At 42.0% G+C, this 72,089-nt stretch overlaps 2 long non-coding RNA genes across 2 annotated transcripts; both read right to left on the bottom strand.

Annotated features, from left to right (window-relative positions):
• Positions 1 to 60,394: 60,394 nt before the first annotated feature.
• Positions 60,395 to 62,998, bottom strand: LOC308321731. Its single transcript, XR_013964664.1, has 5 exons — positions 62,869 to 62,998; positions 62,588 to 62,684; positions 62,045 to 62,125; positions 61,897 to 61,965; positions 60,395 to 60,881 (listed from the first exon to the last, which is right to left on the bottom strand). It is a non-coding gene; the product is annotated as an uncharacterized lncRNA (long non-coding RNA).
• Positions 62,999 to 63,443: 445 nt separating this feature from the next.
• Positions 63,444 to 65,150, bottom strand: LOC308321727. Its single transcript, XR_013964663.1, has 4 exons — positions 65,118 to 65,150; positions 64,642 to 64,705; positions 63,855 to 63,905; positions 63,444 to 63,677 (listed from the first exon to the last, which is right to left on the bottom strand). It is a non-coding gene; the product is annotated as an uncharacterized lncRNA (long non-coding RNA).
• Positions 65,151 to 72,089: the final 6,939 nt, after the last annotated feature.

Raw genomic sequence — 72,089 nt, 5'->3', positions numbered from 1 at the left:
AGACTGTGTGTATACGGGATGGAGCGTTATCTTCTTTGTAAGGCGACACCAACTATCTCAGCCCTGGCCGTCCCGCCCCCCTTACAACGGGACGTTCAGCAGAGCAGCATGTTAGTCAATGTAAACACACACAATGGCATTTTCAACGTGCAGCGACGGACTTGACACGCTGACAATTAACCCGCGCGCCGCGCGCGCACGTGTGTGTGTGTGTGTGTGTGTGTGTGTGTGTGTGTGTGTGTGTGTGTGGGGGGGGGGGGGGGGGGGGGGGGGGTTGTTCCTCCTCGAAGAAGGGGTCCCAAACATGCTCAAAATTTGCCACACTTGGTGCGCTCGGCCCAGGAGAACTGCAACAATGCCAAATTCCTTTCTCGTTCTCTCTCTGTCTTTTTATTTCTTCTGGAATGGCACCACAGATATAAATGAGAGAGATATTTAGGAGAGAAAGAAAGAAAGACAAAAAACACCCACCTTTATGCATTCCCGTAAACCTGTCTTTCAGTACAGTGAGTTCGTATATCTTTCCGAATTCCTCAAACAGGGGCTTGAGGTCCTTCTCCTCCAGGTTCCTGGGGATCTGTCCGATGAACAGCTTGATCGCGTCGTGGTCCTTCATGGGGATGGTGTTCTGTCCGATCGTGAGCCCGTTCATCCTGCCGCCGCTGTTCGTGGTGCTGAAGCCATTCTCCTGCTGCACTCCGTTTGCAGTGACTGTAGCCATCTTTCCTCAATGGGCCGGCGGGTGCTCGCTCCCTCTCTCTCTCTCTCTCTCTCTCTCTCTCTCTCTCGCTCTCTCGCTCTCTCTCTCTCTCCCTCTGTCGCTCCCCCCTCTCTCTTTCCCTCTCTCTCGCTCTCTGTAGTCAACTGCACTGTGCACACCCCCTCCTATTCTTTATAGCTATCCTCTCTTCTCTCCCTTTTCTTGTCTTTTTCCCCCCTCCCTGGCTGCACTCTCTTCTCCCCTTTCCTCTTTTATGCCTTTGTTTGGAATTTGCTTTACTTTTTTATGCTTTATGTTATTTCCTCTCCTCCTATCCCCCTCCTCCCAGTGTCAGCTGCCACTCTCTCCTCGTGACGTAAGCTCGCCAGGCTTTTGACTACAACGCATCGGGTACTTTTATGCCTTGACTGGTTTGATAAGGCTTTATTTGGTATGAATGCCGGTCATGCCTGCCTGTAAAAGCATGCATGTATCACTATGGGAATGATGATAAGGTATGTTGAAGATAAAATTGAACTAAAGATTTAAGATTATGTACACTCAGTTAAACGTATATGGCATGCATTACCACAATGCAATTACACATACATTTTGGTTCAATTATGAGAAACAAATCATGTCTTAAAACTGTACCAATCCTTTAGATCTCCATACAAAAAGCAAGATTAAAAAAAGGGTTTATGTCCCGTTTTGAAGCCTTGATGCTGCCCATCATGTCACTTTGCAACCGAAAGTGACCATATTTGGACAAAAGGGTGGAGCTGGGAAGACGTGTCGCTCTATGTCAATCACAAACCAGCCATGGCCTTTAGGCTTAAAGCCTGACCCTTTTCTACTCTAAATTGGAACATCATTTACAAAATGAACATGTTCGCTGGGGCAGGGGCAGGGCTAAGTTACACCAATGAAGGTCAAGGACTCTGAAACAAGTCCAATGATACCACCCACAAATCTGTATGACAAACCGTTGAAAAATCATTGGTCAAAATAGGAACCATCAAATATCAGAAGAATAGGCGGGCTACGTTACACCAATGAATGACAAGGACTCTGAACCAAGTCCAATGACACCACTCCCAAGTCTGTACGACAATCAGTTCAATATTTACATTAAAAAAATAACTTGATCCAGCAGATCTGCTATTTTCACTTCCTGTTTGGCGTTTAAGATTAACGCTTCACCACGGTCATGCCATTTTATGAAAAATGTAGCTGTGTGTACATGTGTGTATGTGTGTGTGTGATACATGTGTGTACCAATGTGCACACATGTAGGTGAAACCGTATTGTGGGGCTTCAAGCACAAACTTTTGTTTGGGGGGGGGGGCGCTTGAGCCATTAGGCGCCCCTTTGTTGAGACGATTACAATACGTAATTTTTCGCCACTTGTGATGTGTGTGCAAACTTTTCGAGTACGTTTAGCGCCTCAAAAACATGATTCATTAGGGGGGATAAACAAAGAATAATAATCATTGTGATTTCAATAGCGCTTTCCCTTACTGTGCAGTGCTCGGGCCCTAAATAAATAAATAAATACAAAATCATATGGGGACCCACAGGTTGAGAACCTTTCAGGCTAAAGAAGTACCCTACGTAATGACTATAGACCCTGATGGAATTTGCATAATGAGGTCTGGGCCGGCCAATAAGAGACACTGCTCACAGCAGTGGGGTATAAGAATCCAAAGGGGGACTTTTTAAAATAAATAAACAAATAACATATAAATAAGCAAGAATGTTGAGAGTTGTACCTGTTTTTACAGTAAGTCTGGCAACATAAGATTTTACTTTAAAGTAGCTTTACTGCATTTGTGTGTTTTGAGAGGTTGGGAGAGCATTTAGTCAATTGAACCCCAGCATCTATATTCTGGGGGGAACCATGTCCAAACTTAAGAGATCTACAAGCTCATAGTTGTGAGCTTGTAGATCGGTTAATTTGTGTCGGAGAGACTTGGTGTAGACTAGACTAGAGTACACTGGAAATCAGTTCCGTTTTACTTAGAATAGAGGGTAAGTGGTTAGAACATTTGTGGCGCTGTCCAAGGTGCTGAAGTGATGCTGCCACTCGCACACTGAGAAACACTGATTGCACTATATTGTTGATCTGCCTTTCTGTCCTTTCGTTCTTTGCTGGTCGTTTATTCGCTTAAGGAATGATGCATTCAGCACAACACAATAAACAAATATAAATAGCTTATTTGGATTTATTCCAGGTAACATGCTTTCCATCCAAATGCACTTGACCAAGCTGTTTACTGGGTTTTAGATTAGAATTGAACCATCTGGGTTAAAAGTCGGTGGCCTTCTTAGTAATAACCTATTCCTGTGGGGCGATGATTGGGGAATATATTTATTTTATTGTGCCTGGAGAACCTGATGGCTGGAATTGGTACCGACAGAACAGTCCTCATTACACCGTATGTCGTGTATAGGGCAGCAACCAAGTGCCACCATGCACTTTTGTCTGTGTCGGGCCCTTTTCTCCATGGCTCCACAGCTTAGTGGTGTTGCAGCTCTCTGTTAATAGTCCTGTGCCATGTTATTTTGGGCCTCCCCAGTCTTTTGTTTATACCCTCTGGGGTCCAACCTAATGCGATGTTGGGAATTGCTGTTGTTTTCATTCTGAGCACATGTCCATTCCATGCAGGTCCAACGGCAACTCTGTAATGCTGTGTGTTTCATATCTTATTGAGTGATTCTGTGAAGGTTGTCGTTGGAGATGGCGTTTGGCCAGAAGATATGCAAATATGCATGATGTGTGGAATTTATGGATTTCCTTTTCACAGCATTAGTTGACAATACACAGCTTTGAAATATTCAGAGTTTAGTTTCGGGGCATTGCTTGTACATTTCCAGATGTTTTAGTCTTGTTAATGTTGCATGAGCCTTATTTACCCATTGTGGGTGTATTGGCTGGTACCTCCATCATGGTACATAATGCCTCCTATAGGTGTGAACTTGGGTATCGTCTAAGATCTGTTCATCAATTCCTATTGCTTTTGATTTATCGGTTTTGTTGCAGTGGATCTCCAGCCAGTCCAACTTGTCTTGCTGTCAGTTACTACATTGTATAAGAAGTGATATGCATGTGGAGAAGAGGAGAGCAAGATCATCGACAAAGGTAAGGTCTTCAAGGGTGCAATAGAAATAGGAATAATAGTGTTGACATTTCACATCCCTGGCCAGATTCCACTGCAAAGCTGGTTTTGTTTGCTATAAAGTGCAAGAAATCTGTTCTAAAACGTGTGGATGATGTTCATCTTACAATAAATGCATCACGTTTGTGTGTGTACATCTGAAATCAACGTAACCAAAGAACCGTTCCCCCCCACTGACTTCAAATTCGACACACGCGATTCACACCACCACGGGGAGTGCAGTGCCCGGCCTTGAGTCGGTCGTATACACACAAAAGGTTCTGGTCAGGCTCTGCCAGTGGACCTAATGAGCCCAATTCCCTACACCTGTAGAATTCCCATGCTCTGCTCTGCCAATTGATTGCCATGGTAACCCTACGCCTGCCATTTAGTTACTTAACCAGTCCACCTTTCACAGTCAGTTTGCACTCTTATGTCATTCTCCACACATTATCCACAGACCTTTACCACTGCACAAGCACCCCCCCCCCCACCCATATACCGATATGCGGGAGGGAGTCACCACCAGCTGATCTTACGTCAACGAGGAATCTCAGGAACGCAATGTGTTGACAGCTGGCTTTTGCGGCCAAATTAATTCAAATTTCTCCAGAAACTGGCTGTATCAAATATGAATGGACATCATTAACGACGCACAGCCACCCCCCTGACAGAAAGGCCGGGATGATCGGTTTATTTTTCAAAGACATTCGTCCTATGGGTATTTCAATACAAATATAAAAATACATCAACCTGTGTACTGGCGCCCTCTACTGAAAGTGACGTCAGACTTTGGCGCTCTAGTCTATACAGTATGGCCACAAAGGGACACAGACAGACGGTTAAAACGGGCGCTACAATGGATAGAACGGGTATTGTATACTAGGGTGGGGTATGCAATCCCGATTTTCATCGTTCCCAAGTAGTCCGGTTCACAGGTCTAGTAATATGAAACAGGACATCATACAGTATGAGGATCTTTCAGACTCACTCACAACTATATAAACACATGTCTAACTTCACAACACCTTCCTATAAGAGATGAACTATTTAAAGTGAGCAGACACAATGTAAGCAAATTTGTGGATCTGTTCTGTCATTTTCAAGACAGTGCAAATAATTGTGACACAACAAAGCCTGCAGTTTGTATCCTCAAAATATGGTGAAAAGAAGGCTGTATTTCTAGACAGGCGCCTCTGTAATGGGACACTACCTTTGCATTGTCCGGTGTAGAGATTTACTATTCTCAAGGCACATCATCCAAATTACACACATTACACATTATGTGTGTAACATAACACACACACACACACACACACACACACACACAGTCAGCAATTAAACATTACTGATAATAAATAACTGCTTCACTGATTTACTGTAGGGAGGCATTTTCTTCCATGTACACTACTTCACAAAATAATTATTCAGCTACTCCGCTATGAACTCTGGTGTCTATAGCCATATACTTTATGGCAAACTGTAGAAAACTTTTTATTTTCAAGCATAGCTTCTATCTATATGCGTGGCGTCATACAGTTACCATGGGTATGCTATTACTTAGTTATAGAATCGTTGGCTCCAGTGGGAACTGATGAAGACCTGACCTATGGCTGTTAACACAGCCATAGGTTATCTTCCACTCACTGAACAATGTAGGATGCGAGCAGTGGAAGTACGTATTGATTCACGTTTTTTATATTCAGTTCTGCAGGTCTCTGTGTGCATGCATGTGTTTGTCAGAGTGACTCATTGGGGAGTGCAGAGCAACTAAAAGTAACATCTGGCACTGTGATGCCTTCGTTACTGTTGTTTATTTATTCATCTTACATTTAATCATGTCTTTGTAGATCTTTTAAGAGGAAGATCCTGCAGAGAGTTTTGGGCAATGCACAGGGCTTTCACAGAAGCACAACGGGCTCCCCCTTGTCAATAACATCAGGGTCATTCATTTCCATAAAGGCATAGCTAATTTAGCTTTGGCATTTCGCTTATTGGTTTCGGGATTATTCTTTTCCTTTTTTTTGGTTCTCCATTTTTGTCATTTCTCCACAGGGGAGCTCAGCTGCACAGCTGTGAAGGCTTGGCAAGAGGCTGGCAGGAGGAAACGCAGGTACGGTGTGATCTCCTCAATTATGCCGGTGTGCAGGCATCCTCCTTTTGTCTGAGCACAGGCAAGCGTATCAGAAAAGGTTGACAGGGTTCCTCCACTCGTCTGTGTCAAGCTCAGCACCTGTACGACTGCACAGGGCAGATCCACTCTCAGACAAAATGCAGTCAGAATAGTTCCAGCTGTGCTTGTGAAAGTGTGTGCACTTGTTATATAGGAGGGGAGTGCAGAGGAATCCCTCCAGCATTTATGCACAACAAAAAATTCAGCTCTCTTTATTATTATGCTGGGTGAAAACATTATTTGCCCATTAGCCTTGGGCTTGTATTTTACAGAATGAGTTGGTAAACCCCCCCAAAAAAGGTTTTTTTGGATGGAAGTCAACAAGGTAGGTATGGAAATATTAGCAAATGTCGTCAGCTTGTGCCATGGGAAATATCTATAATTTCAGTGTATTTAACTAGAGCAACACACTCGCTACTCTAGCTGCTTTCCGTGGAACGCCTGAGTAAAGTTCCATTGCTGTATTTATTACTAACATTATTCACAACCTAGTCAAGGTGACTTGCTGGAATGTCACAGACAGGCAATTTGAAAACAGCCACCAAAAATATCGTCCCTTGAAGTAGTGAAATCAGAGGCAGAAAGTCGTGCATTGAGAATAACAGCTTGGTTACCATGCACAATTCCTTTATGTCCGCGTGTTCATTATCCCAATAAAGTGGATATATGGAGTGGACCATGTGGAAGGTAGTCATGCATGAACATTTTTTTCCACTGTCTGCTTTGTAGACCGAGTCCAAGAGAGAAATGCAGCCATTGATATTCATGTCACAGCTAGCATGAGATGTGACAGTATTTTTTTGTGAATCTCTGAGTGCATATGGTAATACCAGAGCAGTCTCAAACCACAAAACACAGAGTCTCTGCCTCAGGGAGGGGCGTGCTCCCCCCCGCACACGCACACACACACACACACACACACACACACACACACACACACACACACACACACACACTCTCAGAGGCAATCATTTTCTCAAAAGTCCCCCCCCCCCTAATTCATTTACTTCCCCACAATAGAGAAAGGCAGGGGCTGCTGTTGGTCCAGCCCCAGACAACATTTTTGAAGGATTTAATGTTTTGCCTATTTTCATTGTGAAAAGGTGGATTACATCTAAATGACGAGGGCCTATTCTTCCTCATGACCCTGCGTGGTTGTTGATCGCACGGCTGAATGACAAGCAGGGATCTGCCCGCACGTTAAACTGGCCCTCTGAAGCCTGGGAGTGAATAAATAAATGAGAGAGCAACAAATGAGAGGTCATGGACACCGCCAAGAGTCGTCTATTTCCTACCAGCTAATGAATCCCAGAATCCACCATGTCTGCCTCCCCTGAGTCCACGAGGGGCGGTCTTTCTTGACGTTTATTTAGTTTTTAATTTATTTTCTTTGCCTTTTTCCTTTCCTTTTCTTCCAACCGTGCAAGTAAATTAGGTGTTTTGCATTTCTTTGGGCACAAATGCGAATGCGATAGGTTTGCAGACCGTGGGTGTGCTCGGTTCAGCTGCGCAATATGTGGATAATTCATTTGAAATTAACTCAATGGACATCATTCAACTAGCAATACACAAGCACTAAAACAACCCCAGGCAGCAGTAGCCTTGATGAGCCTCTGACCTTGGAATAGTACAAAGGGAAAAAAGCTTTGGGCTGAGAGAGAAATAGTGACTGCTGCAAGTTGTTGAAAATGTTGCAAGTAACACTATGTGTACCTATTTAAATTGATCCAGTGGAGCCCAGTGGAGCCGTCCAGGTGGCAAAGGAATGAAACTACTGGTGGGGCTCCCGCTTGGAATGCTATCAACCCGAAATCACCAGTAGGTTGTACTCATCAAGACCATGCAATGGAGCAAGTAGGCTCTACTGGAGCCTACTGGCTGTGATTAGGAATCACAGAAGTGAAATTACTGCTTCCGAAGTGAAAACATCGTGAAACTGCACTATACAGCAACTTCACTTTATGTTTACTTACGTGGCCAGTTAAGACTGAGGTTAGGGTTATATTTAGGGTTAGAAATAGGCGGACAACACGACCAATGGCTGACAACAACAACAACAATGGCTGACAACAACAACAACAACAACAACAACAACGTCTCCGCTCCAGTAGAGCCTACTGGCTCCATTAATGGGTTTTATAAAAAAGTAACCTACTGGTTGATATGGGTTGATAACACTCAAATCTGCAAGGTGGGGTGCGACTAATCATCGAACTGATTTAACCAGATTTAACCAACTACCGGTATATGAAAAGTATCCATTTAAATACAATAACTTAGCAAACGTAGCAAGAAATAGCCTATAGAACAAGTTCACAACATATCACAAATTTGTGTTGGGAGCTTATATAGATAAGCTATTTATGCATAATTGTATACAATTATAAAATAGGGTCAAAGTGGTTCATAAAAAATAATCAATTTAGTTGCTTAGTCTTGATTATTCCATAAGACATGATAGAAGGAAAAAGGAGTCCTGCATGGTTAATCCTGCGGTGGAAATTCCAGTTTCCAGCTATACTGTACTTCCAGCTGAGATGGCTGCTCAGATTGTTCTGATATAGTCTCTTGTTCATGATGGAGACCTCGAGACACAAAGCTGGAGCCGGGAATCAAATCTGTGATGTACCTTTCTGTTTTCCCAAGTGGCCTAGTATATCTACCCATTCAGCTATGGCTGCCCAGTTACCACAGTTCAACTGCTTGTAAATGTCTACTATTTGTGTGTGTGTGTGTGTGTGTGTGTGTGTGTGTGTGTGTGTGTGTGTGTGTGTGTGTGTGCGCGCGCGTTTCACAACTACCAAGCTACTTCCCCTGGGCTGCTGCTGCAAAAATAAAAAGGTACTCACCCATGCCCGCTTCAATGGATTAAAGGATTATAAACTATTATACTACTATTAAAATAATACTGAATTTATATAATAACAAATAAATAGTGTTTGTTATTCTGAAAAGAAAATATATTCAAGTATTAGTAGTTAGTAGTAGTACCATTCTCTGAACGAAATGCCCAAATCAATCACTCAATTTGGCAAAACTTTAAAATAAATTCAGGTAGTTAACATTTGCAAAACTGCACATTCTCACTCACTCAAACACATTTCACACTGTGATGCATTTGTGATGCAAAATGGTAAGCTAGTACAACACATTTTGTCCACTAAAATGATCACACTTGTTCCCAGAATGACACATAAAATGTAATAATAAGTTGCTCTTTACCATTGGTGTGCATTTAGTATCGTAATTAAGTGCGTACTTTTTTATTTTTTTAACTTTACTGGAGTATTTAAAAATTTCTATACTTTTACATCTCTCTCTTTTAAGATATTTTTTTTAGGCTTTTTGCCTTTATTTGATAGATTACAGTAGTTTGACAGGAAAGGGGGAGAGAGATATGCATGGGGGGAAGACACGCAGCAAAGGTAGTCGGGATTGGGACTCAAACCTGCGACGCGCTGTCAGGCTGGATTACCAGCCTAGGTGCCTGGACCGCTTGGCCAGCCCAGGCCTATACTTTGTAGATTGATTATTATTACAACACATTAATCACTTCAGCCGTTATATACATATCTACAAGCTTACAACGCACCACAAAGTGACATGCTGTATATCTACTATTTTAAAAGATGTTTATATACGATGAACTTGGGAAATGGGACATACTGCATAATATAGTACTTTAAGTATATTTTGATGCCAACACTTTTGTACTTTCACTAAAGTAATAATGAAAAAAAGTCTGAATACCAGTACTTTGTCACGTCACGCCACGCCACCATATATGTTCGTCAGTTCGTCACACCTCGTGACACAACACTCCATATATGGCTGTTTCCATATGAAGAACACAACACAGACCTCATCAAACCCTGGATAGCCATACATGGAGAAGACTGAATCATCACCTAGATCTGCATATATGGAGCCGGCCAGCAACTCTACATGTTACCTCAAACCCTTAGATCAATATATGGAGCCATATATGGAGCTGACCTGTTCTGACATTCCATATGTTGATCCTTCCCCGCCTGTCCTTCCTCTTTGATGTCTCCCTTTTGACTGAAACCTGTCCTCTAGACGCCCCAAAGTTATAAGTGCAGCCGCGCTCGGCAGCCGGCAAAAAGTAGAGTTCTCAACAGGCCCGAAAATGAACGCCCGGCCCTACCTGGGCCATCATCAAACCCTGTACACTCAAGACACTGCCCCCGCTGCCACCCTTAGATCTCCATATGGAGCTAACCAGTTATGACATTCCATATGTTAATCTGACCTCATCAAACACTTTACACTCAAGACACGCTGCATACAGTATATGGCCAGTACAGAATTCATTCCATATGTTGATCTGACCCCCCATGCCAAAGCGCCAGCACTCGTCCAGCAGTCTGCCGCCACCCATAGGCGGATGTGTGCATGCCATTCTCGCCCTCAGGCCGTCTTACTGGTACGTTTATTCAAGTAAACAATGCATATACCGTCTGGCCAGTTCCTGGATGGTTTTATTGGTGCAATAATTAACCTCACAGGAGTCACCAATCAGCCAAACGCTCTCTCTCTAGTGATGTGGTCAAGGCAACTGGACAGCACATAAACCATGTCAGAGTTCACAGGTGGCACAGGTGCGTTCTATGTTACCTACAAAGAATGTAAACAATCTTGGTGGCAGAGGAAAAGTATGTGTAATGCCTGATCTCCAAGCCCACAACAGCATTGCATCCTATTGTACTGTAGCTTGTAGATCATCTATTTAGGCGTGCGACTAGCCTGAGCGTGCAACACCATCATATGAATTATTAATCATGCTATACTTAAACCCTGTAGTGTAATCTTTGTGAAACTAACTTGAGTGTATACTTGAGGTTTTTTTTCTCTCCACCAAATCTCGTCAGCAAAAAAATGGTTGATGTACAAGCTCAAAGCATGGCATGTTGGGGGTTCAAGTTGTTGAGAGGTCATGAACGATAAAGAGTATCTAGGTTATGAGGATGAGAAAGAGAAAGAACAGTACTTTCAGATGAAAATGTAAGTGTGATGAAGATGAACAGTGTTCTTGTTCATGAAAAGACAACGAGGGAAGCAGGAAAAAGTTTATACATCCCAATTTGCACAGATTCTCTGGGCATCATAATCAGCACATCATGTACATTCAGCGAAGAGAACAGGTAAGAAGTAGTTACTTTACCCTTTACTGGATGAATTTCAATACTTTTACCTCGACTCCAATACATCTTGGAGGCAAATATGTTTTACTCCACTACAATGACTTGAAAACTATAGTTACTTAGGTAGATTTAGATTATTAAAATATACAGTAACCACTATAGCCCTATCTGCATTTCGGCCATTTGGAAATAGCCAATCTTTTAAGTGAGCTTGTAGATCTGCCATTTTCAAAAGATTATTTGGAAAACTAGTGAAATGGGACATTCAGCATAATGAGTACATTCTGGTGCTAATACCAAGTAGGCTACATTTACTCGAGCCAAATTTGAATTCCGGACTTTTACTTGCAGTATTGATACTTTTACTTAAATAAATACAAAGAAAAAGCTTTTTACACCACTACTTACACCACATTTTACATACAGTATAAATATTAGTCATATCCATTACTATTTTAGGGGCCATGTCCACTGAGGCTTGTTTTCTCTCTCTCTCTCTCATTTGAAAATGCCAAATTGCTTGCCTAAGGGGTCCACCATTTTTTTGTGTGGAATATTCTTTGGAATACTTATACTTATTTTGTGCAGTCGCGTTCACAAGTGGCAGATACAGCAGATGCAGCACGGCACAAAGTGACGCACTATTGTTGAATATCCAACGTATAAAATATGGATGAAGGTGTTCAAATGATTGTAATGCTATATTAACAAATACAGCATCCCCCTGGGACCCCCATCAAGGACCCCTGGGGATACCCGGACCCCACTTTGAGAGAACCAATGATGGGGAGAGAGAGAGAGAGACAGAGAGAGAGAGAGAGAAAATCGGAAGTGCATACAAATACACTATTGCATAAGTCTTGTCTTTCTGTAGCACATACATACAGTAGAGAGTCTGAATTGGATTCCCCATGCAGGAATACGTTTTTCCCCTGTTGCCTGGCAAGGGACAACGTTGCATGTGATGATGTGGACAAAGTCCCCTGGCTGGAATATGTGAAGGTTTCAAGAAATGTGTCTTAGCACAATTGTGGGGGAGGGGGAAACTCTAAAGGGAAGTGCCTGTAAAATATGAGGGAATTACTAATAATACTACTACAGTAGTAGGCTATATTTCAATGTGATTCAATGTGAAAAGAAGCACCGCCACTACAATGAACTCCTATCAAAACTTCAATATTATTTAACTGCTTCATCATAAAAGTTGACCCAAATGTTTCTATTGTCTGTATTCTTTAAATAAGTAAAACATCCCCACACATGCATTTGTGCACACACACACACACACACACACACACACACACACACACACACACACACACACACACACACACACACACACACACACACACACACACACACACACACACACACACACACACACACACACACACACACACACACACACACACACACACACACACACACACAGCTTGTTTATGAAAGTAAGTAACCGAAGGGCACAAACCTTTAACATCATTGTGTAATATTTGCCAGTTACTGTATATACAACTGAGCCCACTTTAAATTTACAGCTTACAATAACATCTTACTCACGATTGCATCCTATACTCCTACGTCAGAGTATGAATTCAACACAGGAGCAGTGCTTCCTCCACAGTGTGTGCTTGCCAATAATAGCAAACAATGAACAGTATGCTATTGTGTAAACATATTGACATCTCTTGTAAAAAAGGTTGAATCCAGAAAAAGACACCTCAGAATTAGGCCAAGTACACACTGTACTATGAGATGACTGCTAAAATAAAAAACTTAACTTCTGTGAGATCCCTCCACTGAATCACATCAGAAAGTTTATCCTCCGAATGCAGCACTGCAGTTAAAGTCGATGTGAAAAAAAGCCTATTAATTAACACATCTATATACTTTTAATAGCTGTATTTAAAAAAGTGCACAGTCAAAGACTGCCCACTGTTGGACCCTTTCTAATGCTGATGATTGAAGATCTTTGTAATATTTGTATAGACAGTTTGAGTATTCAGAACATTTTCAAACAAACCAGACATTACATTATGGCATGCACTCAAAAGTTTGCTAGCTCAGTGAAATTAAAGACTTACATAATACTCCGGTGTATGACCATGAAGAGAAACAGCAACGGCTCGGTTGTAAGAGCTGGAGGTGGAAAAAAATACAGTTTTCTTTTACTCAAGTAAAAGTATCAATACTGCAATTTAGAGTAAAAAAATGTAGAGTAAAAGTACATATTGGCATACATCAAAATGTACCATAGGTAGAAAGTACTCATTATGCAGAATATCCCATTACACATGTATATTCAAATGTATAAAATGTAAAAGAAATAATAAAAAAATAGCTACAAGCTCACAATGCTATGCACAATGCAGCTTGTAGAACAGCTATATTCCAATGGCCGAAATGAATAGGGTTGAAGTGGTTACTTTAAGACTACTACCACCAAAGGGTAGGAACACTGCCAGTTTTATGTGATATGATATTGTATTTGTCTTATTTTTGGTTATTTTGGTGTTATTCTTTGATGAATTGAATACATAGGACCACATTGGAAACAAGTCCTCAGGATTTTTTTTGTGTTATCCTTTATGCCCAAACGTATGACCCGTGCTGTTTGCATTTCTTTAAAAAACTTCCTACAAAACAGTCCAAAGGGGGAGGTCACTCCCACAGAAAGACGATGGCACTTGTTTTTGGCTTTTGTGCCTTCATTGATATTTACAGTGAAGACAGACAGGAAAGAGGGAGAGACATGCAGCAAAGGCTGTCATGAACGGGACTCGAACACGCAACGCGCTGTCAGGCCAGAGCCTATATGTGGCATGCTCCTGGACCACTCGGCCAGCGGGTGCCCCAGTGCATACATATCTTAGCCATGCAGGTAGACTGCATACAGACCCCCTTTCCACCGGTTGGTTCCCAATGGGAACCGGTTCAGTTATTTTTAGTTCTTAGTCCATGAGCCAGAGCTCCGAAATTGGTGGGAAAAACTAGACCTATATTAAATTGTTTATAGGATCAATACAAGTAAATTAATACATGATAACCCTTCGACAGTAGTAGCTTTTTCATATTTTCGATTATTTTGCATATTTTCCTACAGAATGCCTCATTTGCATATTTCAAAATGTATTTTTAATACAATAAATCATTGTCTTCGTGTAAGTACTCAATTGGGAAAGTTTCATGGTGATAACAATCTAATATAGGTATGGTTTTGCCCACTCAATTCATAATTAATGTTCCAATTTTGGAGCTCTGGCTCAAAAAGAACTGAACCGATTCCCATTGGGAACCATCCGGTGGAAAAGGGGCCACAGTGGGTTGATTGCAGTCCAGCCCAGCCCGACCCAGCTGTTTGTGGCATTGGCCAACGAGACAGACAACCCCCTGCTCACCTCACAGACAGCGTGATGGAGCTCCACCTAGCTTGCCTGCTCTACGCTGTGTTGAGGCACTGTTCTGTAATGAGTGTTGTATTATTTAAATCTGGGCAGAACCAACAGCAGACTCTTCAAGGAAAACCTTAAGGTAAAAAGAAATAAGCACATATACAGAGCTGTGAGGAGACTACTGTGTTCACACTGAGGAAGTGAAATTAATACTGCCTGAGGTCTGAGGTGAGCTGAGACAAACGGGTATATAACAAGCCCTCAGAATGGCTGGGCAACGTTGGACCCGCCCCGGTTAAACATGAATGCATTTGTGACATAGACGTGACGCAGAGGTACCACAAGAACAGCGCAAGGGGTACTATGACAGGGAGCCAATCAATCATATTATCAACTCTCAAGGGGTACTACTACCCTGAAAACGTTCCCTGAAAAATTCTTCTAAGGCTTCAACACGCCACAGAGCAACTTCAACCATTGAAGTGAATAGTGGGGGGCGGGGCTATAGCTCCTCAATCCATTCTCTAGATATATTATAACTCTATGGTATATAAAGTGAGTGAAGAGTCTGGAGACAGAAATGTGATTGGATGATTACAAGGAGAGCTAATGAGCGACAGTTGAGAGGTGTGTAGAATGGCCGGGTCTCATTGGCTGAGGACGGGGAAAGTAGTGAGACGAGAAGGAATGACTGATTGACCACTGAGGACAAGTGTAAGTAGTAATACTCAATTACTACAGCACCCCGTCTTTAAAAAACAAAGAGTTGATATTTGGACATCAGTTGCCTGACAGCAACAGTATTTATTTTGTTTGTGGGAAGATGTAGTCAGGTTATAAACTTGAAGATAAGCTATATACAGTATATAAATTACACTTGTGAGTGAGCTGGTTCTGTTATTTATCCCTGTTGAAATGCCTAGATTAAAACACCAACAGTGTTTGCATTTTCTGCTAACCCCATAGTATTACCAGAAATTGAATATATAATGTCAGGTTTATGTTATTGGCATAATAGATGTGCATTCACAAGGAGGTTGGGTGCCATTTGGCAATGGAGGCTGAGTACCACCATACAAACATCACTAATTAAATCCCTGGCACTGTAGGAGGCCATTGTAGCTGTGAGCTGGTATAATCTATATTCACTGGAGCCTGACCGATATATCACTTTTGGCCGATATATTGGCCACTATTTGACTCGGCAGTCAAAAAAGCAGCCAATTATTCAGCTACAGTACTGTATTCGAACTCTTATTTGAAATATATTTACATAATATGGAATTCATGTACTGTACAGAACAGACCTTGCTGGATAACAAATACATTATGTAATTGAATTAAATTGCCCATGCAATTTATAGTATTCTCATGATGTATTTTGTCGGCTATATGGCAGAGCACTCAGCTAGTTAACAACCCTCCAAATTCCTTTTCCCTTTGCTATCCTCTCAACCAGGTTTGTCGTCAACATTATGCAATGCTTTCTCCTTTTCTTTTGGGCTTTTTCTTCTCAAAACAAACCACACACATACACACATGGGCAGCTGTGGCCTTCTGTTTCAATGCATTCCATTGTTAAACAGTGTTCTTCTTGTAAATTTACACCAGGATCATGCCGAGTAATAAATAATATCAAAGGGAATCTAGTTCTATTCTTGCAAACACAGACCCTGCATGCAAGATCTCTAATCTTTGCATGTCGTCGCTGTTGGAAGAAACCAGCTCTTATCTCCATATTCTAACCTTTTGTGTTTTTCCACAGCAACCAGAAGTACTGAATTACTGGATGGTGATTTGTCCAAACAGCTTTGTGGGAATACAAAATGCAGAATGCATTTCCCCAGCAGTGGACAAGTCCACTGACACCAGTGATAATGGTCAGTTGGTGGTGTTTGTGAGGCATTATGATGATACCAGTGATAATGGTCAGTTGGTGGTGTTTGTGAGGTATTATGATGATACCAGTGATAATGGTCAGTTGGTGGTGTTTGTGAGGTATTATGATGATACCAGTGATAATGGTCAGTTGGTGGTGTTTGTGAGGCATTATGATGATACCAGTGATAATGGTCAGTTGGTGGTGTTTGTGAGGTATTATGATGATACCAGTGATAATGGTCAGTTGGTGGTGTTTGTGAGGTATTATGATGATACCAGTGATAATGGTCAGTTGGTGGTGTTTGTGAGGTAGGCCTACTATGATGAGGGTATGAGTCAAAGGGGGAGTTTATCGAGTATTCATTTAGTGTTTGAGTGGTGCAACCACTCCTATAGTCAGCTATGTCAGCTGTGTCCCTCCCACGAAAATAGCGCTTTTTCCCCCAGTTCCAAGTATTTTGTAGTTGCAGATATCGTGATATATTGTTGATGAAATTTCATACAATATATCGATATATCGCAAATATCGCAATATATCAAATATCGTGATATTATCGTTATCGAGGGCCTAATATCGCTAAGGATTAGGACCAAGTTGCATTGACAGCCATAGAAAATTCTTACCCCGGGCTAAAACCGGATGTGACATTTGTGGAGGTTCCTGTCTAGCGTGGTGTCAGTCTATTGTCAATGGCGTTTTTAAAACAAACTAAAAACAAACCTGTTTATAAACCTGTATATAGGAGGGGCTAGCGCCCGTCAAAAAAATCACACCCGTGATTTGACATTGCTACATTTGACATTGCTACATAAGGTACATTTGGGTGGTCCCTTATTGGCCAAGAGCTCCCACCACCATGTGATTGGTTAGCCAATTTGCTCGTTTACATATGACGTAGGTTTTCCCTTCAATGTCAATGGCATTTCATGTTTTGATGTTTAATTTACGTCATATTTAGCGGAATTATCAGCTCTTATCATCTCATACTGGCCAATCAGAATGCCTGTTGCCTGTGTTTGTTTAGCTCAGCTGATTTGCTCGTTTACATGACGTACATTTTCTGAGAGCCTGCAGAGCTTTTATTTACGTTTAATTTAAGTCATATTTAGCGGAATTCTGATGTAATTTCTCCATTCATTGTCAATGGCAAATATTGAGACGTGTGGGGACATGATTTAGCGGACATTTGAACTTCCCTTTGTCAATGGCAAATCTTTAGATGTGTGGAGATAAAAGCTGTTCATAGAAGGGGCTAGTGCCCCATAATAAAAAATAAGAACTCGTATTTTTTAAATAGTTCTATACTGTCTGTGTGGTTGTCAAAACAGCCCAAGGCACACTTGAACTTGTCTCATCATGGCACACCAGTGTGCCTCTTGACACAGCGTTTGGGAACCACTGTCTTGGTGTATATAGTAGATGTGAGAGGGTGTCAAACTTTAGTCAAAGTCTTTTCAAAGTATTCCAGTGTGTGTGGTAGACATTGGGCAGAATAATGACATTTGTTCTCAGGCACACACTAAATGCGAAGCCTCCTGGTTGCCAGGAGAAAACAAAGTAAGTGGCAAGAAAGCAAATCGAAGATGATGATGATAAAAGAACAAGAAGGAAATGTGTTTTCTCAATGGACCAAAACCATCCTGTTTTTAAAATACCTCAACGGTTTGACCTTTTACAAGGTGTGTAACATGTTTCGTTCTCATTTGGAAGGAGTAGACCTACGGCTATAACAAATTTAAGCAGTGGATTATACAGTCGGCTATAGGCTACTGTTTGTTTTCATATATAATGACTGAGTCGACGTACAGCGGGTTGCACGACAGACAGACATTCTGACTGTGAGCTTGTAGATTGACTATATTTGGTGCGCACAGTCTGGATACTGCGTAGCATAACAAACTGAATAAAGCGTTCTTATATTGATTAATTTAATTATGGATTATTTCCTTGATTGATTGATTGAAATTTGTATTCACAGTATGTACAGTAGAATGGGTACAATACAGTCAATACAAAAACTGCTACGAGGATGAAACCAGAAGATCACTAAGACTTGTTTACAGAGGGTCCTCCAGTTTCAATTAATCAGAACATTAATGACACAAATATACACTTCTATGAGAAAAAGGAAATAATCATAATGATATATAGTATATACAGTTAAAGAAAGTAAAATACGATTGCAATGTAGGCTATTCATGATTAGGCTATCCATTGCAAAGTATGTTGATATTATTTTAAATAGGACAATATGAATAATGCTTCCGCGGTGTGTAGTGAGACTCGGTGGATGAAGGGGCCAAGGGGGGAGGTATTAATAAAGTTGCCAGGCTGTCACTCAGACTCCGAGTGACCAATGGAGAGCCATCTTACATCTTTCAGCATAGGACCCGCCTTCCGCGGCGATATCACCCCACACGCAAAATTCCGAGACAAAAAAACAAATCGAGAACAAACACTTGAGAGACATTCAGAAAATGTCACTATGTGACAAGTTCTGAGCTTGTAGATCAGCTATTTTCAACGAGATTTGGCACTGATCGAAGTCAGTTCTACAGTTGGCATGCCTTGACAGGTCTATTTGTGCACAATTACTTTCACGAGGTTCATGGTCAAAATGCCTCCTGGTGGCGCTAAAATAGGCCAATGGTGACAGGGTGACATTTCTTCTCAAGCCTTGGATTGCAATTGGATGATTTGAGGCATTTTGTTCCAAAAAATGTGTTTTGCAAAATTCCACCTTTTGGTGGCGCTAGAACAGGCCATTGTGAAAAGGGTGGGATATATTCCTCAGCCTAGCCTGTGAAATATTTCATGTAAATTGCATGCTGCATTCAAGGCTTTTTGTTCAAAACGAGCCTATCCTGCAAACTTTGGAAGCCAAAATTTGGCATCGACCGGGTTAACGGTGCCAGAGATTAGCTGGTAACAGACGGACGGACGGACACACGCGGATTATACTTAAACCGTCTGTGTACGATAGTGACATGCAACGAAAACCACCATTCTCCGCCAGGCCGGGTTTACAATGCAGAGCCAGAAAATGTGGAAGTCAATCATAGCCAATCAGAAAGGAATGTGAAATATCTGACTCCACACATGACTCCAGAGATAAACTGTACCGAGTTTTGGACAACATCTGAGTAACTGAGTCTACCAAGAGTTCTAGGCCAATAAAGCAGCCTGCTATAGCGCCATCATGAGGTCAATTTGTTTTTAATGTTGTTGCCTTGCTTTTCTTTTATTCTCCATTTTTCTGTAAAGCACTTTGAGCTGCATTTCATGTCATGAAAGGTGCTATACAAATAAAGTTTTATTATTATTATTTTTAATTTGAAAATGATATATTCTGATACAATGATACAGAGAAAGTCTGTCACTCGTAACCTTGCACACACCCACGTTATTGCATGTTAGCATCATTGGACTAGGTAGGGTCGATGCTGCCGTTGTGACAATTTATTTTTATCGTTAGTGACTACATATACCAGTGGTGGAAAAAGTACTTCTACTTAAGAAAAAGTAACAATATTGCAATATAGAACTACTCTGTTACAAGCAAAAGTCCGGAATTCAAAATGTACTTAAAGTACCAAAAGTAAAAGTACTCGTTTCAAGTTTTCAAATGTATAAAAACTTTCGAAAATAGCAGATCTACCGGCTCACAATATGTCACATCACGACAGCAATCATATCGACGGGTAGGTTTATTTTAATTCCCACCTCTGAGGGCATACTGTGCACTTGTACAGGTTAGGCTGAAAATTGTCCACACTTTACTGTACTAGTCTGTACTAGCCTACTGTAGGGTGGAACTGGGTGTCCCTTTCCTATTCATTTTGGAATATGGTGATATGGCACATTACTTAAAAAGAGAAAAGTATGGGATCTCCTGCATGTTGGAGAATTGTGACAAAGAAAACGAAGAAAAAGGCTGCAGTGGTAGGGTCAGTGCAACAATCACCGCTGTATCACAGGGAGGCTGTTTACCAGATGACTAGGCCTACTACTGGAAATACAACTTTTGGGCTTCAACTCAGTCCCATGCTAATGTCGATGCCGACATGACTCTGGCATTTCTAGGTCAGCAATGATACCGTTTCTCCTCAGTGTACAGCTGCTCACACAGTGTGGTTCATCGGCAGATACTGCCTTCTCCGAGGCTCTCCACATCTGTCGGGAACCGAACAACAACAATTGTGCCATCAGTGAACAGTTGGCGAGTTATCCTAATGTTACTCATGCAGCGGCATGCGTATTCTGATAAAACTGTTGCTTTGTTTATGTTTGAAGAAACAATCTATGTAGCAAGCAGGAAAAGCAGGATCTTATCCAGTCATTGTATTGAGAGCTCATGCAAATAGGATTCCATCAATTGGTTTAATTTAATTTTGAATTAAAACAATTGGCTCATGTAATCGCAGCTGACAAGGAGGCACACATGGGATTCAGAATTAGTTTTTGTGGCAACATTGTCCCGGTGATAATATGACTATTAGTTACATACACATACAGAACAGTAAGGTCCAGAAGACTTCACGGCCATGTTAGTCTAAGTTCTCGATGGCCCAATGTTCACATTGTTGCTCTCTTTCTCTCTCTCTCTCTCTCTCTACTAAATAAAAATGAAATCAAATGTTATTTAAAAAATCAATTCAATAGATGTTATCAAGGCCAACTCAATGTAGAAAGATATTTCCGTCGTGGGCCAAATGTTCCGCACTGCAACAGGAACACTGTCCGTCTGTGTGGACAACAGCAGACGGCGTGGTTGCAGCTAATGCTGCTGTCATGCTGAGGTGACGCTTCCAGTGGTAGTCGGTAATTGTGTAAGCAAGTGAGTCATTTAAGGACATGTGCCCTCACACCACGCAGCTCCACAGACTGGGGGTGAACAGTGGCTCTTACTCAGCCATTATTAAGGCTACATGCCATCTCCGTCCGCCCCCCCCCCCCCCAACGGCCTGCACTCCCTCTCCATCAGCGTCCTACAATATTACCGTCTGTCACTTCCAACCACTCAAGCCTTGTTACTGTTCTTATTCTCCCGCCCTGTTTGCAAAGACCAGGCGTTTTTGTCATGTTGCCTTTTGCTTATCTCATGCATTTTGCAAGAGGGCCATTATTGTTTGTTTGTTGGTTTGTTTGATACAGGAGGGGCGGTTCACTGTATGCCACCTTGTCAGCTTGAGGTGAGGTCGTGTCAGTGCTAGAAACACACATCATGTTAATGGAACTCCTTCGCAATGGTTGCCCGGTTATCATAGCAGTCTATTTTTATTTTGGCGGAGGCTCCTGGCAGGAGTGGCGGCATGGCGTTTGAAGCTTAGCGTCGTTGTTGACTCACTCGCAAAACCAGACGCGGCTTCACAGGGCCCACACACACAACCAGTTCACAAGCTGTTCGAGCGCACATGTTGCCTTCCATCACGTTGCTTTGGAGAAGAACTGAAATGAAATGAGCACGTACCCGGCCGAAATCTATTTTTCATTAGCTTTTAGCATGCTGCTGTGCTGTGTGTTTGATTTCGGTGGCAGAGCCTTTTACAGATTTGACTGGAAACAGCAGAGCACTTACAACTCCTAAGACCTTGGGAGGATCTTTTTCTGTTTTGTAGACCAGAAATAGGGAACACTTGTGAAGTCAAAGGCAGAGCCATGAGACAAAGAGCCTATTGAAATTCATGCGAATGTTGTCAGAGCTTTGGCAGCAACGAATAAAAAGTGGAAGATGGGTGTTATTCTGATTCTCAGTGTAAGTGTAACAACTCCCAAAGTCAAAGTTCTACTTCTACTGTGAATCGTATACTGCCACATCAGAGGGTAAACATGGGATTTAAATGTCTTTGGATAAGAAGTAAACATCCCCTGAAAACTGGAGCACTTGAACAAGGGCGTACACACAGAAATGCACTCTGCATCCATTGTGTGCTGCTGTGTGTGCAAGTGAAAACATGAGCGTGTGGGTATGTGCATGTATGTCTGTGTTTGTTAGCATGTACATTATGTGTGTGTGGCTTTCATGCGTGTGCTGCTATTTGCTTTCATGTTTTTTCATATACGTGTGTGTGTGTGTGTGTGTGTGTGTGTGTGTGTGTGTGTGTGTGTGTGTGTGTGTGTGTGTGTGTGCGTGCGTGAGAGAGTTGTTGTCGTGCTGGAAGCACAATACAGGTCGTCTTCAAGGTTCACGGTTTATCTATAAGAACATAATTTGCGACTCCTGAACAGGACATAATTATTTATCTAATTACAGCATGTACAACAGCCATTTATATAATATAATAATATAAGTAGTGAATAATAATAATAATAATAAATAAACTGCAAGCAGCGATAAGACAGGACCAAGCAATATGCCCTTTTAGGAGCTCAGCTCAACAGTGCCACTGGACACGTAGCCCGGCCTTGAGTCGGTCAGATACACGGTTGTCCAGAACCGCCAGAACAAGCTCTGGTATGGCTCTGCCAGTGAACCTAATGAGCCTAAGTCCACTCACTCTGCCTGAGCCAACTGATTGCCATGGCAACGCCAGCCTTATTCCCCACACCTGCAATTTGATTAGTCAGTCCAATTTTCACAGTCAGTTTGCACTCTTCAGAGTCCAGACAATGTCCACACATTCTCCACAGACATTTACCACTGTTCTTACACAGTTAAAGCGGGTGCTATGATACAGGTATTGCAATGCACACTAGAGTGGGGTATGTATTCCTGATTTTCATTATTCCCAACTCTAGAAAATAAAATAAAACAAAAATAATGAAATACTATTCCCATCACCATCATGTCTCCTCCTCAAATTATCCTTTTATAACTCCCGCACTGCCACACATACTGGGGCTTCAGTGGTGCTAAGCTACCAGAGCAAAACCAGTAAGCCACTATCGCCTCCATTGTTCCCCTCTGATAGATCATTTGCAAAGACCTGCAGATAAATCTCCTCTATTTTTGGGTTCCGACAGCCTCTACCTGTATCCTGCAGCTTGCTAGCTCCCAGTCAGACAGTGGCTGGCCTAATGTCTGGTCCAGTGGCCTCCTTGAAGCTCTCCTGCAAGTTAATAAATTCTGGGCCATCTGTTTCCATACAGTGTCTTTCCATTACCAGGTGCCCCCCTCCTTGGCCCTCTATCTAATTAACTCTCTCTAACTCTCTCTCTCTCTCTCTCTCTCTCTCTCTCTCTTTCTCTCTCTCTCTTTCCCCGACTGGGGAGAGAAAAGTGGAGAAGACGAGGAGGAAGAGGAAGGAAAGGGAGTGAAGAGCTAGCGAGAGTGGATGTTGAGAAAACAAGAGAATGGAATTGGAGGAGACAGACCGGCATGTGACACAGGATGATAGAGATGGCACATTTTGTTCTACCGATCAGCTAATGAGCTAATCAGTATATTAACCAAGTGAGGGTTCACACATGTTTAATCTGTTTATTATGTATTATATTATTGTTATTTTACTGTTTAGGGAGTTTGATATTAATTATCACATAAATATTGAGGAATAGACAGAATATAGTGAGCCCGTTTATACTCCACTGTATTACATGTCGCTCGCCAAACAGATCTACAACTTCGCAAGCTCCTTGGGAGCTTGTAAATATTGGCCTGTTTTGAGGCCGTAAATTCGGATGGGGGTGGGGAGGGAGGTGGAGCTGGGTGAGACTCATTGTTCTATCTGCCTCTATATGATCACCGTGGTCGTTTAGTCAATCACAACACTTTCACATCTATTCTACTTTAAACGGGACCATCATTTACAAAATGAACATCATGTTGTTTTGAAGAAGACTTGAAATTAGCGACTGAAAAGGAAAATGTTTACTAAACTTATAAATCAAGCAAGAATTTTTCCAGTTGTATTCCATGCATTAAAGTTCTCTTTGCAACCAGCATTGACCATGCTACAGTACTGTAGACAGACTAGTTCAGTTAAGTGAACTTCCGCATTGGTTTCTTTGTTTGTGTATTTTTTTGAATTACAGTATTGAAACCTAAATATGATAAACAATAAAGAGTAACATCTAAACGGTGACAAAGCAGACAAACTAGTATTATAACAAAATACATACATAAATGGATGCACCTGGGACGTATCCTCAGTGATGTATCCCAAGGTCATCGGGGTTTCGGGTCTCGCAACATCATACCCCTCATCTAAACGGTGACAAAGCAGACAAACTAGTATTACAGTACATGTAAAACAAAAGCAACAAAAATATATTAAAAAAGGAAGGAATTTGAAAGCAAACCAAATGTGACATATTTAACAATCTCAGGGCACAGAAACAGCCGGTTTAATGAAATAAATCGACAACCTGTTCTGCCAGCACCTTTATTTTTTGATATTGGGTGCATGCCGTTGCTGAGAACAGAGCTTGGGAAGAAAAAACAGCTCTGACATCTAAAACACTATCATTTGCCCACAGCACATAGCACTTTTAACCACTTTTTGCTGTGAAAGCATCAACCACCAGAGCCATTAGGGCACTGGAGAGCCCCCAGTGGTTTTGCCATTACTCCAGAATATATTAGTAACAACACACCCGAATGGGACTACAGTATCAACATGCATAGATAGATGGAAGAACAATTTTCCGTGTGGGGAAAGTGCAGCAAAAAGTGCACGCCAAGCCACGTAAGGATATGCTTTACCCCATTGTGGTGCATGGAAATGTAAGCTATGCGTCTACATTGAAGCCATAATGTTCTCTGACAAGATGGTGATTCTATTTATTTATTTAGCTTTTATGGCCAGGCTGTATCATGGGGATCATGATGTAGGTTGCAGAGCACTTTTTCCACCTCTGTCAAGGAAAGAAACCCTTTAGAAACTCTTTAGGTCCAGTGTTTCGTCATCTTTATGTTACTGGACGTCAACATGGTCTTTATCGGTACATTTCAAAGTTTTGCAACGCCTGGCTGAGGTCCACAGAGACCATTGAAGCCCCATGACAAAAAAGTTTCTGACAACCGGCAAGGCCTTCAAACCTTTAAATAAAACTTCTTCCTTCTTCCTGAAGGTACCATGGTGGTTTTCACTTTGACAGCAGAGATATTCTTGACACCCATTTGAGGTGCACCATTTGCATGAATCCCATGCATATTGCATTGCCACGACCTGTTGGCTGCCATGGGGATTCTCATCATGGGTTGCAGGCAATAATAGTAAGTTACCGCTGCTTGTCATGTGCCAGCCTGCTTCTGACATTATTTATGGGTGTAGGACCATTGTCTGCCGGCCCAGGGGGTATGCTGCGTGCCATCGATTCCAGCTTTTACAACGTGAAGCGGAAGGGAGCCTCGTTGAAATACTTAAGAGATCTGGACCCCGGCACATGCCTTGAATCTTGTCTCCAAATGAATATTTCACGCCCTCACCCTTCAACCTCTCTCCCCCCAAATGTAATCGGTTCGATACAGATGGGAGATGGGATCACACGGCCCTCAAATCGAGTAGTGGTGGTGCAGGCGAGTTAAAGGGATATTTCACTTTCAAACATGTTTGTAACATCAAACTCCATTTTCACCATGACAGATTCATTGAAAACAATGGTTCTAGTGACTGATGCCGTCCTTCTAATGTGTGAGGGGCCATGTTTTTTCTTTAACTTTTTTTTGTTTATTTTTTATATATTATTGAGGGACGATAACTTTTCCTTAAACAAACATTAACAACACCATTGAAATGGACAGAGTTTAATGTTTGTTTTGTCTGATAATTACATCATAAAATATGTATATTATACATTGGTAGTACATAAATTAATATACTGTATATCGACTATGTTGGAAGATGATAACAGCGCCCCTCACTTCACACGGGTGTGATTTTTGATTTATTGTAGTCCTTCCTACAGTATGTCCAGCTTCTAGTGTACTGTATGTGCTAACACAAACTTTGTCCTACACAAACATTGAATGCAATTGATAATGAATGGACAATTTTGAGTGTTCATGTAAACAAACATTGCGTAAGTCAAACATTAAAAACAAACGCGAGGACGCAAATTCTGACTGGCACGGAATGAGATAATGTATGATGATGTACGATGATAAGATCGCCCTTCACTTCACACAGGTGTGCTTTTTTATGTTTATTTCATTTGAAGGTGAAATGTACCTTTAAAGGAAGAAAGGTTATGTGGATGGTTCCCTGTTTCTGATGAGCCTGTGTGGGTCGGGAGCAGGTGGGAGGGAGGGAGGGGAGTCTTCGGAGTGCGTACGCTTTTCCAACCAGTCATTGGTCCGACATGCGGAAAACCAGATTAAGGTTTGTGAACATGCGTTAAGGTTGGCAAACATGCATGCGTTGTTGCGTTAAGGTTGGTGAACATGCGCTTCTCCGTGCTTGCGTACATGGTTAGGTTAGGGTTTGAGGTAGGTTGTCATTGTCAGACAGGTGAGGGTGTAGCTCTTTGGGGTTGGGTCAAAGGAGGAGGAGGTGAGGGTGTAGCTCTTTGGGGTTGGGTCAGAGGAGGAGGAGGTGAGGGTGTAGCTCTTTGGGGTTGGGTCAGAGGAGGTGAGGGTGTAGCTCTTTGGGGTGGGGTCAGAGGAGGAGGACGTGAGGCCGTGAGGGTGTAGCTCTTTGGGGTGGGGTCAGAGGAGGAGGAGGTGAGGGTGTAGCTCTTTGGGGTTGGGTCAGAGGAGGAGGAGGTGAAGGTGTAGCTCTTTGGGGTTGGGTCAGAGGAGGAGGAGGTGAGGGTGTAGCTCTTTGGGGTTGGGTCAAAGGAGGAGGAGGTGAGGGTGTAGCTCTTTGGGGTTGGGTCAGAGGAGGAGGAGGTGAAGGTGTAGCTCTTTGGGGTGGGTCAGAGGAGGAGGCCTCCTCTTTGGGGTGGTGGTGTAGCAGGGATGTCTGACATGACCTCCAGCTAAGTGAGCGTGTCAGGAACCGCTGGAGATTGGGCCAGTTGGAGCCGGACAACTGAGAGACGTGCACGTGCCCGGCCGCCCGTCCACACCTCGCAATCAGCCATGAAATGCAACTTGGCACATATTGGTCTGTGGCCTGCAGAGAACCTCTGCAGAGCTGGGTTTGTGAAACAACTGAGAGAGAGAGAGAGAGAGAGAGAGAGAGAGAGAGAGAGAGAGAGAGAGAGAGAGAGAGAGAGAGAATAGCAAAAGCGAGATATAGCAGATAGGAGGGAGAGTCGGTGGGGAGAGGAGAGGTCATTCTACCTCACAGGGCGTTTTATTAATGTAATTAAACACAGGCTGGCTCTCTGTCCCTGCATCATACCTGACCTCTACAGCAGAGGGGGGGTAGAGGGTGGGAGAAAGAGAGAGAGAGAAAGTATAGGAAGGGAGAAGGCAAAGGCGAGAGAAGTGGAAGTTAGAAAAGGGGGAGAGAGAAAAAGAGAGAGAGAGAGAGAGATATGTAATAACAAGGACATGGGGTTGGCAGGATAAGGCAAGATGAAACAAGAAAGGACAAGGAGATGCAAGCGCAGAGAAAACGAGGTGTGTGTGTGTGTGTGTGTGTGTGTGTGTGTGCGTGCCTGTGTGCCTGCGTGCAAGATTTTAGAGTGCTGGACAGACAGGGCAGCAGAGCCAGATAGGAGTCACAGCGAGGGCATTTGGGGAGAGAGGGAGGTCAGCATAAGGGCAACATGAGGCCCCGGGGCCCCGTGTAAAATATTAAGAATGTAATGTCATCAAATTAGATGCAGCTCACCGCCTTGTCTAAAACACATGTCTGTGGTCTGGCTGGGGATAATTACTGTTTCATGAGTTTCTATTAGTGTTCTGTTCTTTTCACATTTGATTTGATTTGTGTTTCCCTTTAATCTTAGTTTCATGAAAACGCTTATTTTATTCATCATTATTAAAATATTTTTAATGGAGGTTTGAGGTTTGCGTTCAAACGTTCAGAGTTGAGGTGAGTGTTTGCGGATATTTCCAACCTATACCTCTCGGGCTGTGGTGTACACATGCTGGCTTCAAAATGTCCATCGGTGTGCCAACATCCCAACAAGGTCATAACAATCTACAAATAGACATGGAATTATCAAATCTTAACTGAACATGTGCAGATCAGTTGAAAAATAATGAGTTACCAATTTACGAATACTAAATGTAAACACTAAGCACGCATTTAGCTAAGGGGTTAGCTAGATGCGTCCCAGAAACCTTTGTGGTTAAAGGCACTTGCATAACCAATCTCACCGTCTGTAATCAATTCACTACTATACTGTACTATGTATACAGTTTATATTAAAATACAAAAATAAATTATATCTATTTTGTAATGCTAATTAGAAAGGACTGTAAATAAATACTTTCAATAACCCAGCACAGAGACCCAAATGCCGTGCTGTCTTTACCTTAAAAAAAGCCCTTTAACTCTTGATTTTTTAAGGTATTTCTATTTTTTATGGCACAGACTGACAGTCTGTGCCATAAAAAATAGAAATACCTTAAAAAATGATTTGGAGACAGATGAAATAAAGTTCTGAGAGGAGTTAAGGGTTTAACAATTATTTTTAGTAGGTATAAAGTCAATTTACATAGATTATGTGCTACATGGTTCATTACATCCAAATAATTTAGAGTGTTCAAATGGTTCCAAAGTGGATCCGAACTGAACTGAACTGAACCGAACAGCTCTTCACAGTATGTCCCAGGCATTAATAGTGCAGATCACGTCAGATTTGGTGATATAAAGTTCATTGGCTTGAGATCCGTAATATCCCACGGTGGCGCTGGTTGTCGAGCGCTCATTGGACCAGTACAAGGATGATGAGACGTAGAATTCATCTCCTCTGTTCCGCACATCGATGCCCATGGAAAGCCGGGAGAGTTGCCAGGGAACTTGTTGATAACTTTCCCTGCACTGAGTTACTAGGCCAAGGTCAAACTAGACTGATAACACAGCAGCTGCATGTTGAATTAAAAAACAGCGCCTACCATAACTTGGTGACTGAGAAGAGACAGTATGGCGACTGAACAAGATATTAAATGGGACAGATGAAAACATATTTTGGCCATAAACATGGATGACATGACATTTAATTTATTAGAAGAACAACCCGGAGTAAACAGGCATGCAGTAGACTAAGGGTAAAATGATGATATGGGAGAATAAGGTGACAATATGAATGATGTGGAACTGGGCTAAAGTTCTGTCTGGGCTGACCAACAGAATATGATGGAGTCAACTTGATATGACGTGTAAACAACATGTCAGAAATTATCTAACAAAGACGCACTGAGGCCGAGAAGCGTGGACGTATCCGCTTGGGTGACGCCAGACTGCTGGGCAACACACAACATTTCAACATGACTCATCTCAAGAATTCTGTCTAACTCGAAGCATCATAAATCAGTTATGTATAACTCTATTGCATGCAAAGGCATAATAATTCCTATCTTGTCATGAAAACTCACTTTATATGGGGACAATGGTGAATCTTTGATTGACACGGCCTTTACTGCATGTCTTCCCCTTAGAGTATAATATGAATAGAGAAGGCACCCAGAGGAAACCCTGAGGCGAAATGGACATAGTGGCCGAATTAAGGTATTGCAGCCTGGCCCCAAACACATGAACGCGCTGTCCGTTGACTATCATTGTACACGTTCACGACGGACGACGCTCGTGCGCGTTCATGTGTTTGGGGCCACTCACCATTGCAATCCGTCCCAGAATGCACTCTGTTCCTACCAGGAAGGAGGAGTGAAATCGCCTCATGCGCTTTTGAGCAACTTAATGCAAGTGGATGGAAGGAGAACTCGGGTGTCTTCTCTATTCATATATACTCTAAGGTCTTCCCCCATCTCTCTCCTGTTTCCTGTCAGCCTACTGTCTGTCCCTTCAAAAAAAAAACAAAAAAACAATGAAAGGTGTAAGCCGCAAAAAAAAATCTTAAAAATAAATAAAAATGCATTGATACAATTCCCAATGTACAAGAAAACTAAAATAGCAAAATACAACATGGGTACACCGGAACCTGCTGTATATCTCAACTAATTGATGGTTATAATTAAGTCCAGCTGCTATTGAGACAGCAGCTGCTCGTTTACAACAATTAACTGATTCTTGCGGACATTTACATCTGTTAGCTGCCCACGTGCAGCCACAGTAGAACTGTGAGAGGAACTTTTAAAAGGGTTTATCCTCGTTAAGCCATTGGCCCTGCAGGCGGCATTCCTTCACCATGTCCTCCAAACATGCTGCACGTTGTCAGCCTTTTAATGACGCTTTTAACCTGTCCCCGTCACTGTGTGTGGTTCCTCTGTGTTTTAAGGAAACCTGCACCATTGTGCCTGTACCAAAGACAAATACTTCTTGCCTTAATGATTATTGACCCGTTGCTTTGACCTCTGATAATGACGTGCCTGGAAAGACTATAAAATGTAACGTTCCTCCTACCCTTGACACATGAGTGTGCCTACTGTTTGTTTTTTTGCTTCTACGGGCCGTCGGCATGGAACAAGCTCCCACTGTACCTTCGTCAGGCAGCCTCTGTAGACATTTTTAAAGCTCAGCTCAAGTCCCACTTCTACAACATTGCTTTTAATTGATCTTTTATTTTTGTTATTCATGTCCTCACTGTATTGCATTACTGCTTGTTTTTAATGTTGTTGCCTTGCTTTTCTTTTATTCTCCATTTTTCTGTAAAGCACTTTGAGCTGCATTTCATGTCATGAAAGGTGCTATACAAATAAAGTTTTATTATTATTATTTAATAGCCACACCCACAACACCAGAGTGATTTCAACAAACCATGAGGAAACCAGATTCGGCTCAAACAAGGGACTAAATTAATTTCGCTCCTATGCTACCAAAATGTGGAACGCCCTACCAACTACCATATAAGACATGTGAATCCCTTGACTCCTTCAAAACCGCTCTGGAAGGGCACCTACAGACGGCTGCAATTCTAAACTGGCCCCCGTGAATAAAGTCTGAGTCGTCGTCGTCGTCCCCCCTTTCCCCTTACTGTACTGAAGTGTATATTTGTACGTCTCTAAATGTTCTGATAAATGACCCTAATGCTTAATCATGGTGTCGTCCACAGTAACAGTTTTAGTGTTGACTTGTGCTTTCGTTTGAAATCACTCACGTTAAACAAAACAACATACAGTATAACGTGTATACTATACACTACAGCCTACAGGGTATCTGCACATGTCTAAAGTTACAATTGGATGATGTTTAAGACCTTTTTAATACTAAATTGGCCAAACTGTCAAAAATATGACAAGCTCAGGATCTTCAAGCTCACAACGCCTCACAGTTTGTAGACCTTGTAGATTGGCTATTTTCACAATTTGTGGGGGATCGCTGCCTGAAAAGTTTTGAAACCCTTGCCCCAGTAATACACCTGTCACACACTACTGGGTTTCCAAATAATTATGACAACACCAGCAGCATCATAACATTTGCACCGCCAGTGAGTAGACCAATTTACGAGTTCTACAGAATAGAAGTGATGAGAGGTCGACATTAAGACAAAATAAATCATCTTCAGGGAGATGAGAGGAAGTCACATTCATATTGCCATCAATAGATTGTAAATGGTTCATAGTTTTATATTTCTTGGTATACACTAAACACATCTCATACATCCTCACATGCATGGACATGGTCTCTCAACAGCAACTCAATACATTAAATGAAGGCAGATACTATCTCGTTTTGGTACGGGTTGGTAGTCATACCAAACCTCTTGTTCGGAATCGGACATGCTGCGTATCACACACGCAGTGTGTTTTGGAAACCTAACTGCACTAGACATGCAGCCGACTGCTACGAAAGACTTGTAAAGACAGCAATCAGTGAAAATCTATTGATGATAAAGTAGGGTGTACTTGTGGGGCTTCTACTGGTTGTACTGAGTGAAGACCCACCCTCACTATCCTTCCAGAACAGAAATTCTACTGGTTGTACTGAGTGAAGACCCACCCTCACTATCCTTCCAGAACAGTAGCACTCGTTTGCTGCGGCTTTTCGGAAGCAGAAATTCCAAAATGGCGGATTTGAATTAGCTGAAATAGTTGCTTCAAAACGGATCTGGAGAAACCAATGGGTGACAATGGCACCACTCCATTTGTCCCCCCTACCACAAAAAAATCATATTTGAGTTGGGAACCCCCCCCCCCTACACTTATACTACTATACTAATTTGTTTACTGTCATCTGGGGACCCCCCAACATGACGTGGGGACCTGCACCGGGGTACAGCTAAGTACACCTGTAGTGTTCTCATGCAGTGTAGGGAACTGTCACTAAACACTGAGTTAAAGCTGCTATAAGCAATAATAATGTCAACATTTTAACAACATTTTTATTTAATTTTCTTTTGGTATTCAGACAGCCAGCAATGGGTAAAACGCTCCCATGTCTCTGTGACACATCTAGGGGCCACAATCTGCACTCAAATATTTTCCTAGAAGCTTTGTCATTGGACAATTTGCCTGTCTACTTCCTGATTGGTTAGTCATTTCGCCGGGTTTTTTTTTTTGACCAATGACAAAGCTTTTTTTTTTTCTGGGAGTGTTTTACTCATCATTAAGTCATTAAGATTTTGACATATATAACAATACAAACATTCAGGGTTTGTTCTTAATTGACATTTCACAGTAAAAAGAAAACAGGTGAGTAGCTAAATGACCTACACACACATCAAGGCAATTAGCAGGATGCACTATACACCTGTGCACTCTAGGCTACTATGCTCTGCAAATAGCAGCAAGCTATTTTATTCAAGAAATAACTTTTCCAAGATTCCAAATAAACATTCACATTCACAAAACATCAAAGTGCATGGTCACAGAAGGTTAACTAAAATCAACACAACAACTCACGGCATTGCCTCTAAAATGCTTCCAAGTGGGATGGGATTCTAGGCTATATTCAAGGTGGAAACGTGCCATTGGAATCAACAGGAATTTCTGTTGTGATATTTAAAGTGATTATTAAAGGTTAAATAAGTGTAAATACATAGATATTCATTAGTTATTCATTAATTATAAATGTACTTGTACTCTCAAAATAAAGAACACTGCTGTCTTTTTAAACAAATTAAAATGAAAAGATATTGGCAGGTAGGTTATTCCAATCAGAATTTGAACATAAAGGCTTCCTTGCGGCTGTTGCTTTTGAAAATGTATAGGAACAATAAAATCAAGTTGGAATGCCTCAATTGATTAGTGGAAGAATAATATGGGTAATTAAAAAGAATACATACATTTAAAAATGAATTGTCCTGTCTCTTCTTACAGTGGGAGAGATTCAAATGTTCATACATTAAACAATGATGAGGGCATCCAAAAACAAATCTGCATAGTTTGTTGTAAACTGTATTGAGAGGAATAATATTTGTTTTGGACGCAGCCTGATAAACAACATCTGCATTTCTTCTCCCTGCCTTCAGCGACAGCTGAGCCTGGCACCCCATGTTCATCTTTGCTGGTGCTAATGTGTTTGTGACTATTCCATTGTAATCTTATGCTAATGTCTGAATTGTTTATATATTGCATTGTTTTGTTTTGACCTGTACACCACTTTGGTTGACCTGGTCATGTTAAACGTGCCGATCTACAAGCTCACAATGCCTCGTATTTGTAGAGCTTGCAGACGTGCAGGTTCATCCAAACTTATGTCATTATGGGCACAAAGGTTGCTTCAGGATCTGTATATCCAGCATTACAAACAAAAGGATGACTGTCATTGTATCAATCGTGATGTTCTTTCACCGTTCAAGGTTTTATAAACAAATAAATAAGTGTTTGTTCAGTGCATGAAAGTTATCTCACACACTCACACACACACACACACACACACACACACACACACACACACACACACACACACACACACACACACACACACACACACACACACACACACACACACACACACACACACACACACACACACACACACGACTACAATGTCTCTCTCTGGAGTGTGCTGTACAGAGGCAATAGGCCTACGCATTCAAACCGATGGCTATAATTGTTTTGGGATTGCTTGCGATTATGAAAAGCCATGCGGAGTTGGGGGATATACCATGTGTTAGCCCCCAACACATGGTATATTCAAAGTACTTATTTTTGTAATCCCCCATATTGCCTATATGGGGGATTACAAAAAAAGTACTTTGAATATACCATGTGGAGTTTTGGAGGGGAACAAACGGTATGATATCTGACAGCTTGGCTGACTTCACCAGTTTTTTATGGGTATAATTATTGTCTCCAGTCTCCACAAGGCCGAAGTCATGGGGAGAAAGTATGTATGACGACATTGAATGAGTTATTAGTGTTATAATGTGATCCAGCATGTCTAATATTATTTTTACCGGTTCTTGGCATCTCTGTCGCCTTGCAACACTTTGCTTCCGCTTTGTGACGTCATTGAATATTTTCCCTCTGTCCACAGTCCACACTATCTTTAGCTAAGATCTTTAGCAGCATTTATCTCTGAATTGAAGCTCAGATTGAAGTGATCATACAGAACATCAATGTTTTAGGAGCTCAATAGCTTCATAGCACTGACGAAGGTCTTTTTAATTGCACCATGATCATAGAGCACCATGAGCACAGAGCATGATAAAATAAAATAAAAAATATTTTTCTAAGTCTCAGTCTAAGGAGTTTTACTTCTTTTTCTATACGGTGAGCGAGTCTTTTCCTGTCTAAGGAGCTCAATAAAGAAATCCCTGCGACCTTGCGGAACTGTATTAGCGCTTCTGATGAAAGCGCCCCAGAAATGATTGTTACTTCCGGTTCACCAAATCAGCTGGTGGTTCTTCAGAATAAGGGCTTAGGGCTGAAGAGTGTTGACACGGAAGCGACTAAACTTGACCTTAAACGTGGCGCTTAAAGAGACATAGCGGTGAGTTAATCGCGATTACTGTAAATGAGTTAACTCGGACAGCCCATATATATTTAAGCAGACATTTTCAACTCAAATCCTTGGCACAAAATATTTTTGAGACCAGGATCCACAGCCAAATACATAAATACATCATTCTGGGGGTCCTGGGGGTTTTAGAAGCACTGGGGTATAAGACAGCACCAGGGCTGGGCCGGGGGAGGCCAGCGTCACAGAGGATGTCCCACACTGCGCCCGCACGGCAGTTTGAAGCACACCCTGTCATAAGCCATTGCTCGTCTCAGCGGCACACTAGACGCCCTGTCACAATAATTACATTTGGGTTATATTAATTGACGACTTATAATGGAAACGCGAGCTGTCGGGGAATGTATCAAAGAAGTACGGCAACAATAATAGCAGAGGCAATAACAAAACAAATATCATCTGTACAAATGAAGGGAGGGTATTAGAAGTGATTGATGACTGGAGTAGACCCCAGCCACACACTGCGTGGATGAGCTCTGGGAATTCTGCTGCCGTTTGGTTGTTGTGTTTTGCGACGTGCGAGTGTGTGCGTGCATGTGTGTGTGTGCATGCGAGTGTGTGCGTGCATGTGTGTGTGTGTGTGTGTGTGTGTGTGTGAGAGAGAGACAGTTGTTCATATGTGAGGTGTGACTGTGAGCAAGAGAGAGACAGAGAGAGAGAAAGCGTTTCTCAAAGTGTGTTGCTTGTTCCTGGCGTGCGTGCACAGCAGAAGTGCATGTGAGCTGGAGACGGTGCTCAGAGGGAAATTACACCGGCTAATAGAGCAGGAATGAGGAATTGGTAATCCATGTCAGAATTGAATTACTATCCAATAATACTAATTTCAATACACAAAAAGACATAATCCCATTCATCAGTAAGCTTTCCTCATTGTCACTGCTGTGTTTACACAGTAGAATATCAATGCAGAAACACAAAATCATTACGCCACTGACACATAAGCTCATTTTTCCCTTTTGCTCTGGAAGTTCGAGCATAGCTTAATGGGGTATATCCGTTATTTCAGGTCCAAATATTTACCCTCTCTCGCTGCATAATGATTATACAGAAAGAGAATATGATTTTCCCACAAGTGTAATGGACTGGAGGAGCCATCACACTGTGTATCAGCATACATAATGAGCAATGCTACGGCATAGGCCTACTGTAATCACAGCGGTGCTTTGTCATTCATTGGCTGGTTATTTATTTATCATGTCGTAACTTCTTGTCCGTACTTCCTGGTATTGACAGAAGAAGATGAAGTGCAACTTTGCAAAGTGGTAGGGACAAATAAGTGTGTTTGGGGGGGGGGGGGGGGGGGGTAAAGTAGTTGTAGTTGCTTATTTGGGATTGTTTCCTAATGTTTAAACGAGTGGTTCTCAAACATTTTCATGTCAAGGACCACCAAAATGTCCCCAGCTGAAAATACTTTGTGCTATAGGGACACAAATAGCCTACAAGATTTGTGTATTTAAAATGTAAAAAAAAAAGAACTACAAGATCACACCACGTCGCATGGCAACATGTTTCTACAGTATGTGTATAGTATGTGCTCATGTGGCCTCATATAATCGCTTCTTCTGGGCTTGTTTTCATAGACCTGGTTGCTTATTTCACAAAATCTAAATCTGGCAACACTGCCCCCAATGTATTGTATTCAGCATAGGACTGTGTGATAAAACTATGGCTACATAAAATCCTATCACTCATAAGAAAAGAAAATGCAAAACAAACATTAAAAGGGTCTTAAAATCAATCACTCACAGGCAGCGCAGAGTACTCCAGAAGTTCCCACTCCAGGGTGCAAACTTCACATGCATTTTTAAACTGCTACCAACGTGTCACTGACTCACCGCAACGGCACAGATGATGTAGGAAACCAGAGTGGGAGAAGTATCTTAACGTCAAGGCTGACCAGCCTTGAGTTATACTGTAGGCTATAGTAATAATATTTATAGTGATGAGGCATTTTTCATTTGAGCAAGGCTAGGTGCGCTTTGAGAACGGGCGGAGAGCCAATGGTAGCATGCACAATATAGTCCTTAAAGATGCCATGAAATGGCTTTATTGCTAACCTTTCTGCTAGTGTTAGATGTGTGGTGTTCGTCAACCAATCAGCCTGCTTGAGCATATACACGTACATACAGCCTATACAATTATTCCACCTGGTGCAGAACAAGAAGACAGCATCAATAAATAATATACAGACGTACAGGATTCTTTGAGACACGCATACGGGTATTTCGGGGCATGTCTAATTCATTGCTAGTGAAAACAATACAGCTCACCATTGGAAGGAACATAGGCTACACATGCAACACAGTGCAAAACGAAAGTTAAATACAGTGAAATATTCTAAACTTTCAGAGATTCTGCCAATAATCATATTCTTTGAGCGACAGAGTGTGTAGTCAAGTTCAGTCTTCTATCACAGTGGTTTTCCCCCCAAAACCATCGTATTTGAACTGGGCACACCCCTAAAATAATCATATTTGAACTGGAGACCCCCCAAATAACCATATTTGAACTGGGGACCCCCCAAATAATCATATTTGACCACCCTGACAAGCACTTGTAATAGGAATTGAGGCATTCAATTTAGTTTGACATAAGTTCATCCCCTCGCTGGTTTGTATAGTATTCATGATTATTTGCGTGAATTTTTTATAACTGGTTTCCTGTTGCTGCATAAGTTCTTTGTAGTGCATTTTTAGCTGTTCAAACATTTCACGCACCTGCTGCATAGAGACCAGATCCTCATTGGTGTTGATGTTGCCTCGGGCCCGAGTCGACATGGTGCTCCTGTTTGGTGGCCAGCTGCTTGCTCCTGCCTGGTGGTGGTGGCTGGCTAGCTGGCCTGTTGTCCAGCTAGTTGCTCCTGCCTGGTAAAGGCTGGCTGGCTGGCTGGCCTGGTAGCCAGCTGCTTGCTCCTGCCTGGTGGTGGTGGTGGTGCCTGGCTGGCCTGGTGGCTATAGCTGCTTGCTCTGCCTGGTGAAGGCTGGCTGGCTGGCCTGGTGGCTATAGCTGCTTGCTCTGCCTGGTGAAGGCTGGCCTGGTGGCTAGCTGCTTGCTCCTGCCTGGTGGTGGTGGCTGGCTGGCTGGCCTGGTGGCTAGCTGCTTGCTCCTGCCTGGTGGTGGCTGGCTGGCTGGCCTGGTAGCTAGCTGCTTGCTCCTGCCTGGTGGAGGTGGCTGGCCTGGTAGCTACTAGCTAGCTGCTTGCTCCTGCCTGGTGGTGGTGGTGCCTGGCTGGCCTGGTATGCTGCTTGCTCCTGCCTGGTGGTGGTTGGCTAGCCTGGTGGTGCAGCACTGCAGCTGCAGCCTAGGCCAGGCTGAAGATCTAGAGCTTATGCTTGATCTGGTGCAGTCACAAATGTTACGTAACTTTCAATTTCAAATGAAAATTTCCCTCTCATAATTATGGTGAAGAAAACACTTACAAACAAGTCAATACACTTTGTTGTGAAAAAAATTAACTATTGTAAAAAGTTTCTGTCAGGTTGTCTGCTTGAATTGTCTGCTGCAGGCTGCTGATCAATGTTGCAAGGCGTTGTGAGCTTGTGGATAGTCTATTTTCACAATTGTTGCCTCTTTCTTATATTATTTGACAATTTCGCCAATGTTTAGTATAGTAGACTATACTATAGTAGACTTTAGTATAGTAAATCTTTTTTTTTCAATGTAGTCAAAAACTTTCTGCATAAGGGGTACTTTTACTTTTGGTACTTTAAGTACAGTTTGAAGCCAAGTAAATTTTTAATACAGGACTTTTACTTGTACAGTGTTTATGTTGTGGTATTGATACTTTTACTCAAGTAAAACACGTGAGTACTTCTTCCACCACTGAATCACACATGTCCTTGAATCACCAAAATCTTTCTAATATCAGTTCTGTGAACTTGAGATGTGTGTAAACAGTTCACCTAAAGTGTTATGAACATCTACGTCTATGCCCAAAGGAAGGAGCCTGGGGCTTAAGCCAACAGTGTGCACTGTTTGCGAAACATTTCATAAATCCTTCCCTCTGTCACTCAGATTATGGGAAAATTTTCTGTTGATTCTGGCTTCAGTCAATTTGTTTGTCCTGTCTCATAGGGACATGAAGCTGCAAGCGTCTGTCACATTAAAAGACCAGCAGCCTCTTAATTCACAAGGTGAGCTGTGCCCAGTCTCCAGCCAACATTACACAGCTGCTGCCCTACAGCAAAAATGTGCTGTCCAGGGACCCCAGGGGTCCTTGAGGGGATTCTTGGGGTCCGCAGCTTATTGATAGTTAGGAACCAAATGGGCCCTTTACATGTCTAACACCGGCAGTGTAAATTAACATGTAAACTGGGGTCCCAGAGATAGAAACTTAGTGCATATTGAACTGGGGGTCCTTATTGAAAATAAAAGGTTTGAGGAACAATGCCAGATGAAGCCAACACAGTTAACGCTAAACTTGCTCCTGGATTTGAGCCAATATTTTGTGTTGCAGAGGTGAATATGATGGCCTCATCAATCTTCACCGCATCGTGCCATCCACAGTGCAAAGCCTCACCACGGGAGCAGCGACCTCCGTCTGACTGACAGCAGTCCAAGAGACATATGGTTTCAGATGAGAGCCTGAACGATGCATCAGTCTGGCCATTATATAAAGCATAATAGACAAAATACATTGTCTATCTTTAGGCTACATTCCCTTTTTTTCTTTTTGCCTAGTCATTAATTGTTCTTAAACTTTAATTACGGTTTACAGTACATTAGTTAATTATAACGGACTACCACACAAACAAATTTTGACTTCAGTAAGTTCAGTTATAGCTTAGTCAAATATATTTTCCTGGGATTATCAGACAGGCATACTTATTTCTCCAAGAGAGTGAAAGAGAGAGAGAGAGAGAGAGAGAGAGAGAGAGAGAGAGAGAGAGAGAGAGAGAGAGAGAGAGAGAGAGAGAGAGAGAGAGAGAGACAGGGGGGGTGTAGATGTAGTGTACATTAGCAGCTGTAAATAAAAACAAAAAAAGAGCAGCACTCAGCTAACAAGGTGTGAATGACTCAAAATGCTCCATTAACCTGACAGCATGCAGAGTAATGGCGTGGAGCCCCAATCACTGTTAATCATGCTTAATGGGCTATTGAGGGTAAAGTAACAAAAGCCCTTTTAAAGTATCCGTTTATTTATTTTCTTCAGAACGATCTAACATTTGAAAAATTGTGGTATGCTACAGTTAAAGCGTAGTGAAATGAAAATGTGGTTTTCACACTTTTAGAGCATATCCGTGGTCATCATTGGGCATACCTAACAATAGATCTATACCAAAACAACAGGAACTGATTGATTGATTGATTTAATGATTGATTTATTGAATACTTTATTGGCAGAAATGTAATCAGTACAGGGTACATGGTACAGACCTACAAGCTCATATAGCTATTTTGTAGATCTGCTATTTTTCAATAGCTAAAGTAAAACATAATGCTTGCACCAAAAGGGGTTCCCGCCCAGAATGGGTTCCTGAAGTAACGGTTTTCGGACATATGAGGTTACACATTATACTGGGCTTGAGTTAATCCATGCGAGAGTCTTCGTGATACCATTAGTTATTAATTAATTCCTAGAAACTTGCGAGCAGATAACTCATTCCTCTCTTTGGAGATAACCCCGGGTTGTTATCAAATGCCAATCCTTGGGCCAAAATGTCAACTTTTCACACAAGATGTCTGATGTATCTAACATAACCTAACAGACAGATTAACATCGTAGGCAATGACATTATTGTACGATAAGAGATTTCTCAATGCGAATAAAATAATAGTCAATTATTAGTTAATAATGACATTGCCATTGACAATGTTGTACAATTAGCATAGCAATGTATAGCAAAGTAAAGTGCAGTTAAATTAAATACAATGGCAATTTTTAGGCTGCACTCCGGTGAGTTTGGTGGATGTCATTAGGCATTGATTGGCCAATTCGTTCAATAGGCTATAACCTTTAGCCGAGGAAATGACCACAATGTAAGAATGCTTGGGAAAGGACCGAAAGATGAGCCTGATGGACACTGCAAACAACTCAGACACTAATCAGCACGCACACACACATCACAGAAACAGGCACACTTATATGACTATAATATCTCTCTCGGGAGTGTGCTGTACAGAGGCAATATAGGCACACAAACGCACGCACGCTCGCGCAGGTATCTTTATAGAAGTCAATGACAGGCGCATACAGCAGAGGACATATACGTATATAGGCAGTAGCCTAATATAAATTCCTTGATATTCTATATTAGCCTAAACATATCTGTTTTAAGCAGGCACATGGCACACTCTCCACTGGAGGCCTTCCCACACAGATCCAGAGCAACCAGAGGGCACATTATGTTCATTCAATCTGAAAGTAATAATGCTAATATAAGACATTTAAAAAATGATTGACGTCTCTCCACACAGCATGTCAGGTGAGAGGTATTGACTTACAGTAGATGTCTTGGCTGTCCAGCAGTGCTCCACATATACTGGTACGTCTTGTCTCAAAGTAGAAGTACAAGACAGAGTGGAATATCTCTCAATGGGCCTGGTCTGAGAGGATTGGTCCCCCTAGATACCTGTCAAACTATACTTCTTTATACCACAAACACAGCCTTTGCTCCATCCTAAACATTATTTTAGAATGTAAAGAGAATATAAATATCTTTGTGACATACAGTACTGCATCAATGAAACATCCATGAACTACTTTTTGACGCAGATGGCATTACCTACCTACTACAGTATGCTATGTCAGGTCCCTCATCAATATTCCACTGCTCGTTTTATATTCTTGGGTAGGTCTACTACGACGACATTTGAATTTCCTCAAGCAGCCTGGAAGTTACTTGGGCTGTTCCACAGGGGCATTATCCCCCGGTCATGTCTGGCTGTTCCACAGGGGCATTATCCCCTGGTCATGGGCTGTTCCACAGGGGCATTATCCCCCGGTCATGGGCTGTTCCACAGGGGCATTATCCCCCGGTCATGGGCTGTTCCACAGGGGCATTATCCCCCGGTCATGGGCTGTTCCACAGGGGCATTATCCCCCGGTCATGGGCTGTTCCACAGGGGCATTATCCCCCGGTCATGGGCTGTTCCACAGGGGCATTATCCCCCGGTCATGGGCTGTTCCACAGGGGCATTATCCCCCGGTCATGGGCTGTTCCACAGGGGCATTATCCCCCGGCAGTGCCGGTTCTAGGCCTTTTGAGGCCCTAGGGCTAGGCAACATATTATACAGAGGCCCCCCCCCTCCTGCTTTGCCACGCCGGATAAAAATTGTAAATTTGCCATGAAAATGCTTCAATCTGGTGCACTTTGAGATCAAAATTAAGAAGCTAGGTGGGGGCCACATGTGGCCAGTAGCCCATGTAAGGGATAGGGGATACATGAAGAAAAAAAAATCTTCTCCCTGTGACGAGGCCCCCTCAGTGGTTGAGGCCCTAGGCGACCGCCTAGTTCGCCTATGCCTAGAACCGGCCCTGACTGGTAGTGGTCCTACCCCCCCCCATGAGACTTACAAATACCAAATGTTTATAAACAAATCCCAAATGTTTGTAAACAAATCCCAAATGTTTATAAACAAATCACAAATGTTTATAAACAAATCACAAATGTTTATAAACAAATCCCAAATGTTTATAAACAAATACCAAAATGTTTATAAACAAATCCCAAATCCCATGAGACTTGGTCCTACCCCCCCGACCATGAGACTTACTACAGGTCAACTGATAGTGGTCCTACCCCCCCCATGAGACTTACAAATCCCAAATGTTTATAAACAAATCCCAAATGTTTGTAAACAAATCCCAAATGTTTATAAACAAATCCCAAAATGTTTATAAACAAATCACAAATGTTTATAAACAAATCCCAAATGTTTATAAACAAATCACAAATGTTTATAAACAAATACCAAAATGTTTATAAACAAATCCCAAATCCCATGAGACTTGGTCCTACCCCCCCGACCGGTCATGTTTCACAGGGGCATTATCCTCCGGTCATGTTCCCCTGTTCCACAGGGGCATTATCCCCCGGTCATGGGCAATCTTTTTCGATTGCAGCAACCTGCGGAGGATGAGCAGGAGTCACTAATATGATATGATTGGATGTCATTTCAAAATGGGACGACTCAAAACCTATGGGAAATTTGCGATATAAACGGTGCTGAAAAAGATCCCTTTCCCATGAAAAGAGATGAGAATTGAATTGAGTAGTAGTAACCAGAATAGTAGTGCAAGTACTCTTACTTTACTTGCTGTATTGAAGTAAGGTTATTTTTTTAATTTACTAAGGGATTAGAAATAATGTAAAGTGTTGACTGCTTAATGAACAGTAAAGACATCAGGATTAGGTTAAACCTGCATGGCTGTTAGTGTTACCCTGGTCCGTAGCAGGCTACTGTAAATCCACAGCATTAGTTTCCATGGTAACTAGTGTGGCATTGCTTTCATGAAACCGAATCAAGCCTCAACATATCCAGGTTAACTGGCAAAATTTATCTGGGAAGATTAACCAGCTTTCATGAAACTGGTTAATCGCTGATCCAGGATATATTAAACCAGGATATCTGTTAAATCTCGGCTTAATCTCTGATCCAAGTTTCGTGAAACAGGCCCCTGGCCTTCTAGCGGTGTGTGTGTCCGCTGTCGGAACAACAGTGGGTGGATTTTGGGCCCATGGGATCAGCCACGCTATGGAGAACGATATGACACCGGGTGGCAATGCAGGAGTGGACTGGGAAATTGTTTCCTCTGGTGGTCCAGCCTGAGACATACCCGCGGACTGGTTGTTGGAGGGGGTTTTGAACGTAGGATGGCAAGGATGCATGCCTACACTATACTTGTGCCGGATGCTGGGTGACATGACATGCTTGTTGTATCATGACTGAGGACATAGGCATATTCCTTGATTTTGTGGATGTAACTTTGCTGCACCTGAACTATTTATGTCCTTGTATGCAATTTCCTCTGTGTGGACATAAATAAATTGTTAAGATGTGTGTGTGTGTGTGTGTGTGTGTGTGTGTGTGTGTGTGTGTGTGTGTGTGTGTGTGTGTGTGTGTGTGTGTGTGTGTGTGTGTGCAGTTATATACCCTGAAGAAGGCAACTTGTTTGTCGAAACGTTGGTAACAATAAAAAAGTATTTTTGGCATCGTGACTACGAGCTGTGTGACCTCTCCTTTCTATTTTAAAGTTTGTCTCCCGTGGTCAGCACCTCTCTACTTTTGGTGTGCGCTCCTACCTTGTGAGCCCAGTGTGCATGACATCATGGACACAAAATGTCTAAAAACACATATTACCCACATAAAAACCCCAGGAAAGTGTTTCTTGTCTCCCAAACATCATTAAAATAAGATCTGGTTGCAAAAGGGGTGAAGTGTCCCTTTAAGGTCTTTTTGAGTGATGCAACCACTCCATTGCCCTGTCATGCCATGTGTGTCCCTGGCTGTGTCACTGGCTGGCTGGGTCTGAGCACGGAAATAGCATATTCTCACCTCCAGGTGTCACTGTTGTGACAAAATGCAAGATGTACTGTACAAAAATATCCATAGTCAAGGTCACAGACTATAAATCCCCCCCAAATATGAAACATTTATTTCACTCCCTGCTGTGGATTATCATACAGACATAGGCCTGCCTGTCGGACAAGTTACTTTATATCACAATGTTATTTCCTTAGAAATAACATATACACACGTATACAGTTACACATGCATAAACTGACATATGCACTATAGTACAAAGATTATAAACAAGTTCTATGATTCCACAAACAATGCACATCAATGTGTGTGTGTGTGTGTGTGTGTGTGTGTGTGTGTGTGTGTGTGTGTGTGTGTGTGTGTGTGTGTGTGTTTGTGTGTGTGTGTGTGTGTGTGTGTGTGTGTTTGTGTGCGTGTGTGCGTGCGTGCGTGATTGCATGCGTGCGTGCGTGAGTGCGTGCATGCGTGAGTGCGTGCGTGCGTGCGTGCGTGCGTGCGTGCGTGCGTGAGTGCGTGCGTGCGTGCGTGCGTGCCTCATATAAGACAGAGAGGGAATGAGAGGTTATTATAGAAAACCAGAAAAAGTCATTAAACCCTGAAATCAGATTATTAGAATCATCCTCCACACAGCACAGATGTGTTCTGAAATCGATCAGCAATGTCATAATATTTACAGAGATAAACATACACAGGCCCATTTAATTTGGTTGGGGAAATGATAAATCATTGGCAGGCAGAAATAATCAAGTATGTCATGTTTTTAGTCATGAACAATCATATAACCTGACTTCTTTCGTGCGTTGATCCCGGTTTACGCACCCGTTTCTGAGCCGATAAGGTGTGAATAAGACTTTGTTTCCTATGAAACATAACTTACAAAAGAATAATTTAGTACTGTAGTGTAGGCTACTTAACTTACTTAGTGTGCAGAGTCAAGTATATTTAAGAAAAGTGGTTTTATGGTCAAGGGCACGTGACACATTAAGATCTTCAGGTTGAGATTCTCTGCTTACATTTTATAAAAGCTACAGTAAGCTACAGTACAGTACGGTTGGAGTGGTTTGATGGTCAATGAACTTGTTTGAAGACACATATTGTATTCAATGCTTGGAGGCATGGTACCATGATAAATTAAGTTTTGTGATTTTTTAAGTGAATATCCAAAAGGATCAATAACAATTGCTTGATGGGAACTGCATGCACACAATAAGGCAAGTCTAAAGACTAGATTAGAAATAGAGCTCATGAGACAGACCTGTAAACTTCCTGCCTAGTGTAACTAAACTACAAATCTGCAGAAAGAATTTCTCAGGATGTATACTGTAAGTTGACGTGAAACTGGGTGACTAAGCTTACAATAAATGCACTAAATCTCTGTGTATGTACGTCTGTAATCCATGAGAACTGTCCGACCCACTGACTTAAAATTCACCACACACGTCACAGCCGAGGTACGTAGTGCAGTGCCCGGCCCAGTGAATGTGATAGAGACTTCAAATTCACCAGTCACCACACACGTCACAGCCGAGGTAATGCAGTACCCGGCCCAGTGAATGTGATACTGTACTGCAGCTTAGTCACAGGTTGTCATAAGAAATATCATCTTGAGAGATAGGGTTAGGCCTAGGGTTATGCTTTTCAAAATACCAAACTATCCTTCCCTTACCTTGATATTTACCGTGATATGTATCAAACAGTCTGGCCTGGGCCGATGAACTATTGTAATTTAAGGATTGGCTGGTAAAATCTGGATCTAACTAACATGAATGAATGAATGATCTGAGTTTCCAGGAGCTTTGTCAGACAATACAGTAAAATGCACAGTAAAATCCTCAGTGTTAATGTATCCCTTTTTTACTGACTTAACACTCTCATATAAAATGTACACTGAATATTTGACTGGGAAACGAAGGTCATTCCACTTTTGGCAGGCCAAGAGAAAAATCTCCAGCATTACGGAGCACAAAAATGGAAAAAGTGTGAGGCAGCACAGAGCATCGTGCCGATTGTCTCGCAGCGTTCATTTAGCTCATGCACTAATTGACACAATACAATGCTATATGGGGCCCAGAGCAAAGCAATGCCCACACCTATCAGCACACTGCTACCATATTTAAACTTGATAATGGGTAATTTGTCCATGCTAATTCACTATTAATTTTCTCATTTAACTCAATACGAAGATTAGCTTTGAGACACCCCATCACCGAAGGACCTATGCACAACATGAAGCGTCGCGATAAGAGGGGGGGGGGGGGTCTCGCAGTAGCACTGAGTTTGGCTTTCTAGGAACTTGGACTGGGAGCGTTTATTCTGCAGCACTGTTGGTGCTTATTAATTTGGGAACACAGCCAAAAGCCATCTGAGGGGTGTATCTTTAAATAACTATTATGAGTTGTACATACATCAAAGCAACAGTTAAATGGTCATAAATAATAATGATAATGAACAAATCCATGAATAAATGATGAATAACCTCAATTTTCTTGCGGTTATTGTGACAGAGTGATTAACTATAGAATAGAAAAGCAGCAGGAGTCTAGCTATATATGGCGGCTCAGGAGGTAGAGCGGCTGTCTTGGGAGCGGAGGGTTCAATCACCGGCTCCTCCTGACTGCTTGTGTCCTGGAGCAAGGCACTTGCGTCAATATCTGAATGTATGTAATAATATAGGTCATACTGTACATTTTTAACCCACATTAAGACTTGAGGTCTACAAATAATATGTCTTTGGTGGTGCATGAAAAGTTTGAACTGTTCATGTCAAGGACCCCCAAGATGTATTTGGCCGTGGACCCCCATCTCAGAGTATCTTGAGATGCCAGGAACCCCAGAAGCAAAGATTTGATTCGCTGTAATATGTATTATTGAAAGATTTGTACAAATCCCAGTTTGCTCATTTACTGCTCAGTCAAATGTCCCTCACTGACGGGTGTATAAAATAAAGGTTATTTTGAAAACCCTGATGTTCACCCCGGTGAACTATCGGCCATTACTGATCTGCCGATCGTTACTTTCATTTTTGTTGAGCTCCAAACATCAATGTTCTGTTCAATATCACTTCAATCTGAGCCTCAATTCAGAAAAAGCGCTTAAAATGGAAGTGGACGGAGGGGAAACATTTCATCAACGACAGGGAGAACTGAATAAGAAAAAAAAGAAAAAGAAAGGGCAGTGGTTTAGCTACGTGTATACTGTACATAGCAACAAGAACCCCAAAAGGGATTCCCGTCTTGAAGGGCGTGTGGCCTTGTGTCTCTGTGTGTCTGCGCATCAAATTTCATAAACCCGCTCAACCGGAATCCTTTTGAAACCCTGCCAATAGGCCAAGGAGTGTACAAATGTATCCCAATGGTCCATTTGGTTACAACTGCACCCTCCCGGAGTTGTTATACAGTAAATTCAGTCACTGTATACAGGAAATCCAGACACTTTCTTGCAATAAGATTAATTAAATCAAAATATGACCCGGATCACTATAAGGGACCTCTTGAACATTCTTGAAAGGGTTCACGGCCCACCCATTCCAACCCATTAACACGGCAGCCGCTCAGCTGGCGTGTTAAATGTTAAATGGTGCATGTATGTAGCGCTTTTATCCAAGGCGCTTCACAACATGCACTACATTCACCCATCCACACACAACATTCATACAACGATGGCGGGGGAAACCATGCAAGGCACCAAACTGCTCATCGGGAGCAATCAGGGTTTCAGCATCTTGCCAGAATTGAAAACCACAGTTCTCTGAGTCCTGAGCAACTGCCGTTAAGTGGTCAGATGGGTGGGCTGCATGCATTTTCAGAGCAGAGAGTTTATTTTAATGATTAATCAGTTGATTGCGTTGGATCAATGCATACGTTTTAAATCAATTTATGTGTGTCTTGTGAAAACTCACTTTTCAACATGGATTCATGTTTTGATTTAGTTTGTTTGTTTATGCTCTCCACAACAAAGTATACAGGCATTACCTTTTCGAACAATTGTTATAAATGTATAATGTCTCACTGTTGCATTGTTCAAAGAGTATCAAAATAAACTATTAATTCAAGGTTGTAAGGAGAAAATACCATGACATTTTTATTGCATCTGTGTTTTTTTATTTTATATTTCTGTTATATAGTTATTATAATCTATCTTAGTGTTTTGCCAATTATTTGGGGCACCACTTGCAATATCAGCAATAGCAGTGGACTAGTGGGCCACACAGGTTGGAGATGGCTGGAGTACAGTACAGTACAGTACAGTACAGTACAGTACAGTACAGTACAGTACAGTACAGTACAGTACAGTACAGTACAGTACAGTACAGTACACCCTTTCCTCTTGAACATGCATACAGGCCAGTAGCCTGTTCCATACGCAGAGGGACCACAGCAGTTAGTGAACATCTGGAAGGAAGTAGGGGATGAGGGGACGACATGGAAAGCGTAGGGGCATCTGTTTGGCTCCCTTACACCTTCCCTCGCCTCTCCTGGAGCACTTTCTCTTCCTTGTCTCGTTTTTCCTGGCGTCTTTATCCAAGAATGACAGATGGATCTGTCTCTCCCTGGATACACTCTCACAAAGTTTGTACGCGCGTGCGCACATATGCGTGTGCGAGAAAAACACACGCGCAAAAATGCATGCATGCACAAAGACAGAAGAATACAACTGCAGGCTGAAAAAAAAACCTTTGATAGAGCACACAGTGACTTTGATAAACAAATATACTCATGTGGGCACACACACACACACACACACACACACACACACCACACACACACACACACACACACACACACACACACACACACACACACACACACACACACACACACACACACACACACACACACACACAGTGCTTATAGGAGATAATGGCCAGCTGTGCAAACATGCCTGGCCGTCATTCTTAGGATGTTAGAAGCACTACAGCCAGAAGGGCAAATATTTCCCCTGCTGTCTTCTTCACCATATTCCCAATTTTTCACTCATCATAACGCCTGGCCTGGGAGCTTCATGGTTTGATATGTAAAAAAAAAGAAAAGAAAAGTGGAACCACTTAAATTATTTGTATGACAGAGGACTAATTTATATAGGACACAATCACAATGTGTTGCAAATCGGTTTGGCTTCTACGTGGAACACTACCGCCTACATTTTATTTATCTTTAGTTTATACTTAAAAACTACATTTTTATTTGTTATTAAAAATGTAGGTGCATCTGTCAGCATCCTGCATGATGTGCAATTTTGAAACTGTGCTTTACAAGAAACCAGCCCAGTCAGGCAGAGAGACTGAGATGTCATTATTTCAAAATCCTAAAAAAAGATTCTGTGATTTTGAGAAAACATACAAGCCCTCGACCCTGTAGCTTGCATCCCCTGGGCGAGAAGTGAGGAATGGTCCATCCCACCGCACTCTCCCTCACTTCAGTTCTGTCCTTCATCTTCAAGGGATTAAATTAATTTTGCTCTTATGCCACAAAAATGTGGAACGCCCTACCAACAGCCATTAACAAAATGTGAATCCCTTGACTCCTTCAAAACCGCTCTCAAAGAGCACCTACGGACGGCTGCAATTCAAAACTGGCCACCATAAAAAAACAACAACACACAAATAAGGGGAAAAAGCCCCAGTCCCGTCGCCCGTCCGCCTGTTTCCCATACTGTCAATCAATCAATCAATCAATCAACGTTCATTTGGGGCAGAAGAAAGTAGTGGTATTGGAGTGGGAGGAACTGTGGCTATATCACAATCCCCCTATATCCCCAATTGTGTGTGTGTGTGTGTGTGTGTGTGTGTGTGAGTGAGGGGGTAATGTAAATTTTCCGATGTGGGCTCGTTTTTGCCGAAGTCTGGAGCGGTCTGATAGGACCTAACTGGAGGCTTATTTGATTAGCTTAATTCCAGCCTCGCGCAGACCTCTGCAGCAACGTTCCTGAAACATTTTGTCAGAGCACTGGGCCCCACAGTTAATGAACAATTTGTTCCGTTGAGCAGCAAACCCGGCAAGGTGCCGCCGGCCCTCCACATTCACTCTGTGCCGTGACACCTGTGCTCCAGGAAACTAGTTTCTGGAAACTTAACGACTGTTTTCCATTCTGATGATGGATGTCGCTTCATCTCCGTTTAACGTCTGGGAGGGTGCAGCAGGGGGCTTCTGTGATGCCATGGGCCCCCAACTTGTCTTCCGTCTGCTCTTGTGTTCAACGCACACTATATCATGTGCTGGCCTTGCAGGCTGACACGGAGCCATGCAGGACAATAGGTGTTAACCCATTTTAGGCGGGAACCCGTTTTGGTGTTAGCATTACGTTATGCTTTAGCTATTGAAAAATCTACAAGCTCATAGCGTGCCACCGAGTGGCGCGCTATGAGCTTCGGTGGCACGCTATGAGCTTGTAGGTCTGCTATTTTATTTTTAATCGAAGAGCGACTGACATAGAAGACATTTTTAGAATCTGATCTCAGGTCATAATGTGTTAAGGTATTGTATGTGTACAGTTAGTTATGCACGTGAAGGCTGAGGCCTTGGGATGCACTCGGACGCCCCCCCACCCCCAGGTGAGTCATTGCACACAGTTATCTCTCACAATCCATCTTTCACACACACAGGTACTCTATAGGCCTGTCTCCGTCTCGTCACTGTCGGGCAGACACCTTGTGTCTCCATATAATTTCAACTTTAGTTAATTGTTTTCTTTCATGAAAATGTTCTGTTTTATACGTTGATGTTGTGTTACGGTGTGACACAAACGTAATGAAAATAGCCTATCTACAAATGCTTGTTGTGCGTTTGTAGATCTATTCATTATTGTTATTATTGTTGTTATTGTTTTTGTTGTTGTTGTTGTTACAATAATGACATGCCCAAAGTAGTACGTCTGTGGATTGTATACATATTTAATTGTATTAACAAGTGCTTATGACTGCATTGACTACATTCGGTCCATTGGAACACAGGCTCTTTTTTTCCAACTCCGAAAAAAGCAACAGTTTTGGACATAAAAGGTTTCTACCCGACAGCGTTGATGTGTTAGTTCTATAGCTTGCATACGAGGCGGCGTCTCTCCAGCCGTGGGATTATGGCATCATAACAGGGAGGCAAACAAACAGCAGCATGAACACAACCCAGCAGAGAGTTCTGTCAAACACAAGGGCTGCACGGGGGAACAGGAAATGTCAAGGCATGCAAGCTGTGGAAGGAAGGAAGAGAAAGAGAGGTAGAGAGAGAGAGAGAGAGAGAGAGAGAGAGGAGGAGCGGAAGTAAAGTAGAACAGAAGTATCAATGCTATGAAGGAAGAGAGTAAATAAAACAACAGAATTTAGTGCACACTGATGGGAAGGATGAATACAAAATCATAACCATCGAATGCTCTATACTATATCTATAGTGTGGTACGAGGTGTAAAGAAAACCCAGCTCCCGTAGGACTTTTGTGCTAAAATTGATGCCACATTGCTGCCGCCTGCTGTAGTGTTACCATGTTCCGCTTATTATAAGCGAACTTTAAGGGCTTGTTTTTTCTGTAAAGTTGCTTATTTGGGTGTCCTTCCTGTTGTTTAAACCAGTGAGTCTGTGGACCCTCATCATTATTTCATATCTACAAGCTAAATATTGTGAAAATAGTCAATCTATTCTACATGGTCACAATGCATCATGATGCATCATGTTGTGAGCTTGAGTAGATCAGATATTTATTTTCAAATAGCCTAAATACACATATAAGCTATATAAACTAATTTAGCTGGGAACCCACTGTGTGTGTGTGATCATGCGACCTATATTGGCTTCCAGGCCGCTTGTTTCTCTCGTAAATTCTGGCAATACTGGAACGGTACTGTAGCTGTCATGTTAAGATGAAGAAAAGAAGGAAGGGGGAAGATTGGGAAGGATGAGACGGGGCTCAAAGGATGAGAGAGAGAGAAGAAGGAAGAGAAGATAACATTTACGGAGGATGGAAAAAATAAAAAAGTGTTATAGTTACAACTGAGGAAGGGAGTTAGGATAATACTACATGTATCAAATACATTTATTTGGTCTGGCACAGGATCTGATAATAGATAATAGGAGATGACTAGCTTTTTGATAGATTTGTCAGTTGCCATATCTTCCACAGGGATAATATAGTACCTGACTAAAGTATAAGCTAAAGCCATATGATCCAAAAACAGCAAAGAACAAATTTCCGTAGCAAAGTGACAAAACAAATTCACAGAACAGAGCGAATCAGGCTGGAAACCAGGCTAGATAAACTTGACTATATTGAAGGTCAATCCAAAAGAAACATCATTATTGATGGCATTAAAGAGTCAGAGGGTGAGAAATGGTCTGATTCTGAGGAAAAAGTGATGAAGCCATATTTTCACTAACTCACAACCATAAAGATTTCAAGCAAAATGTCATTCTGCTTTAAAGGACAACTTTGTTAATGACATTAATTGATTAGATGAGCAACCCTGTGTAAACAGGCAGTAGACTAAGGGTAAAATGATAAAAAGGGCAAGATGACCTTATATGACCTATATAGAACACGGCCAAAGTTCTGTCTGTGCTGACCAACAGAATATGATGGAGTTGCCAACTTGACATGACGTGTAAACAACATGTCAGAATGATCTAACAGTGATGATGGTGATGGTTTTGGAGGGGAGATACAGTTGTGTGTCATCGGCATAACAGTGGAAGCGGAGACCGTGAGTGCGGAGTATCTGACCAAGGGGGAGCGTACAGAATGAAGAGGAGACCAAGTACTGAACCTTGGGGGACGCCGTGGGTGACAGGTGACGTGATTGATTGGCAGTTGTTGATGGAAATTAAATGCTGTCTGTCAGTGAGATATGATTGAAACCAGGAGGGGGCAGTGTCGGTGATTCCAACTGTGGATTTGAGGCGTGAGATGAGTATGGAGCGGTGAATGGTGTCGAAGGCGGCACTGAGGTCAAGGAGGATGAGGATGTTGAGTGAACCGGTGTCAGCAGATAGCAGGAGGTTGTTAGTGACTCTGAGAAGGGCAGTTTCAGTGCTGTGTTTAGTGCGGAAGCCAGATTGAAATTGTTCGTAGAGGTTGTTTGTTTCCAGGTATGCAGTGATATGGGTTGCGACTACTCGTTCCAGGACAGAAATGGGAGATTTGAGATTGGGTGATAACAATTGAATGGGGTGCAGCACGAGAGCTGGGCACGTGTGTGCTAGCAGCCAGCCACCACCGGGCTCCGCCAAACTTTGGTCAACTCATTGCATGATTTGCATCTCTCTATGTACCGGTAATGTATTTATCATTTTATTTTACCAATGGCACAGGTGTGCGGCCAGCCGTGTGCCCCAATGCCCATGGGCAACAACACAATTGTGTGGGCTGCGTCACGCTAGTTACGCCCCTGCAGACCTGGCTCCCAAGAGAAGACAGACTATGTACACAAAACGAGGTAGAAACTAAGCTACTGTAAACTTCCAAACCATCTGCCCACTCACTGTACCAAGACATCAGAGACACATACTTCCCACAGATTACTATCACCCAAGGAGAGTTTGAAAACATGACTAAAGACAAAAAACTCCTATCTCTTCTTGGGTGAAGTAAAACAATGTGTGAACACAGCAGCAAGGTTTGTGAGCTGCTGTGACAGGATGATGTCAAATGGAATAAAACACCTTAAGGAATACAAATCATTGTGTGTACCCCTACACTGGTTACAGCAAATAGAAATAGAAATACTGTTCATAAAAACAGAGCAACAAACTTTAATTACATTACATTTTAATTCATTGCTGCTACTTGTTGCAAATGGTTTTATACCAAGTGAATGCAAAAACATTGAAATACTGCTGTCAACTTTCAAAAGTTATATAAAGCTAACCTCTCCTATATGGATGTCTATCTTTTTATATAGTTTCACAAGATAATATTACTCAAAGTGTTAATGTAACAGCTGTTTACATCTACAATTTATTCCCATATATATTCAATGATTATTGGTACATACATACATTGTTTTATCTTGATTGTTTTGTTCCACTTTTGCTTAGGCAATGTAATTTTATGTTTTCTCATGCCAATAAAGCTACTTTGAATTGAATTGAATTGAATTGAGAGAGGGAGGGAGTGAGAGAGCAGCAAGTCATTCACTCTGAATTTCATATCTCTCTCCTCTGTCACTTCAAGTGTGAAATTAGAATACAAATGAAGAGCGCAATATTTTGCCATGAGATCTGGATGTCGTACAATTAGGAGCAACAATGAAGAAATGGGGAAGAAGGAACAGACTCTCTCTCTCTACCTCTCTCTCTCTCTCTCATTCCGTGGCACGCTTTCATTTCGTTTATCTCTTTCCACATTTCTCTCGCTCCCTCGTTCTCTCTTTCCTCCCTGTCTTTTTGCAGTCTTTCTCTGCCCCCTCCCCTTGCTCCCTCTCTATCGCTCCCTCTCTCCCAACTTTCTTCCTCCTACCCCCCCCCACACACACACACACACACACCTCTCTCTCTCTCTCTCTCTCTCTCCCCATGTCCAGTGGCTCAGACAGAGGAGAGGGGTGAGTGGTGGTGCTGGAGGAGGAGAGTGGAGCTGACTGGCTCGGCCACGCTCTCATTTGTCACATTTACAATGGAAACATCCAAATTTACAGATGCTATCAATTAATCACCTCCGCTCTAATTACAATCCAATTAACCTCAGTCTCCTCGTGCCGAGCTGCAGGACAGCCGCTGCGGCCGCGGCCATCCCCCCCCCCCCCCCCCCCCCACACACACACACACACACACACACACGCGCACACACACTCACAGAGAGAGGAAGGGACAGAAAGAAATAGAGCGATAGATAGGTGTCTGGAGTGAAAAAATGAGAAATTGATGAAGAGCTACAGAGGGATGAATACCGGCGGGGGGAGACGAGGCTGGATGTGTCACTAAATAATCCCATGTATGACGAGGAGGAGAAAGCAGGATGGTTGGTATAGCAGCGAGATAAAGAGAGGAGGAGGAGGGACATGGATGGAGCATGTGTCCAATACAGTGGAGACTGATCTTCACAGAGACAGGAGACTGTCACTGTTAGCCACCTGCATGGCGGTCAGACGAGTGCGTGTCGTGTGTGCTTGTGTTACTGTCAGGGGTCATCAACATCCGTACAGGGATAAATGTGTCCGTGACTCCGTGGAAAAGACTTGGTCCTATCCGAAGAATATTTTTTACACACCATTATAATGTTCTTATTTTGATCATCTTACAATAAATGCACCACGTCTCTGTACGTGTGTACGTACGTCTGTAATCCACGACGTGACTCGAGAACCATTCGCCCCACTGACTTCAAATTTGACAGTGCAGTGCGTGGAGTTGGTCAGATACATGGTTGTCCAGAACCACCACAAAAGGCTCTGGTTAGGATCTGCCAGTACGTGGACCTAATGAGCCTAAGTACATTCACCTGTAGAATTTGCCTCTGCCTCAGCAAATTGATTACTTAACCAGTCCACTTTTCACAGTCAGTTTGCACTCTTCAGACACAGGCAGACAGACAGATACAGAGATCATATGGGCACAAAAGGGACACAGACAGAAGGTTGAAACAGGTGCTAGGCCAACAGGTATTGCATACTAGGTTCCCAACTTGCATCGTTCCAAAGTAGGCCGGTGACTGAAGGGCACAGGTCTAATAAGACCCAATTACTGAATGTCAAGTCTCCAGGCTTTCTTCAGAATATGTATGACACTGACTTATGTTTTATTTGCAAGGACCCCCTTAACTCTGAGAACACCCCCAGAGTGTTCCAAGAACCAAATGGACCCATAAAGGTTCATTTGGTTCCATTTGTATGGACCTGTATGTATTTGTTCCTTGTGTACACTCTCAGAGTTACAGACCTGTTATTGCGACCATATAGGTTGCAGTTTACGATATGAAAACCTGCATTTCATGTCAGTCAGTCCGTCACGCCTCGTGTCGTGAAACACTCCATACATGGCCGTCTCCATATGAAGATCACGACACTGACCTCATCAAACCCTGGATAGCCATACATGGATAATACTGGATCATCACCTAGATCTGCACATGAAGCCGGCAAGCAAGTCTACATCTGACCTCACGGAGACACGGACACCAGATTAATAGTTTAACTCCAAATGTCCCCACAAGTGTAGTAGAATTTGAGAGAGGATATCTGCAAACTCACACGAGTGAGCTTGGATATCGGCTATTTTCAGTGCGTAACACCGCTCGCCCGATTAGGTATATCGTAGTAGTAGCTTCAGGGTTAGGGTTGAGAGTTCCCACACATTCTTTTAATGACATTCATACAGTAAGATTGACGTTCTAAAATGTCGATTTCCTCACAAATAGGGAAAAAAATTAAATAGAATTATTAATTAATATTGTATGAAGTGTGGGTGAAATAATGTAGGAAATAATCTATAGGCTTATTATAGCTTTTAAAACGCATTAAATCTCGGCATGTATGCGTTAGTTGTAGCGACCCTCTGCAGTTGGAATGATGACAATATGGATGGTCTCAACACCGTGAAATTTATAAAAAATTTATAAGTACCATTACAATCAATTTAAATAATTTCCTAGTTTCACTCATCACCAATAAAATCAGTGCATTTAAATACATCACTTTCATACAATACAACAATAAAATGATAAATTTATAGTGGATTCTAGTGATGTAGCAACAACAATTCTATTATAAGACAAATGTTGCCGATACCGAAACGAAATGCCAAACAAATATAATAATTGAACTGCCAAGGGAAATCATGAAAAAAACTCCAAACAAAATACAAAGAAACAAACATGTAGGCAACGACGTCGAGTCTGTGGGGGCTATGGGGCTGTAGCCCCCATGAAGAATTAAATAGCCCCTTTTAGCCCCCATGAAGATTTTCGTGGACATTTTATATTAACGTTACAGATTTTCTGGGAATTATTGACCCTCTGTGACTCTGTCGCAAAATTCCGAAAATGTGAACCTCTCCGCCGGCAGTTCAGAGGTGTTAAAAGTACTCAAATGCTAATCAGGTTTCTTTTGTTTTCACCTAGCCAGGTATTATATGCCTACAGTACAGTGCCCATAGGCGGCGGGTGTGTAAGGCTAGGGAAGGCTTAGCCTTCCCAAAAATTATGCTGGGTATTTTTTTAAATATATATAATATATGTGCGCAGCATTATATAGAAGGTAGTGGTGTCAAAAAATATCGATATGAATCGATAATCGATTTTAACATTAACGATGCGACTACATCGATGCACGTGCGTCTGGATCGGTCAAAATAGCGTCTGCATCGGACGTTGGTTCGATCCTAAAGCTGCGAATCGATATAATTCAACTAACTGCTGGAAAAACACAGATGTACAAGCCCAAAGCGCTGTGCATTGCGACGGGTAGATAGCTTGTAGATCTGCTACTTCCAGCGCAGGACGGGCGCATGCTTATGATGACGCTCTATATGCATCAGCAGCCAGCAACAACAGACGAGCACTATAGCAGCATAAACCACTCGTTGTCAGACGGAATACACACGCAGATACGAGTCACGACACAGCATTATTGCACATCTGTGCTTTGCCTTTCATCCACGCTTCTATAGCCTTTTACATTTCATTTCCCATCCACGGGCACAAGCAACGTGATATCAACAGCTTCCACCCGATCTGGATGGTCGTGTTGTTTCTGACGAGGGTAGCATATAGTTAGCATGGGAGCTAACATTAGTTTAACTTTGGTCCATATCGTTAGAATAACCTTAATAACTCTATGGTCCATTCGTTCCCCAACCCTCACAGTCGATGCTGCGTTTACACGGGCAGACACAAAGACGAATGGGAATATCATTTGGAGCAGGCCGAGCAGCTACTGTACACGTCTGTTTGCATCGACAGTATGACTGTATCGTTGCGTCTGGTTTCACTGTCCACAGCAGGCAGATCTGTCAAAACAATGCACTTCCCAAAGCTCAGAGATATGCCACCACCTATAAATTCAAACCCAGAATGTCTTTCCCCAGCTATCTCATTCCACTTTCATTTATTTTATTCCATAGTCTTAGTTTTTCTCTTATAAAGTTGTTTTTATTAGTTTTCTAATGTTCCCCTTGAAAAGCGTCTAAGTACTCAGAGAAGCATTATATAAATAATAATATCACTATTATTATTACTACTTTTTTAATTGCCTATTCATTCATTGATTCACTCGTATCCAAATCCATTTGAAAAAAAAGCTCACTGATCAGGTCAAATAGGCCTATTGATATGTGATTAATTTAGATTAATTAATCACAAATCCTCCAATTAATTAGATGTTTTTTTTAAGTCCCAACCCTATTCTTTATAGATCTAGCTTCAAATAAAAAATCAAAAAAAGGTTAAATGTGTCAGATCGCACCGTATCGTATCGAATCGCATCGAATCGCCTCAAATTCCACAAAATCGAAATCGCATCGAATTCCACCGAATCGAATCGAATTCGAATCGTTCTGTGTATAAATGTATCGTCTCTGAATCGCATCGTAGCCCATGCATATCGATACGTATCGAATCGTCTTGTAAAGGACAGATGCACACCCCTAATAGAAGGCTATTGTGTGTGTGTGTGTGTGTGTGTGTGTGTGTTGTTGCTGCTCCCTGGTGATCGGGTAGGTAGGCTATACAGCAACTGGCCTAATCAGCATATGATTGGCTACTATTGGTATGTCTGTAAACCTCGTCCGCTTCCAGTAGCTTTGTAGCAAACAGTAGCGCGCGCTGGTTTGTTTTGGGAAACAGCAAAACGCAAAATGTATTTTCCAAGGCAAAGATAAAGTAATTCAGAAGAACAAGCTGTGACTCGGCTGTCAGAACTCAGCACCACCACCAGTGCCCGCACGGTTCACAGTTCACACCACTGCAGCAACACTGACACGTTCAGCGGAGTGACTGCTGTCTCTGTGCCGTCTGTGAAGAGCCATGAGCCGCGACTCCCGGGAGGGGCAGCATCACCGCCGGGTAATCTACACAGACTATAGTGAGACTAAACACACTGACTCGAGAAAAGACCCATATCGTCCAAATAGGCTAATCAGTCGTTGTCCGTGTATAGGCTAATTCATTGGTAAAAGTATGCTAAATAACTCATTTTTAGACCATTTGGGAAATAAATAAATCTGCGGCGGCGGGATTTAAGGGTAATGGACACATAACGGACACCCGGGTATAAATGCAATAATTTATTAACAAGAAAATAATGAATATTTACAGATATATGGCACCATGCATAAATTACAATCAACATGAAACATATTACTTTTATTAAAAAAAATTTGACTATGGCGTCTTCTCTCGTGTATCATCAGATGTCCGGCTCCATGCTCGCCTCTCCTTGGAGGCCAGTTGGGTCAAAACAAAGTACACCACATTGTGACAGCTGTAGTGAGTCTACAGTCCACCTGCCTGCTGGCAATATAGCCTGGTTGTGATATGTAGATGTGATTGATATATATATATATATTTTTTTTAAGTCATTCTATAACAACAACACAAAGTAATTTAATTTATTTTATGTATTATTAGTTGTATTTAATATATTACTATGTTATTACTAATTTTATGTATAACTATATTACTAATTGTATTTATTTGATGTATTACTATGTTATTACTAATTTTACTTCATGCATTAAAAATTGTATTTGTTTTATGTATTACTGTTATTACTAATTTTATTTTTTATGCATTTATTTATTTGATGTATTACTGTTATTACTAATTTTATGCATTACTATATTGATAATTTAATTAATTTGATGTATTATTGTCTATATTACTAATTATATTTATTTTATCCATTACTATGCTATTACTAATTTTATTTGATGTATTACTAATTTTAATTTACTTTTATTTTACTATAATCTATTTTTTTATCGTTCGTTTTATCAATTTATTTATATTATTATCTAGTTATTTATATTGGTTTATTATTTTATTGTTTAGAGCCCTGATTGATCACATCTACATATCACCACTACCAGTCAGGATCTGAGTGACTCAGAACCCTGGTGACCTCCAGGTGGAGCCACACAGGAGACCAGCAACGTCCTAAAGAAAAGAAAGAAATGCTCATTACTACTTTGTTAATAAATATTTCAATCAATATTGTTTTATGAACAGTTTGCAGAATTACAGTACATGTCAAGCACAAACTCAATACAAAGACTGTTAACTGTAAGTGGACGACCCAATTGTTTACAAGAGGGTCCACCATGTTCAATTCATCAAAACATTTAGAGACGTACAAATAAGACACTTCTATATAGTCAAAGAACAGAACAGGAATTCATCATAAAGGAGGTAAAAAGGGAAAATAAACGTATACAGTGAGGGGAAAAAGGGAGTCAAGGGATTCACATGTCTTAATGACTGTTGGTAGGGCGTTCCACATTTTGGTGGCATAGGAGTGAAAATAATTTAGTCCCTTGTTTGTGCCGAATCTGGGTTGTACATGGTTCGTTGCACTCCCTCTGGTGTTGTGGGTGTGGACTTCGTTAACATAAAGGAAGTATCTAGACAGGTACATGGGTATCTTGGTGGTGTATCGAATCTTGTGGACCAGACCCATTGCAAGATGCTGTACTCTGTCGTCGACCCTAAGCCATTCCAGCCTGTCAAAGTGGGCAGGAGTGAGGTAGGTTCGGGGGGTGAGGCCAAGTAGGAGCCTGACCAGTTTGTTTTGGGAGGTCTGGAGCCTAGTTTTAAGGGCCTTTGAGGTGCTGTGGTACCAGGAGGTGCATGCATAGTCAAATAAACCTTGTACGAGGGCTCCTGTTAAGGTCTTCAAGGTGTTCGTTGACCAGTGAGGAGATCCTGCAAAGGAATCTTGTTCTTTGGTTGACTTTTTTGATTACGTTGGTGGCCATTTTATCACCGGAAAGATTAGCCTCCAGGATGGAACCTAGGTAGGTAATTTCATCTTTACGTGTGATAACATTGTCACCAACTCTAACCAAGAAGCCATTTGCCTTGCTGAGATTACTATTAGATCCAAAGAGAATGGATTCAGTTTTTCCCAGGTGTAAAGATAGTTTGTTATCAGCGAGCCAGGTGCAGATTCTACCGAGTTCAGAGCTGAGGGCCTTTTCAACCTGCAGTTTGTTCCTGTCCGAGACTAGCAGTGCCGAGTCATCTTTGAACAGGAACAAGTTACAGTCACAAGCTGATGTCATGTCATGATCATAGTGTGTGTGCGTGTGTTGTATAGTTACCTTGCTGTGATGTAACTCCAAAGGTGATCAGAAATAGTTGCTCCATCGGCTAGAAACGTGCTCTTCACCGGCATGATGATCCTAAAAAAAATGATGATTCCATGATGATTCCTAAAAAAAGTCTATAGTCAACCCTAACTGATTACAGAACATGATATAAAAAAACACAACTAGAAGTATTTAGGCCTGTCACAATTACCTAATCGCCAAGTATTTCAGATACTTTTTTAGAGTCATAATCGTCTCCATGTTGAAAATGTTCATATATTGTCAAACATTTTAAAGAAATAATGCAAGCAACCGATCTACAAGCTCTAAATGTGTCACTTTGTAATTTACTTCTCTTTTTTTAGTGTATAAAGTTATTGAATTATGCCACGTGCATCTTTTTGTTTACAAAGCCTACAAAAGCCAAAGTTTTATTTAGAATGATGACGCAATTAAATTGTTACTTGTAATTTATTTGAGCGACAATTAAAATCGGCCATTATAAAACCTTAAATTCTGACAGGCCTAAACCGGTTCCAGTGGCGTCTACCGAACCTTCTAGCTCCGTCCGAGCCTCCCAGCGACCCAGAAGTCCTCAGCGGAAACACCCGGGGAAAGCTTCGGATCTCAGGCATCGGCTGAGATCTCCATTCTAACAAAGAACGAAAGACACACAGCCCAAATTAGCTTTGCTGTGTGTGTGCGCGTGTCCTGTCACAACATACACATGCACTTACAGTAACGTTTAAGAATAGGGATCGACCAATTATCGGCAACGGACAATTATTGGCTTTTTACGAAGCCTAAAAAAGCGCTAACCCTAAAGCGGTTCGTACCGTTGAGTTCCTCACTGAGAAGGCCCAGGTCCGAAGTCCTCCAGTGTCTACCCAGATCTCCGTCCTCCGTCCTCCCATCCATGGACAGACCTGCAGATCTCCATCTCTAGAGGCTCCAGCCTCCAGCTGTGTCTATGATCTCCATCCTGAGAGAGAAAGAAACCATTAGCTCTACAAGCTCACAACACGTTGCAGTGTGAGCTTGTAGATCTGCTATTTTTGCTGAACGGAATAGGGATGCTGGGGTTGAAGTGGTTAACAAAAGTGTCAAAGACTTTGATTAGCTTGGAAAGCTGACAGACATTCAACCAGAGTGCCACTAGGAGGCATCAACACATGTACAGTCCTCAACATCTTTTGTAATTTGTATTAAAGTTGTTACAAAGACCAAGAGGCACGCTCATGATATGAGATATTGACTCTCAAACTATTGTGCAGATTTAGATTTATCCTAAAATATTTAAAACATTTGGATTACTGTAAATGATGCCATTCTTCGTACCATAACAGTACAAAAGCAGTTATCCATCCTCAGAAACAAGCAAGAACTATTCCTACTCACAGCTCATCAGAGTCCTCTGAGGAAGCCCCCGGGGGGGGGGGGGGAGCTTTGAAACGGATCTCTGTCCAGGGAACATCAGATCGTCTATCGATATCTCCATTCTAACAAAGAAAATAAAACACACACACACCAAATTAGCCTTTCTGTGTGTGTGTGTGTGTGTGCGTGTGTGCGTGTGTGCGTGTGTGTGTGTGTGCACTCCCTGTCCAGCAGCCGCGTTCCAGCGACGTCTACCGCGATCTTCATCCTAACAAAGAAAGATTGATTAGAGTGACCAAGAGCCAGATATATATTCTATCCTGTCACAACATATATACTTAAAACTTTTATTTATAGAGAACATTTAAACAGAAGCTAAACATATCACTTACAGTAATAAACGTTTCAGTTAGGGTTCTTTTTGACAGGCCTAACAGGGTCTTACTTTGAGTCGTCTTCAGAGGAATGCAGATTCCTGGAGAGACCTGCAGTACATCTGGAAGAAAGACATGGCGGTTATAGTCTATGAATGGCTTCATAGAAAAGAGCTTCGCACATCACTCCCTTGTTGTTGCTGCCAATAGTCTGGATAGTCTATACTTCTTATTCTTGATGACAATTGTTTATGAATTTGATGCATTACTATGTGTTGTTGCTTACTGTAAGTCACTCTGGATGTGAGAACTGCCTAAATTGTTGAAATTCCTAGACGTGATCAATTAGGGTCATAGGTTGTGCTCTTCGGTGATAGCAGTGGTGTCATTTGTATATTTTTACAGTCCCACTCCTCCCCATCATATCTTGCGGTGAAGCTGGACAGAACACTGTCCTTTAAACAACACCTGACAGCGTCAAGAGAAAGATCACCGCCTGTGCCGCACCGATACGGCGTCCAGCCGGTACCGAGGCTCTGGTGTTCCCCACCGCTGAGTACTGTGCCCCAGTCTGGAGCCGTAGCCCTCATGTTGGTTTTGGGGCTTTTTATGCCTTTACTGATGGTGAACAGTATATAGACAGGAAAGGGGGAAGAGATGGGGAATGACACGCGGCAAAGGCCGTCGGGAGTCGAACCCGCAGCACGCCGTCCGGCTGGCTTGGCAGCATAGGTGCCCAGACAGTTGAGCTAACCATCCGGGCCACACTTAAATATTTAATTGCAATTTATTTGAGCGACAATAATCGTCCAGTAAAAAGAAACCTCATAATCGTGAAAGGCCTAGAGCGGTTCTTACTGTGCGGTTCCTCACCGGGCAGGCCCAGGTCCGAAGTCCTCCGGCATCTACACAGATCTCCGTCCTAAGAAAGAAAGAAATAAGGACTAAATTAGCTTTTGTTTTGTTGAGCTGCATATTCAGAACCACTTAAACCCTCTATAGATTTGATAAAACAGACCTTTAAAGAGAGCATTTGGTATATGCTCCGATTTCACTCTACACAAATTGATTTGCCAAACATAGCAGATCTACAAGCTCACAACACGTTGCAATGCGGTGTGAGCTTGTAGATCTGCTAATTTGGCTGAACGCTCCCCCCAGAATAGAGATGCTGGGGTTGAAGTGGTTAGAAAAGTGTCATTAAGACTTTGATTAGCTTGGAGAGCTGACAGACATTCAACCAGTGCCACTAGGAGGAATCATACTGCCATGCTATACTTCGTACCATAACAGTACAACAGATATCCATCCCAACAAGAAATATTCCTACTCACAGCTCATCAGAAGTCCTCAGAGGAAACCCCCGGGAGGGAGTCCACGACGTCTACCACGACCCATCCACCCTAAGAAAGAAAGAACGAAAGATTAATTTAAGTGACCAAGAGCCAGATATACGTACATTGTGTCCTTTCACATCATACACAAAATGTATAGAGAACATTTAAAACAGAAGCCGACCATACCACTCGCAGTAATAGAAAAGTCTAAGTGGTTTCTTACTTTGAGCCGCCTTCAGAGCCCCCCCATGCAGATTCATCCATGGACAGCGAGAACTGCAGATGTCCACCTGTAGGGGCTCCGGTTGAGCCTCGCAGCATCTGGAATGAAGACATGGTAGTTATAGTCTATGAATGGCTTTGCACATCACTCACTTGTTGCTGCCGCCAATAGGAATTTGTGATGTCTGTGTTTGTTTTTTTTATAATACATACAATTTATATAGCACTTTTCAAGGTACCCAAAGTTGCTTCACAAAACAGTAAAAACAAATTTATTTGAAAATAAACTAGATTAAAAAGGTTAAAAACTAGATTTTTTTGGCATGTTTGTGAAGCTTTTCGGTTCCACACCAGTAACTGCTGTTCAACACTTAACAGCTACATCCATGACCTCCCTGCAACAACATCAATGAAGTATGGCTATGCAGACGACCCGAGTACTGTGTCCCAGTCTGGAGCCGTAGCTCTCATGTCAAGAAGCTGGATGCTGCCCTCAACACCGGATGGGCCACCCCAAACAAACTGCCTGCCTGTTCTCGCTGGAATCACTCCAACAGAGGTCAGACGAGAAGCAGCCACGCTGGCCCTCACTGAGAAGGCACAGCTGAGTGAATCCCAGCCATCTCCTCCACAAGGTCGTCAGAGACACCACAGCACACGTGCCTCAAGTCACGGTGCCCTTTGCCACTACACACACACACACCAAGTCACGGCGACCTTTGCCACAGCACACGTGCCTCAAGTCACTGTGCCCCTTTGCCACACAGGCCCAGGAACTGCTCCACACAACACCAGCTGACACCTCCAAGGCATCCTGGGTGAAGGCAAGACAGAGGGACCAGTGGAATACATCGAGGACCCCAAATATGTTCTTTGCCAGCACCTCCCCTGCAAGGAGTGGACAACCCTCAAAGCAGAAGTGGGACATCTCGGACAGTGCCCACTGTGAATGAGAGGATCCACTACAGACTGTGGAACACGTAATGACCATTTGCCCCAAATACCGGCCACCGAATGGTGATCGTGGCTTAGGTGACCTAGACAATGACACATTGTACTGGCTTGCTGCAACAGAGATGAAGTTCTATGGACATACGGCAGAAGATGTTTAAGAAACTTATTTTTTGTAATTTCTTCATTTTTTCGGCAAACCTTTGTGGCATTTAATTTATGGAACATGTGGATGTTTCTTTATTGGTGAAGTTGTGGCATTCTTTGAAATGTATTGACACGTTTGATATATTTTTTTGTTAGGGATGTCCGATATTATCGGCCGATAAAGGCATTAAAAATTAATAACCCTAACCCTTAATTTTACTTTATTTATTATTTTACATTAAAAACATCTACAAGCTCACAATACAATAAGACACATGTGAGCTTGTAGATCTGCTATTTTCAAAATATTTTTATACATTTGAAAACTTGAGATGAGATCATTTTAGATGAGACATTTTGCATAATGAGTAATTATTAATAATTACTTTTGGTATTTTAAGTACATTTTATAACAACCTTTGTACTCGAGTACATGTTGAATTGTAACGGAGTATTTCTATATTGCAGTATTGCCTACTTTTATTTAAGTAAAAAGTTTGAGTTATGTTTCCACCACTGGAAAAAGCCTGCATATAATATATATATATATCGGTATCTGTTGATATCGGAAATTAGGAGTTGGACAATATCCAACACCGACTGTCGGACATCCCTTGATTTGTGTGATTTTTGTGTAGCTTTTAGTGAGTTTGTGGCATTTTGTTTGTTTGTTTTGTAAACGACCAAAGAGCACACCCAGTATGTATCACAAGGCTATTCCACCAGTCAGGTGTACTTATATCTACATCTCATAAGCGGCCATGAACTAAACACTACAGATATCACAATTTGACTTTGGCAGCAGCAAGAAACGACTGATATGCAAAGCTCTTCAGCCATGCTTCTCTCTATACAAACACTCATAATGTCCACATGGACAGCAGCCAGGATGGGGTGGTTCACACAGGAGACCAGGTTCAGTGTTCCAGCAGCATCTAGTCATCTCCATCTACATCAAGAAAGAAAGACATCAGAAGCTGACCATATCACTCACAGTAATAGAAACATTTTAAAAGGATCTCTGGCTAATAAGACAAATATTCCTTAAGATTATACTTGCCATCTATAACTAAAATTGTAAAACATAAACCAGTTAAATATTTTATTTCTTTCATATAATCTTTTACTACATAGGAACTGTTCCCATCGCAGGTTTATGATATCCATGTGTGGTCCAGCGCTATGGAATGCACTTGCTAATAAAAAGTACTTAAAATATTGCTTTGATGCTTATATCAATTAAGCTGTTTTTGTATTAGCAAACACACGGACAGGCCTCTTTCATACTGGAGTAATTCATCCGCTTCATTTAGAGACATCAGTAAAACGTGACGTGACGTCCGTATTTAGAATACAACAGCAGCGCTTATTTTCCAGATCCAAACTTAGCGTTGCACAAAGCTTGCTTAATAGCGACATCAATTAATTCCAATCCACATTAAATGTCGCGCTCTGCGCGTTCATTCATCCGTATGGTATCGCTCATTTCATTGGCTTCAATAGCGTGACACATCCATTATGGTTAGATCCTTCCAATTTCAATACTTGTGTCCGTATCAGAGTGAAGATTTCAACTTGAATGTAGGGCCAATATGCCTTTATTTTATCACCAGAGATATACGGTTCAACAACATGCTCACACTTTGGGACTTGGGCGTCTTGTTTACTCACTTGTAGTTGTTTGTCGATGGTGATTGATGACTGCAACAGGTTGATTGTAGCTGCCCCTCGATTGATGAAAGAATGACAAGTTTGGGTAGTCTCGACGGGGTGCGTTTATTGTTCCAACACCGTGAAAACTATAAGGATATAGAATAAATACAGTTACAATCGAATAATCTCATAGTTTCACTACTAAAATCTGTGCAATAAAGTTGTCACTTCAGCAGTACAATCAACAATAAAAATGGTTAATTTATGGTCAATTATAGATACAAAACTCAAGTCATTTCAATTATAAGACAAGGAAAATGCACAATAAGCAAAAGTACCGCAACCAAACGAAAACCAAACAAATACAATCATGAATGATATACTCCAAATGGAAACTAGACAAATAAATAATCATGTATACCTCACTCCGCGTATCGAGGGTGCTAAAGGGCTGCATAACCAACTTGAACCTCAGGGCACATCAACAGTCACATTTACACATAGTGTGACGGACAGGCACTGTAGACAATAGACAACTTCAGTCACTAAAAGTTCACTACAACTGCAAATGTCACAGGCTTAGTACAAACATAATAAGAGTCACATAAACAGTCAAACATTTCATACCGTGTGGTCTGGTGCAAACACACACACACTGGTGCACTCTCCCTCTGGAGTCTGGCTGTGTGAAATGAGTCTATTGGTCTGAGGTGAGTGAAGCTAACAGGCTTCAGCTATATATGGATAGGTAACAGGAGGTGTCAAAGTAAAAGTATGCCAAATTACAGGAAGTATCCAAACAAACAACAAAATAAGACAAACAATAAATAAAGAATAAACAGACTTCAAACTAAATAAATTATTGCAGAACCAACTGTCACTGGCAGTTACATTGATATTATGGTAGGAGTTTGTGTTGTGTGAGTGTAATTGTTTCAAAATAAACGGGGCAAACAAAACAAGAACAGGCTCCAGACATAAACTAAATAAAGGTCTCAAAAAACAGACGAGCGCAGGTTCAATAAACAAATAATAAAGTACTTTCCTTTGTTTGTGCGTTGCGTGCGAGCTGTTGAAATCTGTGTCTCTGCTCCGCTCGGCCGCGACAGTCCCCCCCCCCCCCCCCCCCCCAACGCAATTCTGTCTACCCAAAGTAGGCTACCAGTGAAAACATCAACTTCTTTTTTTCCACCGCTGCGGGGAAGGGGGGGGGGGGCTGCGGGGAGGGGGGGGGCTGCGGGGAGCCCCCATGAGGATCATCAGAACTCTTCGGCTCTGCATGTAGGCCTACCTCACGACGCTTTAGTATATCAAGGGCGCTAAAAGGCTGCATGAACCACTTGGACCTCGGGGAACATCAAACAGTCATGGGTGCTTCATCAATGGTCACAATATAGCGTGACAGGCACTGTCAAAAAATATAAACAACTTCAGTCAATTGTTCACTAAACTGTGTCTTACAGACAACCTTACTTCATTGAGTACAGTACGAATGTGCACGTTGCATATAAGCAATCAAATGTTTCATTTCATACCTTGCTGTGCGGTGTAACAAAGGCACGCTGTGCAAACAAACGCTGGTGTGCGTCTCTCCCCCTCCGTCACTCTCCGGCTCAGTGTGAGAATGGTGTGTGTGAGGCTAGCAGGCCTCAGCTAAATGTGGTGAAAACTATAAGGATATAGAATAAATACAGTTACAATCGAATAATCTCATAGTTTCACTACTAAAATCTGTGCAATAAACTTGTCACTTCAGCAGTACAATCAACAATAAAAAATGGTTAATTTATGGTCAATTATAAATACAGTGATACAAAACTCAAGTCATTTCAATTATAAGACAAGGAAAATGCACAATAACCAAAAGTACCACAACCAAACGAAAACCAAACAAATACAATCATGAATGAATGATATACTCCAAATGGAAACTAGACAAATAAATAATCATGTATACCTCACTCCGCGTATCGAGGGTGCTAAAGGGCTGCATAACCAACTTGAACCTCAGGGCACATCAACAGTCACCGATGGTCACATTTACACATAGTGTGACGGACAGGCACTGTAGACAATAGACAACTTCAGTCACTAAAAGTTCACTACAACTGCAAATGTCACAGGCTTTAACACTGCTTAATCAATAAGTACAAACATAATAAGAGTCACATAAACAGTCAAACATTTCATACCGTGTGGTCTGGTGCAAACCACGGCCGGCGTCACGGGGGTGCCTGGGGGTGCAAAGCACCCTCAGTTGCAAAATGTGCACCCTCAGTTTATGTTCTATGTAAAGTTATGACAATATCAAAAATAACAAAATTATATTCAGAATATTATAATTGTCATAGAGATAACAATAACAGTATCAAAACACTCCGTTTTACCCAGTAATATTATATAGCCAGTGCCGTTTCTACGGGGGGGCACTAGGGGGCGCTGCCCCCCCAGATAGACTTTGTGCCCCCCCAGTCCAGAACCCTACCCCACCATTATTTTTTATGTTTTACAGGTTTAAAATATATATAATGTGTTATTTTCATGTTCTTTGTGTTTATAATAAATTTACATTTTCTAATTAATTCATAGTAATAAAAATGCAATAATAAAAAGTACACTGGCACCTAGTCGGTGCACCTAGTCGGATTCGTTTTGATGCAGCGCACCAAAAGCTACGTCAATTCAAATATTTTCAGACTTCAGTCACAGTGAAAACAAACCCAAACCGGTAAAATTTAATCATGGATATTAGGAACTGGCTCAAAGCCAAAACACCAAACTCTATAAACCCACCAGCACCTTCAGAAAGGCAGACTGATGACGATACTGAAACCACCGCCATGTCGCCTGTTGTTGTTAATATTGCGGGGAGTCGTTCGAGCACCGAGCACTACTAAATGCACAACGAAATTCGGTCGTCGGATCACATTACTGGGGGTTCGCGAGTGTCTGATAGCATTATTCCAGTGAGGCAGAGGGCTGCTGTAGCAACTTCCACAGCAGCAGCTCAACTTTCGGACCTCCACCACCACCGCATGCTTCTCCACCAGAGGTTCTTGGTTCTGGCACACCGTCACTGAATCAGGTAAAACGGGACAAATACCCAAGTAGCCTTCATAATGGCAAACGCGCAATCTGCAGACGCGCAGATCCCCCCCCCCCCCCCTTTGCCTCCCGACATAAATACACTATATAGACTTGTTGTTTTTGGTTGGTGCATAAACTTTTACTCATATTCCCCTACCGTGGAGATGGCCACATATAAAAGACACTATAAGCCTAAATGCTCAACTATTTGTTGGTGATTAATGGTTGGTGCATAGGCTATAGTCTTTTTTTCTACTTTCCTCCCGCCGTGGAGATGCTCATTGTGTTCATTGTGTTGTTGGTGCGATGCGATCGTGTTTCCACATGACAGTATATAGGCTATATGTTTGTTTGTTTGTTCTGTTGGCTACAATAATTAGGCTATATTATTTGTTTTGGTGTATAATTGGAACCTATACTTGTAGCCCTTCTCCAAGCCTTTTGTGTTGTTTTATTGTATAGGCCAATGTGAGAGCTTAATTGCTATATATGGATGTGAACTTGAAAAATCAAGTGCCCCCCTTGGAAATATGAATGCCCCCCTGCTGATTATTCCCTGGATACGGCACTGTATATAGCCACATCCACCCTATCAATTGCTCGTTGTCGTTGCAGCGCAGCTCCAGTCTAATTCCCCAATTTACAATTACCTGCCTGCAGGCAGTAGCCTATTATTCAGCAGTGGCACCGTGACCACGGACAGTTTAGTGATTTTAATTTTCACCCTTTCACCTCGTCCTGACTCCTCTTGTGTTTTGTTGTGGAAAGTAAAAGCGTGCGAAACAAATTAAAACAAAGTGATTCAAAGACCGAAGATCTGCCCTCTCCTGGCTCTATAGCTGTGGAAGAACTCCACCTCGGTAAGCCTAAACTAAGCTTGCCATCACACCACACACCCACCGCCGGTTG

This window comes from Protomyctophum bolini (assembly GCF_963924005.1).
Source record: "Protomyctophum bolini genome assembly, chromosome: 1".
In the NCBI taxonomy this organism is placed as follows: Eukaryota; Metazoa; Chordata; class Actinopteri; order Myctophiformes; family Myctophidae; genus Protomyctophum; species Protomyctophum bolini.
This window is presented reverse-complemented; position numbering and strand designations above follow the sequence as displayed.